Here is a 72,089-nt window from a genome sequence, read left to right as displayed (position 1 = left end):
GTGGCATTCATGCTCCAGCACCGGGGGCGAAGAGCAGACGGGAGCATGGCTGGCGCGCGTCTCGAGGGCATCGCATGCCACCCGCAGGGGCATGGCGCATGTCCTGGGGGCATGGTGCGCCGCCCACAGGGGCGTGGTGCCCAGCACGGGCGGGGGGGCAGCTGCGATGGCACCCCACCGGGATCGTGGTGCCGGGGGCGGTGTGCTCCCCCGCCCCCTCTTCCTCCCCCAGTGCTGAAAACTGGTTTGATTCCGGAAATAAAAGCTCGCCACAGATTGATTCTGCATTACCCTGCAGTGTGTCTGTTTGAAAACAGATGTAGGCAGTTCCAGCAATTTTGGGTGATAGTGTAACCATTTCCTTCTCCATTCACCTGGGACATGTGCAGGAAGGAAGAGACATGGACAACATGTCATATCAAATTACCACAATAATAACCAGGATCCAGATGGATGGCAGGATCTAGAATTCTTTTTGTAAATACAAGAGACTGTCCTTCTAGTGTCCAGTTTGATTTTCAGAAGGAAGAGCTTCACAGGGTGCATTTTCAACAAATACGTTTGCATTTAAAGTGTAGCTTGATTCAAAGACCATCAACAAGAAATTTAGACCGTTGACTTTCGGTTCAATGACTTTCAGTGGGATGATGAGTCAACAAGCAGTTTGTGTCATAAGTGCAAGTTAAGTTAGCTAACAGAGCCTATAGATTTTATTTACATAACCTCCCCACAGAGGTTCTTTTATTTTTAAGAGTACCACAACTACAGTTGGTAAAGGGGCAATTTCACAGGATGACAACCACAAATACAGGATTTGACAGCCACAAATACAGGGTATATACGGTTTTCCACACAGCGGACAGGCGCACTTCACGGCTGAACACGTGCACCCTGAAAGCAAGATTGGAGCGAAATTTGACAGTTGTCTCATGGTGAAGTAGATTAGTAGATGAAGCTTGCTTGAAGTATGGGTGGGGGTGCTCCGTTTTTGAACTTTTCCCCCCAAAGCTAGACTCAAACTACTTCTGTGAAAAGTATTACTTTAGAAAATTTGATTTGTAACAAAAGTTGTCAAAATGATTTGGGTGCCTCTTGTTTTGGAAACCAACTTCTGAAAGAAGATTGATTTTTAAAGCAAACCTACAATGTCCCCCAACCCAACTAGAAGCTGTCTTTAATTGGGTCAGATGTTTGGTCCATGAAAAACAGCTATCCTGATGTTGTGTGGCCCCCACGACCCCCAAATAAACAGGCAGGACAACATTGCTTCAGGTCACATCAGAGCACGACTTTATTGATTACAGATGTATACGTTTGGCATAGGTATTGAGTATAACTATCAAACCGCAAGCCCGCCTGCTGGAATATACATATTGGGTCAACCCAAGACAAAAGAGGTACTATGACACACAACAAGAAGGGACCCCTTGTGGGGCTGCCACCTCGAGGAGTGCTATGGTCCTAGCCCCCACCTGGGCATTTGGACAGAAGCAATTCCTTCCAGGAACACAGGTGGCGCTGTGGGTTAAACCACAGAGCCTAGGACTTGCTGATCAGAAGGTCGGCAGTTTGAAACCCCGCGACAGGGTGAGCTCCCGTTGCTCGGTCCCTGCTCCTGCCAACCTAGCAGTTCGAAAGCACATCAAAGTGCAAGTAGATAAATACTTCTGGCGGGAAGATAAACGGCATTTCCGTGCGCTGCTCTGGTTCACCAGAAGCGGCTTAGTCATGCTGGCCACATGACCCAGAAGCTGTACACTGGCTTCCTCGGCCAATAAAGCGAGATGAGCGCCCCAACCCCAGAGTCAGTCATGACTGGACCTAATGGTCAGGGGTCCCTTTACCTTTACCTTTAATTCCTTCCAGGTCCCTTTAATGCAGTGTTTCACAAACTTGATTCTCCAGCTGTTTTTGGACGACAACTGCCATTATCCCTAGCTAGCAGGACCAGTGGTCAGGGATGATGGAAATGTAGTCCAAAAACAGCTGGAGACCCAAGTTTGGGAAACACTGCTTTAATGGGATACCCCTAAAAACTGGAGGGGCAGGCAGAGGCTTCAACCACCCCTCCGCCAAAGACTACGGCTTACCCAATGCCTAAACCACCAAAGTTGTGACAATTGCGATTAAGCAGGCGGAACCCAAGAACTGGGCCAATTAGTCCAATGGACAAAATCCTACCCTGCCCCAAATATGGTGACCAGCAATAGTCCTTAGCAAGGTTAAGAACAGACAAAAGCCAAGAAAAAAGGAAGGAAGGTGGGAGATCTGATGAGGAACTGAATGAGGAGGTGGAGGCTGGTGGGTTTTATTTACTCAAGGTCGACTGAAGGTCTGATCCACTGCTGGGGCTCAGCCAGTACTGCAGCTTGCCCACGATTGGCCAAATTGGGGACAGGTTATGATCCACTTCCCAGGCTGGTGTGAGGATCAATTTGGGTCATGCCGACCTGGGAAAACTGCCCGAGACATGCTCCCTATCGGATGAAAAGGTGTGGGGAGCCTCTGTCCTGCAATGCCACCTGACCAGGAAAGGTAAGCAGACTTGTTTGACTCCAACACCTATAAGCCCGGGCAGTATAGTTAGTGGTCGGGGATGATGGGAGCTGGAGTCCAGCAACATCTAAAGGGAAGGAGGTTAGGGAAGAAAGGCCTAATCCAATATATTGTATATTCTCACTGGCAGAAGCTCTGCAGAGTCTCAAGCAGAGTTATTTCAAATAATCTGCTAACCAATTCTTGTAACTGGAAACAGTGGAAATTGAACTAGAAGCAATCAAGTGTGCTCTGCCACTGAGCTATGGCCTCTTCCAATGACCTCCTAAGTCATTAACTATCTATTAAATAAAATATCAAAAGACCTACATGTCCAGGGTATGTATTCAAAATGTGTTTTTAATTTCAATTTGTGTGTGTGTGTGTGTGTGTGTGTGTGTGTGAGAGAGAGAGAGAGAGAGAGAGAGAGAGAGAGAGAGAGAGAGAGAAGTCATTTTAAATTGTTGGACTACCATCAGCTTCAACCAGCATGCCAAATGGTCAGAGTAATGTAGTCCAACAATATATGGAGCCCCATATGCTGTAAAATACTGATTGCTGCTGCATGTCCAATGTGGTGCTGTTGTTGTTTAGTCGTTTAGTCATGTCCGACTCTTCGTGACCCCATGGACCAGAGCACGCCAGGCACTCCTGTCTTCCACTGCCTCCCGCAGTTTGGTCAAACTCATGCTGGTAGCTTCGAGAACACTATCCAACCATCTCGTCCTCTGTCGTCCCCTTCTCCTTGTGCCCTCAATCTTTCCCAACATCAGGGTCTTTTCCAGGGAGTCTTCTCTTCTCATGAGGTGGCCAAAGTATTGGAGCCTCAGCTTCAGGATCTGCCCTTCCAGTGAGCACTCAGGGCTGATTTCCTTAAGAATGGATAGGTTTGATCTTCTTGCAGTCCATGGGACTCTCAAGAATCTCTTCCAGCACCATTATTCAAAAGCATCAATTCTTCAGCGATCAGACTTCTTTATGGTCCAATGTAAATATTGCCAAAACACGGCTGCTGCATGTTAGGTCCCATCAACTGTTAACTGCTACCAGCTGTCAGTGTCAAACTGCTGTCCAAATTAAATCTGTTTTAACCATGAACATATCAGTGCAGGTTGTTAAATACTGTCAGAAGCTGCTGTCAGGTGTTTTGTTTTCTTGTTCCAGTATCGATGGCTACTGCATGCCAGCTGTCAAACATTGCAAAACGTTGAGCTATATAGCTGTCAATTGACAGTGCTGGATACTAAATTTTCAATTGCGGCTTACTGGCTATGCTAACAATGCGAGCATATCTGCCACCAAAACTGGCAAAGTATCTTACAAACAACTTTTTTCAAGAAAATGAATTGCAATTCCGCATTAAGCGTACATTAAGAACAGCCACCCAAAAAGGTATTACTGAGTTGGAAAACATTCAGAAAACCCTACGATGAAAGGCTACAACATTTCAGGATATTTTCTATGGGGCTGGTGAACGAGGGTGTGTGACAGAGGTGTATAAGCTTATGCATGGTTTGCAGAAAATGGATAACGACACTTTTTCTCACTCTCTCACAATACTAGAACTCAGGGCTATCCAACAGTGGTGTAGCGTGGTGGGTCACAGTGGCTGCCCCAGGCACAAAATTGTTAGGGGGAGCAAAATTTCAACACCTGGTGCTGCCTCAATATAGCTGCACACTTCCATCGGTGGGCTCCATTGAAAACAGCTTCTCCATACAAACCATGGAGTGACCTTGTTAACCTCCAGTTAACAACATTTTGGGATCTTTCCAGACAACAGAATGACTGTTCTTATCTCTGTAGCTGAGATCTCTTGGGCGATGTGGATGCCGTTAGGCAGTTGAATGCGCATGCATATTCTTTCTGTTTCCCTCCCACCCACCCACCCCTTTTGTGTGGTCCTGGGCACTGGCAACTCATGCTACACCACTGCTATCCAATGAAGGTGGCTGTTGGAAGATTCAGGGCAGACAAAAGAAAGTACTTCTTCACACAGTGCACATCTGAACTAGGGAATTATCTATTGATGGCTGCTGGCCACTGATGGCAGTATGCCTCTGAATGTCAATTGCTAGGAATCACAAGTTTTCAATTCAGATCCTGTTTGTAGGCTACTCATAGACGTCTAGTTGGCCACTCTGAGAACAGGACCCTGGACTCCATGGCTTTTGGCCTGGTCCAGCAAGACTCTTCTTATGTAAGACAGCCTCTATATGGTACCCTGTGCATACATTACTAGCTGAGGTGAACATGGCTTGTAGCAGTACTGATGTGGCTCATCCTGCCAAAGGCTCTTGTCATCTGTCAAAGCGAATCCATCATCCCCTATAAAATATAAAGCACCTGTCAAACCAAACATGCCATGAACTAATCAATGTTGGAGACATTGTTGTCGTAATGAAACAAATTGCCTATCAAGTCAAGCGCGGGGGAGAATTCAAGGCGCACGCAGCGGGGTCAGAATTCATTGATATGATAGATGTATTTATAAAAGCTTATCTGCATCGTGGCTTTTAACGAGGCTTAAACTTAGCATGTCCCGAAGCTGGAAAAGGTACCTGACGTGGCACTGGCATTGGAAGAAAAGTTCTTATTTTTCCCAAGTAAGCAATGGATCTTAATACAGAACTTGGTTATACATGGGTGGATTTCTTTTATTTTTTACCCACCAAAGTTGCTTGCAGGCTAATGTGCCTCACTCACTCTCCCAGCTTTACACTCCTGATATGGCCAGAAACTGGTGTTCCTGTGATAAGAACATCAGGAAAGCCTGTTGGATCAGGCAAACAGTCCTCACACTGGTCCGGGAAGTAGATCATAGCCTGCCTTCAAATTGGCCAATGGCGGTCAGGCTGCAGTACTGGCTTCGCCCCAGGGTGGATCAGACTAGGTTGGCTCTGGGGTATATAAGCCTGGCCATCCTCCACCTCCTCTTTCAGCGGTCAATCGTCATGCTTGGTTGCAATACAAATTCTCTTTGCACAGGACTGGGAGGGGGCAGTGATTGGATAGGACAGAGATGTCCCTCCTCCCAGCCCTGCCAGCCTGCTCTCCCTTCTTTCAGTTCCCTATCTTAGCCAGTTTTTAACCAGAGTTGGACAGGGCAGACCTTGAAATAGGAGGCACCATTAGGCAGAGTGATTTAAGCCACAAAATGCTACGTATTTAATTTTGCCTTTTAATTTTACCAGCAGGGAAGAAGTTGGTGTAGAAGGAAATGGGGTCTGCCCATCCCTGGTCTAGATTATTGTGTGCCACACAACTGAGAAAACCACCACTCATCAATAAAGCGACCCCAAGCTGTCATTCTGGAGGAAGAAGCGAATGAGGTGGGGAGGCCGTTTGCAACACTCTTACCTCGTAAACTCACCCAGAGTCCCAATAAATCCACTCTTCCAACCCCCTCCTGCTGTTTTATGTTTGCTTGGCGGAACTCATCCAGGAGGCAGGAATGCAATCCTCTTGTTCAACTGTAAATCAGTTGTGCCCTACTCATTGGAGACTCTGTGAACAGGCATCTATCTTCTCGCTGCAAAACTAAATATTGCAGTACAACCGTGTGCTATGTAAGATTGTCGCCTGCTTCTCTGGGTTGCAAAGCATCCTCAGGAGGGAGGGATTTGAAGTAAGAAAGGGGCAGAAGGGGATCTGGTGTCCATTGCCATTCCTATTTCTCTCTGAAACATCCTCTGCTAGCTGCTTTTTCCTTCCAGAGGATTCATAGCTATGTGTATTTTGCAGTGTGGGTCTGGAATACCATGGAATGAAAAACGGCTTGGCGTTAAGGAGTTTCAGAGAGCAACTTCCTCCTCCCTCCCCACCCCTCTCTCCCTCCTCCACATCCTCCCTTCCTCATTGAAAATAATCACTCCAAGGGTGCTATTCAAGGGAAAAACATCCAGTGGGCTTACATTACATGAAGCCCTTTTTGCACATGACTTGTCAAAGAGGCAAATGATACTAGGATTTTTTTAATCAGCATCACTGCAATATGCTTCCTTATGTCATCTTTCACTTCAAGGCTAGGAACAGTATCTCACCCAATCTGCAGGGCACCATAATAACAGCTGATTCTGAGAAAAGAGGGAATCAGCTACCGTTGGGGAGAGAAATTGAAACAAAATTGGTCTCGCAAGGTGCTAGATGCACATGAGAAAGTTGCTGTGATCATAATGGCTGGTGATGGGGTTGTGGAATGATTCAGATCCCTTCTGCTGCCTTACCTTTAGCCTGTGGCTATCCAAGTTGTAGTTCAGTGGTAGAACATCTGCTTTGCATCCAGAAGGTCCCAGCATCTCCAGGTTGGAAAGTCTGGAAAGTCGCTGCCAGTAGATGTAGACAGTACTGAGCGAGATGGGCCAATGGTCAGACTGTATATGGCATTTATTGACCTGACTAAGGCTTTCGACACTGTAAATCGTAGTGCCCTGTGGACTGTCCTTCTGAAAATTGGCTGCCCAGATAAATTTGTAAACATCATTTGGCTCCTCCATGATAATATGACAGCAACAATCGCAGATAACAATGGCGGTCAAAGTGAACCATTCACAGTGGGATCAGATGTTAAACAGGGTTGTGTTGTCGCCCCAACTCTATTCATTATCTTCATTGCCATGATCCTACACTTTGTCGAGGGGAAACTCCCCACCGGAGTAGAAATCATATATCAAACAGATGGAAAGCTCTTCAATCTGAGCAGGCTGAAAGCAAAGAGTAAGGTTACCGTAACTTCCATTACAGAGCTTCAGTATGCTGATGACAACGTAGTGTGAGCACACTCAGAGGATGACCTCCAAACCATCCTAAATATTTTTGCAGAAGCTTATGAAAAGCTTGGCCTATCACTCAACATCCAAAAAACCAAAGTGCTGCACCAACAAGTACAAAATAACCCCTCTGCAGCACCACAAATCCAACTCAATGGTGTAATGTTGGAAAATGTTGATCACTTCTCCTACCTAGGCAGTTATCTTTCCACAAGGGCCAACATTGATGCCAAAATCCAGCATTGCCTGAGCTCTGAGAGTGCGGCTTTCTCCCGATTGAAGTACAGAGTGTTTGAGGACCAGGACATTCGCAGGGAAACCAAAATGCTTGTTTACAAAGCTATTGTACTACCAACCTTACTATATGCTTGAGAAACGTGGACCACTTATAAACGCCATCTCCAACTCCTCGAAAGATTCCATCAACGGTGTCTCCAAATTTTTTTACACATCACTTGGGAAGACAGGCGAACTAATATCAGTGTACTGGAAGAAGCAAAGATCACCAGTGTTGAAGCAATGATTCTTCAACATCAACTTCATTGGACTGGTCATGTTGTGCAGTTGCCTGATTATCGTCTTCCAAAGCAACTACTCTATTCTGAACTTAAAAATGGAAAGCGTAATGCTGGTGGTCAACAAAAGAGGTTTAAAGACTGTCTCAAGGCAGTCTAAAGAAAAGTAGTATAAACACTGACAACTGGGAAACACTGGCCTGCGAGTGCTCCAGTTGGAGAATAGCCTTTACCAAAGGTGTCATGGGCTTTGAAGACACTCGAACTCGGGACACAAGGGACAAACATGCTAAAAGGAAGGCATGCTTGGCAAATCCACACCGTGATCAACTCCCACCTGGAAACCAATGTCCTCACTGTGGAAGGACATGTGGATCCAGAATTGTCCTCCACAGTCACTTACGGACTCATTGTTAAAACCATGTTTATGGAAGACAATCTTACTTGGCTACAAGTGATCGGCAAAGAAGAAGACTTCTGTTAGGAGGCCTGTCATTTGCAGAAGGTGGTATCAGCTTCTCCAAGAAAACATCTGGAGCAATGGACTCTGATCCAGGCTCAGGAATGCAATACCTCATGGACCGCCTCTTTCCATATCAACCTACCCAGACCCTGAAATCATCTTCTGAGGCCCTTCTTCGTGTGCCTCCTCCTAGAGAGGTCTGGAGTGTGGCAATGCAAGAACAGGCCTTCTCTGCAGTGGCTCCCCGTCTATGGAATGCTCTCCCCAAGGAAGTTTGCCCAGCGCCTTCATTATACACCTTTAGGCATCAGGCAAAAATGTTCCTTTTTAACCAGGCTTTCGTTGACCTGATCAACATCCTATGCCCTTTTAAAATTTGGCTTTTTGGGGGAGGTATTATTGGGTTATTGTTTTTATTTTTATTTTATTTATTGTGATCTTTTTTGTGAACTGCCCTGAGACCTCCGGGTATAGGGCGGTATATAAATTCAATAAATAAATACTGTATTTTTTGCTCTATAAGACTCACTTTTTCCCTCCTAAAAAGTAAGGGGAAATGTGTGTGCGTCTTATGGAGTGAATGCAGGCTGCACAGCTATCCCAGAAGCCAGAACAGCAAGAGTGATTGCTGCTTTCACTGTGTAGCGATCCCTCTTGCTGTTCTGGCTTCTGAGATTCAAAATATTTTTTTTCTTGTTTTCCTCCTCTAAAAACTAGGTGCGTCTTGTGGTCTGGTGCATCTTATAGTGTGAAAAATACGGTAATAATCCAGAGTCCTAAAAATGCCAGTGTTCTAGATGCCGGTTTACACTGCACATCTTTAAGTCTGAATTGCCCACAGACCCAGGACAAGGATTAAATATCCTTTTGATGGTGCTGTATTGGGAAATAGTCCTTGCTGATCTACTGTAAATCACCCAGAGAGCCATCTGTAGATCCCCATTGACCTTCTACTCATCTCTGGTCCAGGTGAGGCCATAAAACTGGGCCACGCTACGCAAAGAGTTTCATTAACTCCAGGGTTCCAATAAAGCTAATTGATTTAGGAACAAATGAGAAAATCGATTCCGAAATGGGGAGGAAATAAAACAAAACACAAGAGTTAACTAGCTAAGCTTTATATATGAGCCAAAAATAGAACAGTGTGCATTTCAGAAGAGCTTACAAGCAGGGTCTGGGTGTCTATGGGCAAAGAGTCAGGCCTCTTGACCAATCCCAAGAAGAGCCAGGAGACATGGGCACTGGAATTCCAAAGGTCCAATCAAATAGCTCCAAATGGCCATGGTCTTTGGTACGTCCTGCACATTCCTTTAGATAACAATTTGCTGAGTCATTGCAAGGCCTTCCGCTGATTCAGATTGTGGTGCCTACAGATGCCTGGGCAGGCCTATGCATAGTTTTAGCTCAGAGGCTTGATATATGGAAGAGGGAGGGACCACCGGTTCATTTCAAAGGCCAGATGTCAAGATGAGTCGGGGCCTCATGTCAAGGCTGGAGAATCTTTTCCAGCCTGAGTGAAGCATTCCTTTCATGGGGAACCTCCCAGTGGGGCTCTGTATTCCAGTATGGAGGGGTAACAGATACAAAGCCATCAACGTTTCCCTTTTTTAAAGGGAAATTCCCTTATTCCGAATAGGATGCCTCGCAAGAAAAGGGAAAAGTTGACAGCTATGAACAGATATGCTTCTTACCTCTGTAAAAGTAAAGGACCCCTGACCGTTAAGTCCAGTTGCAAACGACTCTGGGGTTGCGGCGATTATCTCGCTTTAGTGGCCGAGGGAGCCGGCGTTTGTCCACAGACAGTTTTTCCAGGTCATGTGGCCAGCATGACTAAGCCACTTCTGGCGAAACCAAAGCAGCGCACGGAAACGCCGTTTACCTTCCCGCTGGAGTGCTACCTATTGGTCTACTCGCACTTTGACGTGCTTTTGAACTGCTAGGTGGGCAGGGGCGGGGACCGAGGAATGGGAGCTCACCCCGTCGTGGAGATTATTACCTCTGTACAGTAGACTAAATTCCAGCTGTGCAAAAGCCAGAGGTTTGCACAAATACAAACACCCTTCCATCCTGGCACTATTGCAGTTCAAGGACACATAACAGCCAGCCAAAAATATTTTGAAGGGGCTGCAGAGCAGGACCACTGAGAGGTGAGGACTGGGAAAGGGAGTGTTGCCTAGTCAGAGCCCCTGGGGCAGACAGGGAGCTCGGGGGGGGGGGGGGCGGCGGCTGCATTTGGCCCCCAGGCCTGAGGTTCACAACCTTTGGCCTAGTGGACCCTACTGCACTTTCCTTACCCCACCAAGATTCAGGTGGACCTTGCCTTACAGGAACTCTGCCATTTTGAAAATACTAGTTTCCTTTGTCAGGCTTTTAAGCAGGAATATACGTACAGTGGTACCTCAGGTTAAGTACTTGATTTGTTCTGGAGGTCTGTTCTTAACCTGAAACTGCTATTAACCTGAAGCACAGCACCACTTTAACTAATGGGACCTCCTGCTGCTGCTGCTGCTGCCGCGCCGCCGGAGCACGATTTCTGTTCTCATCCTGAAGCAAAGTTCTTAACCCGAGGTACTATTTCTGGGTTAGTGGAGTCTGTAACCTGAAGCGTATGTAACCTGAAGCATATGTAACCTGAGGTACCACTGTATTTCATCTTCCCGGGGTCCTTTTTTGCTGTTTGAGGCAAGATCTCTGCCGTGTTCTCCTTTTTATTCTTATATGATTTTTCCCCGGCTTAAATTTTGTGTTTACTGTGCTCTTATCTTGCAATCCCCCTGGAAGGCCCTTTTGATGGAAAAGGTGGCACTGAAAGCAGATGAACAAAAGAGAAGGGGCAAAGAGCACCAGCTTCTTCTCTCTGCATTTTCACTTCACAGATCCTGCAACAATGTTCTGGTGCATTTCCCCCCATTGTTCCCCTAAAATACCTGTGCAGGCACATTTCTGTCACATTACACGGGTGGGCGGCTGGGAATTCCATCAAATTACCGATTATTTATTCAGTTCCCTAAGTGGTGCTGAAGGATGAATGAAAAATGTAAAGAGTTCCTTAAGTGCATTTTCTTCTGGCAATTCAATCCAATCAGGCTCTGGTATTAAAAATTCAACATCTCTCGTCTGCTTTCTGTTGTAAGGAAACAACAGGGGGGTGGAGTGTGGAGGGGGTTGGCAGACGTTCTGCACTCTGTCTCCAGGCAGGGCTCCTCAGATCCATTTGGACAGGGCTCACCAAAGGCAGCAAACCTCCAGATGCTTCGCTTGGGTGAATCCCATGGGGCTCACTAGTGCAAAGCACAGAACACGATAAAAATGGGGTGGTGTTCATGTGGGGACAGTGTTTAATTGACAACACCATACATGCATTCAAAGGTTACCACTCAGGATACAGATTTATTTTGTGTTAAGTGTGATGGGTGTTAAGTGTGATAGGGACGCGGGTGGCGCTGTGGGTAAAACCTCAGTGCCTAGGACTTGCCGATCGTATGGTCGGCGGTTCGAATCCCCGCGGCGGGGTGCGCTCCTGTCGTTCGGTCCCAGCGCCTGCCAACCTAGCAGTTTGAAAGCACCCCCGGGTGCAAGTAGATAAATAGGGACCGCTTACCAGCGGGAAGGTAAACGGCGTTTCCGTGTGCGGCTCTGGCTCGCCAGAGCAGCGATGTCACGCTGGCCACGTGACCCGGAAGTGTCTGCGGACAGCGCTGGCTCCCGGCCTATAGAGTGAGATGAGCGCACAACCCTAGAGTCTGGCAAGACTGGCCCGTACGGGCAGGGGTACCTTTACCTTTACCTTTAAGTGTGATGGGTATTCATCTAGGTTTTACTCAGAGAATAGGCCCACTGAAATTAATGAACATGGCTAAGTTGGGGCCATTTGTTTTGTTAAAAGAATCCTAAGGTCTCAAATATAAATTAAATGTTCATAAATGTACAAGGCGAACACACGCGTAAGTATATAAACCACATGTCTGAAATAGTACAGGAGAGTAATCCTGACTCTCCCAAATTGACCTCAAATATTTCTCTGCAAGGAGAAAGGAAATGGGAAAGCCTGCCCTCCCCCCATGTCTTTGCTTACAAATCCTGTTTAAAGGACGTATTTGTGTATGAATAGGGTGAGCTTGTGACCTGGATTCAGGAACTAAACTATTAACCATCACAAAAGAATGGCCAGGCTGCCCAGGTAAAGCAATCAATGACTATTATCAAGTATCCTGGCAAACAGGATTTCTGCTGTAGACCACCTCCTCTGCTGTAGACCACCACCTTCTGTGATGTATGTATAACGTTTCAGGGGGGTGATATTGGGCTACAGGGTGGGTAACTTCAAAAGTCTATATAAGGACTTATGTGTGGTGAGTAGGGACCCTGTTGCAACAGTTAATAAAGATCAGGCTTATTAGCCGCTATGCTTCTCAATATACTCTGGTTGGCCTCTGTAATTTTCTCCTGTTATTTTCTCCTACCTATAGAGAACCCACTTAAGGACTCTATATGGGCTCTTGGATACCCCATAAGGGGAAGGGAGCAGGGGTTTTTTTTCTTATAACAATTTCAAGAAGTTTCTTCTTAGTAAAACTTAGTTGACCACCAATCTGTCATGAGCCCATGGAGCTGGCTTAGAGGGAGTGGGGGGATCCCAAATAGGTTGGGGTAGAGAACAGGGAGATGGTGGCAGATGGCCCAGACAAGGACCTGAGCACGATGAGGGAGGCCACTCTGAGAAATGCCAAAGCTGGGAGAGGGAGCCAGTGATCAGGAGGGTCAGAGTTTGGATCCTGGATCCTGGAGAAGGCACAAGCGGGTTGTCAAAGAGGTTTTTTTCTTAGGACAGCCCTATTTTCACCAGAGAAATGTTGGAGGGTATGGAGTTATCTGACCTCCAAGCCATCTCAAGGAAGCCTTGTATAGGGAAGTTGTTTAATGTTTTATTTATGTTTTTTATATATTTTGGAAGGCACCCGGAGTAGCTGGAGCAACCCAGTTGGATGGGCAGGGTATAAATAGTAAAATTATTATTATTATGGAATAGGTTGTCCCTATTTTCATCAGAGAAATGTTGGAGGGTCCACCCACAACTGCCGCTGCCACTCCTTCCTGTCACTCCTGTCACTCGTGTCACAAAGGTGCCTCTATTGAGGCAAGTCGGACCCTGAGGAAGCCTCTCTGTGGAGAAGGACATGTAGATGCCAGCAGTGGCCTGAACAAACCTCGCTGGCCCTGCCCACTTGCAGAAGCACTCATTTACTTATCCAGAGCAGGAATGCTTGCCATTTGCTATGTTAAGTCTTGTGTCTGCCCCACTTTTCAAAAGGAAGAGGCAGGGGGAAGTGGAGTTTGTTGGATCAACGTTTCAGCTTGCAATTAGCCATGTGATTCACCCTCTGCACCTGTAAACCTTGTCTTGCCTATATATATATATACCACCCAGATCTATGCATTTATTAAACACTGGCAGAAATAGAAACCTGAGTTCGAGTTCTTCTGGCAGCAAGGGCCAGGACACACTCTGTATAGCCTACCTTTCAACCAACATGTATTGACAGGATAATCTGACTGGGTTGCCCCAGCTACTCTGGGCAGCTCCCAACAGAATATTAAAAACACAATAAAACATCAAACATTAAAAACTTCCCTAAACAGAGCTGCCTTCAGATGTCTTCAAAAAGTCTAACAGTTGTTTATTTCCTTGACAACTGATGTGAGGGCGTTCCATGGGGCGGTTGAGACTACTGAGAAGGCCCTCTGCCTTTGCCCTATTGAAAGATTAAAGACTGATACAGACAAAAATGGTCCTAGCTATGATGGGGACTAAGGCACTAGCAGAAGAGACTTGAAAAAAAGTTAGACAAATACATGAAGGATGTGAAGGTATGAGGGAGGAATCTGAGGACTGATGGTTCCCCTGTTTTCTGGGTCCGCCCCACTACCAGACCTTCACTTCTCTAGTCCAGAGGCAGAATACAATTGTGGGTGGACGGTTCTCTCCATTTTGTGAGATTAAAAACAGGGAACTTCGCTAACTGGGCCATGCGTCCCATCCAGCAAGCTAATCCTTGCATTCCAAATGTTTGTATTGTTTAAAAGAGGTCTAAGAAAGGAGAACTTTGAATTGCTTTGGAGACTAGAACACGACATACAGTAAATGCAAACACACATAAATATGAGCACATTTTTTAAAAAATCCTCTTTGGAAGCCAGACTCAATTGTCAAATTTCGTTAGATCTGCTTTATGAAGCAAAAGCAGAGCTTATGCACACATTCAGTGCAACAAAGGATTTCCTACTATGCCGCAGGAAATCTGACAAACCCAACGATTCACTAATTGACGTATGTTCCAGTGCTCTGAGCGGGGAAGGGGAGACGACAAAACCCTATCCTCCCCCTTTTGAAGTAAACAGCTTTAAAGCAAATCTTCATGAAGCACTCTAATAATCCATAGTCTATCTTTGAGTGAGTGATGCATAGATGTCTTTGAGACGGTTCAGTTACTCCCCGGTAAGCATGTATAAGATAGCATGTATAAGATAGTGCAGCCTGCATTTGGCTTCCCAGGTGATGTCGAGTTACGTATTGCATAATTTGTCCAAGGCACTAAATCAACCTTTGCCAACCTAGTGCCCCCTATTGTCTGGTGGTGATGGGAGTTGTAATCTAAGCTGCCCAGAGGTCACCTGGTTGATGAAGGCTCTTCTAAGGCATGGGGATATTTTATTTGTTTGTTTCTTTATTTAGGAGAATTAATTAGAGAATCCCTTATGAGGAAAGTGTTAAGTTGTAGGTGAACATATCAGACGACACAGTGATTCTTCAGACAGCTCTTGTTTATTCACAGGCCAGAACAGAAGTGAACTGAAGGGTTCAGCCAACCTGCTTATATAGAGCTCCACTACAACGCAACAGTAACAACTTTCTGTAACTATCCAATCACTGAACGTCACTTTCAATTCCTTATTTGCATATGCGGACCTGAGTGAAAACTATCTACAGTATCCCCCTGCTGGCCCAGGGTGAGAACTTCAGTACATAACAGAAAGATTGCAGCACAAGGGGACAAGATCGAAGTTTTATAAAATTATTCATGGCCTGGAAAAAGTGGCTAGAGAAAAAGATTTCTGCACTGCTACAACACCTGAGCCTCTAGTGACAAAGCTTTATCTAGGAGCACTGCTAAATCACATACCTGCTCCTTCCGAGGTAGGGCACCCAAATCCAGACAGGCAACTGACCTATTTCTCAGGCATGAGAGCGACTTGCCCATAGAGCCCTCCCCCTTCTGGGGCTTCAGACTGAATTTCCCTCCTCATCCAGCTCACTGCAGCAATGAGGCAGTGCACTGGTCCAGGGCCACAAAACTGCAAACAACAGGGGTCCCCACATATGGTAACACAAACAGCAACATGGCCTGGAACTTTGTGAAAACATAATAAAAATGTACATATATTGAAGTCTCATGGTTGCAATGCACTTTACAGACAATGAATAAACCTACCAATAGTGTGGCGTGCTGGTAAGGGTTGGTTTTGACAATATTATTATTATTATTATTATTATTATTATTATTATTATTATTAGAATTTATATACCGCCCTATACCTGCAGGTCTCAGGGCGGTTTACAGAATAAAATCAAAATATAAAACCACAAAATCCATAATCAAAATAAGAACAACAACCACCTAATAAACACCTCCCCCCAACCCACATTTTGAAAAGGCATAGGATGTCAACCAAATCAACCAAAGGCCTGGTTTATTAGAGTGTGCATGTGCTGTATGCCGGCTCCCTCGGCCAGTAAAGCGAGATGAGCGCCGCAACCCCCGAGTCGGTCACGACTGGACCTAATGGTCAGGGGTCCCTTTACCTTTACCTTGTTTTCACCACCCTGAACCATTTAGTACAGGGCCACTCCTGATCCTTGTGGGGTGAGGGGTGGGGACACTCCATTTCTACATCTCTCCCTGCAGAGAACTGTTCCTTTATCTTTACTCTCTGCTCCCTGCTACATAACCAAGTCCTGATACAGAAAGTCCTCTCCTCTTGAATCACAGAACTTTAGAGTTGGAAGGGAGTTGGAGGATCATATAATCCATGTATGTCCAACAGGTAGATTGTGATCACTGGACATCTGTGGTAGACCACCAGTTCCCCCCAAAGAAACCTGCACCCCTAAAAAACGAGGCTTTCCTCCCCCCAAAAAAAAGCTCAACACCTCAACAACTTAACAACTTTGACCTGAACCCCCAGTAGATTACTGCCAGTTTTTAACTCTGTGAGTAGATCACAGGGTCTTGGGAACTGGCCACCCACCCCGATTCCATTGCAGGAATACGGGGATCGAACCTGCAACCTTGTCATCATCAGCACCGCGCTCTAACCAACGGAGCCATTTCTTATTCCATAACTGCGCAGCTTGCTCAGGAGTCTTTGGTGAGGCGCCTTGTAAAAAAGAAAAAGAAAGAAAACCTTTTGAAAATCTAATGAGTGCTTACGAACAACGGAGATGCTGTACGCTGGGAAAACAGAAGTGACCTGTTGAGCGTCTGCCTGCCTCTCATATCATCCGGTCATTTTTTTTTAAGGCTCAGGAGACCTGCCAAGGTCCATCTGCGTGTGCGTAATGTGTGTGTGTTTGGCATCGTAGCTGGGGACTCAGGTGGTTGGCTGGCTTAGCAATTTCCTTTGCACGAGGCAGAAGCCGGAGCAGGAGGCGGAGAGAGGAGAGCCTGTCCCCCTTTGTCTGCTGCTGCGACTGAGCGGCCCGGGAAAGGGGGCGTGGCCAGGCAGCAGCGAAGGCGGCTCCTCGCGCGGACTAGTTGCTTGTGGAGACTCCAGCTGGCGCCGCCGCCGCCGCCGCCACAGCCAGCATCGGGGCGGACCATGTTCCGAGGAAGCTGGGGACAGCCAGGCAGCCGCGCGGGCTCCGCCACCCCAGGGAGCTGGAACTGGTAACGCGCCCCAAGCTGCTGCTGGGGGAGGCCCCTCCCCAGCCCCCCAGAGACGAAGCCACGCCGGGGGGCAGCAGCAACCTCAGCACCAGCTTCACCGCCAGCTCGGCGAGGAGCACCAACAACAACAGCGCCAGCAGCAGCAGCAGCAGCACCTCGGGGTCCAGCAGCACCATGGATCTCTCCTTTATGGCCGCGCAGGTAAATGGCGAGAGGCGACGTCCCGACCCCACCCCGTCGAGGGTCCGCTGAGCCTTCGAACCGCCCCTCTCCGCGCCCCCCGAATATTGGGAGGGGGTGGTTTGCAACAGCGGATACCCCCCCCCCAAAGATGCGTGGGTCATCCATCTCTGACATCCGTAGCCGTCGTGATGGATGAAAGGGGATTTTGCGTAAAGCGCTTAGGATTCCAGCGGAACCGCTTTGAGGTTCTGGGCGACTAAGCGGAATACAAGTGAATACAGTGAAATGAATGGAGGAGGCTTTGGATAGAGGGGCGACCTCGAAGCCGCCCCTCGCTAGGAAAGGGTGTTGCGGTTGCACAGGTTTCTGGGTGGATGCTTTGAGATGCACTGCCCCCCTCCTTTTCTATTTTTAGGCGAGGAACAGGAGGAGGGGAGTGGGGAAGCCTCTCTGTCTCTCTCCGCTCCCTCTCCCCCTTTGTTACTTTCCAGTAACAAGAGGTTTTAGGGCTTAGTGAAATAACCCCGAGAAGAACGTGGGGATGGAGGGATAAAGAGGTTTGTGCAAGATTTTTGTTTCTCCCTTTATTTTGAACGCAACAAGCCAATTTCCCCCTGAAGGAGATGAAGGGCTGCGTCTGCCTTGCAGCAGCAAATAATAGAATTCTCCAACTGCACTGATTTCTTTCATTTGCTTAAGACGTTTCTGTCCCACTTAATAATTTGCATTTCTAATAATAATAATGTATTATCCGTCCTTCACCCTAAGGTCCCAGGGTGTATGCAAAATTCAGTATGCTTGGAAACCTGTTAACTGTGGGATAATTAGATTTGGTGGTGTGTAGCATGAGGAAGTACACTTCCCTGTGGGGATAAAGCAGATGGGTAGGAATAATTTTCAAACCCCCCCCCCAATACTTCTATGTATATATAATGTAACAGCACTATCCTCTATGTTTACTCAGAGTAAGCCCCACTAAGTGCAATGGGATTTACTCCCCATTATATAGATATAAGACTAGAGCTTTACCTGTGCTTGTCTACTGAGAAATAAGCCCCACTGTCCTGCTCTGTGCCTGATCCATCCATCTTTCCATCCTCTCTGTCTTGACCTACCCATACAGTACAGCCATGCTGACTATGGATGATGGGATTTGTAGTCCAAAACATCTGGGAAGTATCAGGTTAGCAAAGTTCGATCTACTGTTAGATTTCTGGCTTGCAGTAGATAACAAAGGATTTCCAACACACAGTTGTTTAACAATAGCAGCAGCAGCAGCAACAGCAACAACAACAACACAGGGAGAGAGAGAGAGAGAGAGAGATTGAGTGAGAGAGTGTTAGCTGCTGATATGAGTGGGGGACAGGGACTTAAGGGAAAACGAGTGCAGTTTTGTATGCGAAGACTGAGAACTGAGTTCCTAGGCATGCATACCACAGGTGCTCTGTTCCTTAATTCTAAGGGTGTATCCACCCCTTTCCTAAACCACTATTTTCACAGAATCATAGATATGTATTCTGGACTGGATTGGACTAGGCTCCAGCTGGCGGACTTCTGTATTCCAGGGTAAACAAACAGTTGATTCTGCAAGCTTGATGTCTACCCACCTCTGCCTTATGGTAAAAGGTTTAGTAGAGCCTCAATGAAGGATTAAAGTTTAATTTCCTATATGGAAGAGTTGAAGGGAGAAAGCTCCTGCCGATTCTTATCTCCCCAGCTGGTTTCTTGACTGACCTCATATAGTGTCAGTGAAGTCGGTCATAGGATAATCAGTGTTAGGAACTGAGATATGAAAGCTAGGAGCTAAATGGCACCTTAAGCCTAGGTTATGGGCACAACAACGGAATGTCTTTTTTAATAACAAGAATACAAAGCTGAACATGAATGAAATGCAGCTAAAATATTATGTTCATTTTTTACATGGTCTAGTCCTTCCCCTGCCCAGCCCACTAATATTCTTACAAGGGTCTCTTCTCCAGTCTTCAGAGAGTATCTGGAAGTGGGGAGGCAGAAAAAGGTCCTCTTTTCCTTCCTCTTCAGTTTTAAATCTGAAATCTTAGGCACAGAGCTCAGAAACCGCTCGCGCTAATGAAATTCCTCGTCGTAAAATGCTCCTAGAACATTGGGAGTTTCGAACACTGAGGACAATAGATCTGGTGTAATTCTACTGTTCTTCTTGTAAAAAGAAGAAGAAGAAAAGCCATCTTTGGGCATGACTAACCAAGAAATCGTCCTTCACAGTCCTAGTGAAATGAACAAGAGGCGCATGAGAACATGGGTGCCTTTTTGCGTGGTTCCCATAAATTAAAATGGACTGTGTGCAGGTGTATATCTTAGAGTGCTCATTGTTTGGAAAGGTGGGTTGTGGTGGTGGAACTCCACTCACCAAAGTAGATTTAATCAAAGTTTCCGCCCCCTGGATAAGTATGCACCCAGAGTATGTTTTGAAAAGTTTCCTGTCTTTGCCATAAGGGTAGCTGAAGTTAGAAATCTCAATAATAAACAGCACCTCCAGTTGTCATTGATCATTACTGGCACGCTTTCTCTCCCTTTTTCTCAAACATGGCATCTTAACAGTAGCTTTAGGAGCACAGCCAATATATTCTTGCCTGCTGGTTACTATCTAGCTGTCTGGCCCATTCATACTTATTGCAAAGCTTCGAGCTTATGTCAGGTGATTTCACGTTAAATTGAATTAGGCTGCATTAAGGAGAGATGAAATATTTGTCTGCTGGTAATTCTGACAGGGTTCCCCACCCCCCCGCCTGACATAAATGCCTGTCTCTTCTCTCGGGAAGGGATGAAGACCAGTTGCGAAATGGCTCTCCAGTTACTCAGTTACATTTTGCATGATGTATTTCGGTAATAGGGAGAGCCAAAATAACGTGGTTGTTTTATACCATAGCTCAATAGCTTTGCTTTCAGAAGGTCCCAAGTTCTGCCCTTGGCATTTGTAGGTAAGGCTGAGAGAGAACCTTGCCTAAAACCTGACTTAGTACAGTGGTACCTTGAGTTACAGACGCTTCAGGTTACAGACACTTCAGGTTACAGACACTTCAGGTTACAGACTCCGCTAACCCAGAAATAGTACATCGGGTTAAAAACTTTGCTTCAGGATGAGAACAGAAATCGTGCAGCAGCAGCAGCAAGAGGCCCCATTAGTTAAAGTGGTACCTCAGGTTAAGAACAGTTTCAGGTTAAGAACGGACCTCCAGAATGAATTAAGTTCTTAACCCAAGGTACCACTGTATATAAAACATCTTAGAATTACAGAATTGTAGAATTGGAAGGGACCACAAGGATCATCTAATCCAACCTTCTACAGTGCAGGAATAATAATTTTATTATTTTTATACTGCCCATCTGACTGGTATTGCCCTAGCCACTCTGGGCAGCTACCAACAAAAACGTAATAAAACATCAACTATTAAAAACCTCCCTATACAGGGCTGCCTTCAGATGTCTTTGAAAAGTCAAATAGTTGTTTATTTCCTTGACATCTGATGGAAGGGCATTCCACAGGGTGGGCGCCACTGCCAAGAAGGCCCACTGCCTGGTTCCCTGTACCTCACTTCTCACAGGGAGGGAACCAGTTTCTATGTATCTTACATTGTATTTAGTTTATGTATTGGATTGCATGTTTATCATACCCTCTCTTTGTTCTACATGTGCACTGCTCTGATACAAACATGAAATGGTTTCCTACTATAAGACCTGCTTGCAATATTTATGAAAATGTGTGGAATTTTTGCCCGACAGGTGGCCTATATTTATGATTTAAAAAAATTGGTTAAAAAAAAATCTATAGAGGGAAGGATGCAAACTGCAGCGTTTGGGGGCAAGAATGAACTTCCCTCAGTCCTGAGTTGCTTGTGTTTTGCAGAGCAAGATTCAACCCTTGCTTCCCATTCACAATTCACAAGCCAACTGAATTGATGTAACTGAAGCAGGGGTCAATATAGCTTGCTCTCATAAGGTCCACCATCTCCTTGAATTGCTTTTGCAGGAACACAGGTGGGACCTGCAACAAAAGGTTGCAGCGTGGCGTGTTCCTCCTGTAGAAATTACTAATTCCATTACAACCCTGTCCTGGTATACACATAACACTAAGCCATGATTTGGTTAACAAACTTTGAGTTAACCATGAGTTTCCCCACAGTTGATCCAACAAACCATGGCATGCTTCTCTGAAGTTTAGTTTGTTTCCCAGCTATTCTTGTCTTGTGCCTTTGTTGCTTGGTGAGAGAATGGGAAGGGGAGCCACTGGAATAATTTCCTATTTCCAGGGAGCTGTTTTGCTTCCATAATCAAAGAACCTGTCAAGTTGTGGGCGAACATAGCAGCCGACACAGCGATTTCTCCAGAGCAGCTCTTTATTTGTAAGCTGGACAGAACTGAACAGCAAACAGCTCAGCTGGTCTGCTTTTATAGGCAGCCGGCTGTCAACATTGTAGCAACAACAACCCAGGGTTTCCCGCCTAAAATAACTGACGTGGACCTGAGTGGAGGGAGGAGGCTCCAGAACAGGTATGATAGGAAGTCCTCCCTGTCTGGAACTACATTCCCTTGTGTGTCCACTCCAGGCAACAGGAAAATGTTGTCTTTGACTGCTTCAGTGAAGATGACATCCCACAGGAAGGGACCACAAGGGTCATCTAGTCCAAATCCCTACAATGCAGGAATCTTTTTGCCCAGCGTGGGGCTCAAACACAAGATTCTGAAATTAGGAGTCTCATGCTCTGCTGACTGAGCTATCCCTTCAGCATCCCCATTCTCTAGGACAAGAGTTTTCCCACTTCATGCCTTTGAGTAGCTCTTTCTACAGGAACTTGTGTGTTGCAGAGAGCCAGGGTGGTGTAGTGGTTAGAGTGTCAGGCTAGGACCTGGGAGACCAGGGTTCCAATCCCCACTCGGCCGTGAAGCTCACTGGGTGACCTTGGGCCAGTGACTCTTGCTCTGCCTAACCTACTTCACAGGGTTGTTGTGAGGATAAAAATGGAAGGGGAGAGAAATATGGACACCACCTGGCGTTTTTTCGAGAAAAGGTGGGATATAAATGTAATGGGAATTTTTTTTAAAAAGAAAAGAACACATTGTCAGTAGGCGTAGAATGGTGGCTAGGTGTATAGAGCCTTATTGTTGACTCTCGGGAGCAAGGAATGATCATTTCTGAATGAGCTTTGCAAGGGAAAGTTGGTTTTTTGTTGTTGTTTAGTCGTGTCCGACTCTTCATGACCCCGTGGACCAGAGCATGCCAGGCACTCCTGTCTTCCACTTCCTCCCGCAGTTTTGTCAAACTCATGCTGGTAGCTTCGAGAACACTGTCCAACCATCTCGTCCTCTGTCGTCCCCTTCTCCTTGTGCCCTCCAGCTTTCCCAACATCAGGGTCTTTTCCAGGGAGTCTTCTCTTCTCATGAGGTGCCCAAAGTATTGGAGCCTCAGCTTCAGGCTCTGTCCTTCCAGTGAGCACTCAGGGCTGATTTCCTACGTTTGATCTTCTTGCAGTCCATGGGACTCTCAAAAGTCTCCTCCAGCGCCATAATTCAAAAGCATCAATTCTTCGGCGATCAGCCTTCTTTATGGTCCAGCTCTCACTTCCATACATCACTACTGGGAAAACCATAGCTTTTACTATACGGACCTTTGTAGCTGGAGGCAATTTAAGCTCTCTATCTTTCTCTGTCTTTTTCTGAGGCACAGCATCTGAAGATGTTCAAATGTTACTGAAGAGGGAACAAGGCAGAAATACTGAGCTCCTGTTAGTGGAGCTCATGCTGATTGCATGGCCCTTTTGTGTTTCTGGATCTTAGAAACAGAGGAGGAGCAAACAATGAATCCTATTTGTTATCTGCTTGCAAATGTAGGCCTTCCAAGTTTCGCTCGTGGCCTGTGTATAAGTATCCATGACAGTAATGAATGTACCATTCCCGTTTGGCAATGTATTCTTTTCTGGAACAAATCCAAGGAAACAAGCTTTAAAAAGAGAAAGAGGTTATATTTTTTTCCAGGGGTTGGGGAAAAGAGAACCTGGTGGAGACGCCACATGTTAAAAATGCATGAATACCTGCCTAGATGTGGCACACAGACACCGACTGCTCAGAGATGAAAAACACACAGCTTCTTTGATGCTTGGCAGCAAACCTTCATAGTGTGAGTATTTGGGTTTCTCTCATGGGAAGCTGTTGACCTGGTTCCTAAGATAAGTTAAGGAAGTTCATGGAAGGTACCTTAAGATGTAGATTTGAATTTGTGCAATGCAGGTTATGTCAGTATAGTGGTACCTCGGGTTAAGTACTTAATTTGTTCCGGAGGTCCGTTCTTAACCTGAAACTGTTCTTAACCCGAAGCACCATTTTAGCTAATGGGGCCTCCCGCTGCTGCTGCGCCGCTGGAGCACGATTTCTGTTCTCATCCTGAAGCAAAGTTCTTAACCCAAGGTACTATTTCTGGGTTAGCAGAGTTTGTAACCTGAAGCGTCTGTAACCTGAAGCGTATGTAACCCAAGGTACCACCGTATATGGCTAACAGGAAACAGTAAGTAATTGGTCCCATCGCTTGGCTCTGGGGCGCCATTTTGCTTCGGTTTCATCTGCCTCCCAAAGCCCCAGTTTTGCACTTGGTTTCATTTGGGGGACCTCAGGCTTCTGGTGGGTGGGGTGGAAGCAAAGTCAATTCAGCAAACCTGAGATATGTCCGTGCCATTCCAATGGGCTTCGTCAGATGCCTGTCCACAAAAGCATGCTCTGTGTTGGAAACGATAGTCTTTGGAACATATTGCTTGACTATGTTGTTGTTTTGTGCAACAGATGACCAGACAGTCAACCCCACTAAATTGTTTTAGTTCTTTAATTCTTAACAGGAATGTGTCTGTGGCTTTCAGTTGCATTATTTCTCTCCTATATATACCATATTTTTCCATGTATAAGACTATATTTTTTCCTAAATTTTTGAAGTTTAAAATAAGGGGTCCTCTTATAAATGGATAGTGCATGGTGTATTTTCTTAATTTTGGGTTAAAAAAATAGGGGTTGTCTTATACATGGGGGCATCTTATACACAGAAAAATGCAGTAGCCTGGTGGGGAGGGGAGAAGGGTGAAGCTGCAGTCATGCATGCTGGCCCCTTGGAAGGTGGGGTGGAATCTAGAAATAACTGTAGTGCAATGTCTTTTATTAGGACCAACTAAATATCACAAGGCAGTGAGGAATCGTTTGCCACCTGCTGCATATGCCTACCTGAACCTTAAGGCTTGGGGCTGCAAGAAGAACTGAAACTGTGATTCTTCTTAGGATCCAAGCTGGGCTAGTCTGCCCATGAGGCAGTTGCCTCAGGGCTGCATGGCTCTGGGTAGCTGGGAGGGGTAGCTGGGAGGGGTGGCAGATCTGGCCCTTGTGGAGCACAGCCAGTGGGCAGATGTGGGTAGATGCAGGCATGAAGCAGAGGAGGAGGCAATAGGCATCCACATTCCCTTGGGGAAACACCCTAGGAGATTTTCGGGAAATGTTTTTCCCACACTGGTGGTGACGACAGATGAGTAGTTTGATCCAAATTGCATTAAATGGTGAACCTACGTAATTCGTTCTTTCCGAAACAATGCACAAACCGAAACAGCCCTCCTTTGAAATTTGCACTTCTCTGAATTTTGCCACACATTTCTCCAGCCAAGTACTGTGCACAAAAATGCAGATACTAGGGTAAAGTGTGGGTGAAGGTGTATATATTAGTGAAAATAACATGCAGAAATGCATGATATTAAGGGAAAGCGTATTGCAAAAAGAAAAAGTGCATGTTAGGCAAAATTGCATGTGTATATCAGGAGAAAATTGCACTAAAATGCTGATGAATTCTCATTAAAACTTTTTTTAAAAAATGCAAAGTGAGGTGGAAATGTGGAGAATTGGATTTAAAAATGGACAGATTTGCCAGTCCTTGGTCCAGAATCTATAAAACTACCTAACTGCACCACTGTAGGACAGCACAGATTTCTATAACACAGCAGAAGACTCCATTCTGGCTGCCACACAGACATTTTGAGGTGGGGAGCCTCTACATAGCCCTAACTTCCCCAGTGGGGTTTTAGAATGCTTTGGCCAAATCATGCCTGTAGGGGCTCCCATAAGACCATTGTGTCCAGAATCTAAAATTGCCTAATTTCTCCATTGGACATTGGCCTGCTTGCTTAAACATCATGATCTATGGCAGTGCAAGCAGGCAGTGTTATGTCTTCTTAATAGGCCTCCTTTGGGGGGGGGGTGTAGAAAGCCCTATCCACCCTGGATAGTGCTGTATTAACTCTTTGGCAGGGAAGTCTGTGCCAATTTGCAGTCTGCCAAATTGAAAAAGCATGCACACATCATTCACATCCCCGATGTAACTGAAAGGGTGATCATCGTTTTGTAGTCTGGACCCCATTGCAAAGAGCTAAACTTTCTAAACAAGCATGCCTAAGGTTTCTTTTCTCTATATCCAGCAGGGTTCAGTTCTTGACAATTGATTAGTTTCAACGATTGGGTTAAAATAAAGGGGGAATCTCATCCCAATCATAATTTTGCAAGCCAAGCATTTGGTCTAAAGTGGAAATATTATTCTACCTGGCTCTTGTTAGGATGTCATGTGTAACGGTCTCATTTGACAACCCCCATTTAGATCCTTGAAGTGAAATGCGGCGATGTGGAAAATTAGAACAATGTCGCCAGGAAGTTCAGCAGTGACCAAATGTGTTAGCGCAGGCAGCGCTTCCACGTGAAATGCTTCGTGGCACAAAATCCCTTCAAGGAGTGTGGAATGTTAATCCTTCGACACTCAGTTGATCCATCAAAACCTCCAGCTGTCAAATCTGCTAGGTCCTCTGCGAATGTGATGCACCGTAGCACAAAAGTGGGGCATCGCTGGTGGCAAAGCACTAACCAACCTGTGCTTTGGAGACAAGATTAGGATTGCCCAAGGTGGAATTATCCTTTTAGGTAATTCACTGTCCGGCCAGAAGGCCTTGGATAAATAGCATCAGTTGTGTCTTCTCCTACATACGCTCAAAACGAAAATGTGGTTGCTTTGGCAGGAACTTTAATTGTATCATCATAATGTAGTGATGCAGAATGGGAAAGGGCCATAGCTAGGTGGTAGATCTCATGTTTAGTCCCTGGCATCTCCAGATAGGGCTGGGGAAGACTCTTGCCTCAAACCCTGGAGAGCCATTCATGACAAGGAAGCTTCCTGTGTTCAAGATATATGGAGTAGTGGTCAGAGTGTTGGTCACACAAATCCCTACTCAGTTGTGAAGCTCACTGGGTGACCTTGGGCCAGCCATGTTCTCTTAGCCTAACCCTCTTCATAGGATTGTTTAGAGGAGAAAATGGGGAGGAGGAGAACACTGTATGCCACCTTGAACTTCCTGGAGGAAAGGTGGGATATAAATGAAAAAATAAAATAAATATAAATTTATCTTAAATGAGATTGGTAGGATCAGCAGTAGTGTTTGTTTTTGGGGGTTTTTGGTAAATAAATTTATATTAGTTTTTCACAGTTACATTTTCACAAATAAAAACAAACACCTTTTAACAAACCTTTTCTGAGATTCTTTAAATCTCTGGACTTCCCTCGTTACCTTCTTCTGGTTACTTATATTAACCAATTTCTTCTGCATATCCATTCTTAAACTTTTTCCATTATTATTTCCCTTAATTTTATCTAATTTTCTACTAGTTGCAAGCATTTACTTAAAATCCTGCCAATGTTTCAGCTTGTTTACAGTATTTTTGCACATAAACAATAAACAATTCCCACTCTTTGTTAAATTTCTCGTTATCGTAGTCTCTGAGCTTTGCCGTTAATTTTGCCCTTTCTGAGTAGTCCATTAGCTTGATCCGCCATTCTTCTTTCGTCGGTGTCTTCCCTCCATCTTTGGGCTAACAGTATTCAGGCGACTATTGTAGCATACATAAATATTTTCTTCTGTTCTTTAGGTAGTTCAGTTCCTATCCTAATAAGAAAGCTTCTGGTTTTTTAACAAAAGTCATTATAGATCATTTCCCAGAAGCTTTTAATAACCTTACATTCCCACCACATATGATAAAACGTACCCTCCTTTTCTCTACATTTCCAACACTTATTAGAAGTAATTTTTAAGTTTCTCCTGGATATTTCTCTCTCTCTCTCTCTCTCTCTCTCTCTCTCTCTCTCGTGTGTGCTCACTTGCTATTCACAATGCATTTCTGAGAAGAGTAATACACATAGGGTTGCAGTTGGCTATTTAGCAAAAAAGGTTAACCTGTTTCTCAAATCCCGATTAACCCCTATTTGTAGGTTTAAACAGATTTTGCATGCAAGTACAAGTGAATTTTTCAAAAGTGGATAGTGTGCATAGGTTTATATGAATGAACACACATGTATACCTGCTTCAGTTGTTCATCTTTCAATAGTTGTGCTTTGTTTGTGGTGATAATGTTCCCTTTCTGCTGTTAGCCCAATTACCACTCATTCCCATTTGAGAGTGAATTTTGTACTCACAAGCCCTAAAGGTTCCAGCAGTCAGCGAGTTGGAAAAATGCTTTAAAAATTCTGTTCACATCCCTTATTGGCTACAAGCGTGTTTGAAATCATAAGTTGATAAGAAAGGCTGTCCTGGCTGCAAGAGGCCAAATCCCTTGTGGTGTCTGAAAATTCAGCGCTGTACATTTTTAGTCATAACTGGAATTTCTCTTTCTGAGTTTCCTAATGCCCAGCAGGCTCTGAATCTAGAAAATGAAGAATACATTACAGCTGAATTGCCTGACTTGCTTGCAAAATTATGCAAGGTGCCACCCGAAATACTGATACAAGCCTCCTGCAGCCTACATTTCAGATATCTTGGACCATTATCTGTGCTGGCTGAGGCTGATGGGAGTTTCAGTCCACAACATTGGACTGGGGGAGGTTGGGCAGTGTCATTGTCTGGGGTCCAAGTTTGATTTGCAACCACAAAGCAATGAGTGCCAAAGCAAATGAATACAGTGCAGTCTATTGGGCTTACGGAGCAATCCGATACATGTCTACTGAGAAGTAAGCCCCACTGAATTTAATAGGGCTTATTCCCAAGTACAAGGTTGCAGCCATACTTGAACTGACATTAAAATAAATGAGTTAATGTCCTAGTAAGGCTGTTGGGGTTGACAATGTTCATTGCACAGATCAGGAAACACTCCAGCACCCCAAAAAGCAGGACCTAGATTTTGTAAGCTTTGGTTTCTGCTTGCACAGGGAGCTCCTCTTTAGGAATTTGCCAGGGTGATGGAGGCTGGAGAAAAAGAATACCCCACTCTAGGTGTGACACAACCTAGCTTGTTTGTTGGGGTCATAACCAACCAATCAGGAAGTGGCATGGGGAAACAGGGCTGGGTGTGACCTGAGTGGAGGATCTCCTTTCCTCCCTTGGGACTTAAAAGCTAGACTTCCTCAAACCTAGTTATAACATTTCCAAAATGTACAAAGCATTTTGCCCTGGGGTAATAGAATGGAAAGCGTTGTTGTTGTTGTTGTTGTTGTTGTCATGCCCGTCTGGCTGGGCTGGGCTGCCCCAGCCACTCTGGGTGACTTCCAACACACATAATAACATTAATAATAATAATGGACACCAAACATTAATAATAGCAACCAGATCCTATATAAAAGGTCACAATAACTTTAAAATAAACAACTGATATCAAATAAAGCAACATTCAGTAATCCATTAGAATCCAATAGTAAACAGAAAAATTAAACATCAGCAAATTATAATTAAACAGTTAACACTTATCAGTTGCTTACTTTCTCTCCCTCGATGCTTAAAAAAGGGGTGACACAGCAAATTTAAATTCCTAACTTTTCTAAGCTGTCCTCTCTTAGGAAACAAATTGCAATCGCATAAATAGTTTTTCTCGGGATGTTGGTGTAATAGACTTGTCTCTTGAATAATCACAGGGGTAGAGAGCTCATCTGTGTAATGCCAAACTATAGTTTGTTGTTACGTCTGAACTGAGTGACAGAGAAGTGCTCAGCTGCCTGAATAAGTCCATTCTTTCTCATTGAGTTTGTTGATTCAGTCTTCCACAACCTGGTGCCCTCTGGAGATGGTTGGGCTTCAGCTCTTATCATCCCAGATCATAGGTCATGCTGGCTGGGGCTGATGGGAAATTGGGAGTCCCACAACCTCTGGAAAGCACCAGGTGGGCAAAGGCTGATTTAGTTTTTAGACCTACTTAATATGTCTCTGCACATGGTTTTGGGCAGACTTCAATCATGGCAACACAAACCATTATCTAAGAGTTGTGATGCCATGATTCATCCATGTGGCTCAGCACGCAGAGCTGTTCCGTGTAACATGGTTCTGCTTTGCATTTAGTTTGTGCAGTCTTCTACCCCATCGCTTTTAGTTAGCCCTCCTCTCCCGGTTTAAACCCCAGTTCACTATAACGGTAAGACGCAATGAAAGGGCATGTGAGGACGCAACTGAAACAGATGTCTTAGGCATTGCTAGCACCTGTGAAATGACCTATTAGTGGAATAGCCTTTGCCAAAACAACGAGGGGGGGGGGAGCTGCCATTTTTGCAACTCTTAAATTTCACATTGCTAGCTTGAACATACCATGGAAATGACAGATGGCTAGGAGACTGAAATCAGACATTTTAATGACAGATTTCATGCTGAAGGTGAGGCAGATGGCATGCTTTCCTGGCAAGTGTGCTCAGAGATGGAAAAAACAGGAATTGGACAATAGAAACTTTTGCTGCGAAACACCTTGCCTTCCTCTGTAGATCATCAGCCTAGCACACAGAATGCCCTGTGTGCAGCAAAGTGTGTGTATGTATGTATGTATGTATGTGTGCATGCACACACTTTCTTGGAAGTCTCCACACAATACTGAGGCACCCTTGAATATTTTTACAGAGAGGCTCAGGATAGAGTTCATAACGAATTGGAAATACTTGCAACAAATCTTTGCAAACTTTCTAATGGAAGGGCAGCCTGCCGTATGGCTTAAGACGTTTGCTCTTAAAAACAGATTTAAGAGATGTTTCACAGGCCCATGGCACAATTTGCATAGATTTGTATAGAGTGCCTCTGGGCAAATTAAGGTGGCAGGTGGATGGGTGCTCTGTCGCAGTGGCCCATCGATATATTGAATTTTAAGTGCAGGACTAAGGGACATGAGGTTTGATGCCTAACATAGAAGTTCTGGTGCTCAGACCCTCTGGGAAAACCCATTAACAATGTCCCCTGTCAGGAATATCAGCGGAACATAGAAAAATGCCATAAACTTAGTCTGATGATTGGTCTATCTAGCTCAGTATTATCTGTACTAGCGAGACCCCGCTCTCCAGGGTTTCAGGCGATGGATTGAATGTGAGATGCTTTCATGCAGATGAATTTTCATGCTTTATTACTGAGCCAAGGGCCTGCTAGGCTCTCAGTGTGATGGCTCTATATCAAGTGTGGGGGACATTTGGCCTTCTAGAAGTTGCTGAACCAAAGCTCCACGCAGCTCCGGAAAGCATGGCCAATGGCCAGGGGTTGCTGGGGGTTGCCGTTGCTGTTGGCATCATGGAGTGCACCTCCAGGAGTGAAGTCGAACCACTGCATTAGGAGCACTGAAGTGGTGTAGTAGTTAAGAGCGGTAGACTCGTAATCTGGTGAATCGGGTTCACGTCTCTGCTCCTCCACATGCAGCTGCTGGGTGACCTTGGGCTAGTCACACTTCTCTGAAATCTCTCAGCCCCACTTACCTCACAGAGTGTTTGTTGTGGGGGAGGAAGGGAAAGGAGAATGTTAGCCGCTTTGAGACTCTTTCGGGTAATGATAAAGCGGAATATCAGATCCAGACTCCTCCTCCTCCTCCTCCTCCTCCTCCTCCTCCTCCTCCTCCTCCTCCTCCTCCTCTTCTTCTTCTTCTTCTTCTTCTCCTTCCTCTCCAGATTTGTGTGGGGTTTACTGCTTAGCCTTTTCTTCTCTCAAAGATATCCTGCAAGGCAGTAGAGGTTTAGGATCAGAGTTTTCCTTCTCCTAGATGGGCTACTTTCCCATGTTGACAAGCCCCATCTGCCCCTGACTACAGCATGTGCAAAAACTGCCTTCTTGACTGTTTGGTCTTGTCCACTCAATCTGCCAGAGCCCATCTTTGCATGCAGGTTTCGTCTAGGCCAGCATTATCTATACAGGCTGGCAGCTTTGCAATGGTAATGCCGTGTGCTTTAGAGTCTCATAAGTCACTTTGTGAAAGCAGGGCACCCTGAAAGTAAAAACAAACAAACCTCCGTTGCATCTCTGTTAATTTTCACTTGGTGTGATCTCTGTACAGGTGGTTGGCTGATGGGGAGTGGAAGATACCTGGCATGTGTGAGCTCCTTCCTTGGAGACCTTGGACTGGGGAGAAACTTGAGAGTCAGAGTTCTCCTTCTGTTCCTCACTTCCCTCTACAGCACGTGCAGAAGCCACCTTCTTGACTGTTGGACCCACTATTGGTCTCATCCACTCAATCTGCCAGGGCCTGTCTTATACCCACTATTTTAAAAGTTCTTAAAAGTGGGGTAACAATGCCTCTTGACAGGAAACGCTGAGAATTGTAGCTCTGTGAGATAAACAACAGCTCTCAGCACCATTAGCAAACTACAGCTCCCATAATTTTTGGGAGAGGAAACCATGACTGTTAAAAGCGGTAGCTTTAAATGTACAGCAAATGTGGCCTACCTCTCCGGTGAATGGAAGCTGATGTAGGCAGCAAACACAACCCATTCGTAACGATAAAGACTTCTGTAATGCTTGTCTCAAAGGTTGCTATTTGAATTCTACAGACTAATATTTTTACCACTTCAGATCATTCACTCCGTTGTATCTGTGCTGTGTTGGTGTTTGCTGACTGCGTCTTAATTGGAGGACGCAACTTGGGACGCAAGCCAGGTTCTTGTGTTAAAATAGCATATGTGGTGGCCGCTTGGAAATAGAACTGACAGGGCCTTGCTTTTGTGTGGGAAGCAGCTACCCATCTTGCAGTCGCTGTGTTAGCTATGGATCACAGCATCCACTCCTTCGGATGAAAAGCTTTGTAGTGTGGAATGGAGCAAAAGCAGATGTGCTGGCAATAGCAGCTTGGAGAAAAACCAATCAGGTCACATAGATGCATCTTAGAGTTCTAAGCAGGTACATTTTCATGTAATGCAACAAGTCTTTGTTTCCTTGCTGAAAGCTATACATTGGTATATTTACCCATACTTTTCGTTTGTGGGAAAGGCCATTGAATGAACAAGTAAAGAAGATTTTTTTTAGCTTATAAATATGGGAGCATCGTTCTTTGTTTTTCTTTCATCTGATTCTTTCATCTGCCACCATCTCTTCCTTGCTTTCGAGCCATTCTATTTACTCTTAAATGATCTCATTCTTTCATCCATAACAGCACAGTAGTGCTTTAAGAGAAATAATGATAGCACCATCAATAGCTTGTTGGAATGGGTAACTCTTTTGATAAGTGTCAGGGAACTGCCATCGGCTCAGGGGCGAGAGAGGGAAAGGCAGATGGATTACAGAGAGCCCCCAAAAATCTTGGGAAGCAGCACTTCCTCAGCGGAGGATGGAAGCCACGCCTCTAGTGGGGAGGAGATGCAGGGCTCGGAGGATGCAAGGCGGTGCCAGGACACCTTGCCTGAGCAAAGCAGGGAGGAGGGAGGTCCCCCTTTACCCAAGCCTTTCGCGCAGAGAGGGGAGGCGCAGACTGGGGGTCAAGAAACTACTCTGCTGGCGAAGATTCAAGGACCACCCACTCTCAGATTCTGCTAGTGAATGAGCAAGACATGGAATAGAGGCGCTCTGCATTGTAAAGGTTTTTAGCACCAATAATGAAGCTTTAGAACAGACCAGTGAGGCATCTTGCCTGATTGCTCTCGAGCAACCACCCGATAGCCTTAACAATAAGCTTCTTAATCTGAGCATTTTTCCTTTTCATCCAAGTACATCAGTAGCTTCTCCTGAGCATGCTAAGGCTTTGTTCAGAGAGCAGCGAAATCATAGCAGTTTTGCACACGTCACTTAAACTGTGCACCGGGAGCCAAACTGGATGTTTTCCCAAGATCCACAACTGATCTCTAGACTTTCCTTTTTAAATAAAAACTAAATGCAGTTGGGTTTTTTGGGGGGAAGGGGTGTGTGCTTCTAATTGTGATTGGTAACAGAGTGAGCAAAAAGGTGCAAGACTGCAGTCTAAGACAGTTCTTCAAGTTGCAACTGTAGAAATTAGAATCATAGAATAGTGGAGTTGAGGGACCCCAAGGGTCCTCTAGTCCAACTCCCCTGCAATGCAGGAATCTCAGCTAAAGTGTCCATGACAGATGGCCATCTAACCTCTGTTTAAGAACCTTCAAGCAAGGAGAGTCCACAACCTCCTGAGGGACAGACCATTTCTGTTAGCTCTTCAACCATAGTTTAGAGGTCCCGGGTCCTAAGGAAGTCAGACTGGCCTCCACCAGGGCCAGGGCCTTTTCAGTGATGGCTCCGACCTGGTGGAATGCTCTGTCCCATGAGGCTAGGGCCCTGCAGGATTTAACCTCCTTCCATCGGGCCTGTAAGACAGAACTATTCCGCCTGGCCTTTAATTTTAATTCAGCCTGATCTTTTATTTCCCTTTTCTTCCCCCCTCCCATTTTATGAAGATTACCCACTCTGAGACCCAACAGCTAATTCTCCCCTGGCCTCCTCGCTGGCCCAGGTAGGACCAATTCAGCCAGCTAGCCCTGGGGATTATCTAATGCTTGTTTCCCCTAAATTGATTTTTGAATTTTATTGTTATTCATGTTTTTATACTGTATTTTATGCTGATTTTATAATTGTTTTAAATTTGTTGTTAGCCTCCCTGAGCCTGGTTTTTAAACCGGGAAGGGCGGGGTATAAATAAAAAAATATTATTATTATTATTATATTATTTATTATTCAAGTTTAGCAAAGTCCTTCCCCTGGATTCCCATCCTCTTTTAGGCAAATGATGAAATGGGAATGCCAGCAACTAAAATTTCTAGGGGCTCACCTTTGTACTAAGACCATAGGAAGAGCCTTCTAGATCAAGCAACAGTCCTTCCAAGGCCCAACTTGTCCAGCATCTTGTTCTCACAATGGTCCACCAGATGCTGCTGAGAAGCCTGAAAGCAGGACGTGAGCACAACAGCGCTCTCAGCAACTGGCATTCTGAGATGTACTACCTCCCACAGCAGAGGTAGAGCATAGTGATAGTGTTGAGTTGCCATGTGTCCTCTTCTTCCAGGACACCTTTTTTTCAGGGGTAAATATTGTGTCCGGGTGGATTTTTTAAAATTTGCCCAAATGTCTCTGGCTATAATTTCTGGATGGGACATAGACATAACTGGTGGCTAAAGACTTGCTTTCCTCTTCTCTTTTCCTGCCCCCCTCAGCAGTAGACCACAGCTTCTATAGCCTACATATAAGGTAAAGGGACCCCTGACCATTAGGTCCAGTTGTGGCCGACTCTGGGGTTGCAGCGCTCATCTCACTTTACTGGCCGAGGGAGCCGGCGTACAGCTTCCGGGTCATGTGGCCAGCATGACTAAGCCGCTTCTGACGAACCAGAGCAGCGCACAAAAACGCCGTTTACCTTCCCGCTGGAGCGGTACCTATTTATCTACTTGCACTTTGACGTGCTTTCGAACTACTAGGTTGGCAGGAGCTGGGACTGAGCAACGGGAGCTGACCCCGTTGCGGGGATTCAAACCGCCGACCTTCTGATCAGCAAGTCCTAGGCTCTGTGGTTTAACCCACAGCGCCACCCGCGTCCCTAGCCTACATATAGTAGGGGTATTTAAACGAGAGTCGTCATAGCATCCTCTTTTTTGCTCTTCAAAATATGGCAACCCTACAATAGCGTCTCTAAGTAGTCATTCATAGCCCAATAGTCACACAGCACATAGTTAATCTATGAATTTGCTCCCAGTAGAGGTTGTGATGGCCACCAAGTTGGATGGCTTCAAGAGGATTATACCAGTTCATGGAGACTAACACTATCAGTGGCTACTTCTTCTGTCTTCACTGGCGGCCAGCATTCTAGGTTACCGCAATTGAATCTCTTTATGCTCTTCCTTAAATCATTCTATCATTCATTGGTGTTTTTATCTCAATGGAAATACTGTACCCAAAAACCTATCGTTTACGCTCATTAGGGTACTGGGTTTCGAGTACATTTTCCCCATCCTTTTTCATTATACACTGTAAACATTTTCCTGCTAGGAAGGTAAACCCCATAACCCTCTGAAATCAGTGACCTAATTATGTATGACAGTCATTAGCCCAGTGGAACAGCAGCCTGCCTGAGAGCATCTGTTTGAGAAAGCCCTGTGTTGCCGTTTTACTCTGATGCATTTGAAATGCAAATCGCAGCGCTAATTAGACAGCCTTTCTGCATCGAACCACATAGCTCTTTTCTCTTGAAGCTTGTATGCAACTGTCAGGCAGGCTTCAGAAGAGTTGGGGGGGTTTTCGCCTGTCGCTGTCCGCAGCATTCTCGTTTTCCCAAATGTGCAAGAGCGTTTCTTATGAGGGAAGCAATCTGAGGATGCATCTCTGTAACCTTGCATGCTCACAGAGCCACTCCCATTTCTTGGGGCCCTAATCTCCAAATCCTTCCATGCAGATGTGGGGTGTGGTTCTCCATGAAGCTGAGCCTGTGTGCATAAATATTGTTAAAATAGCCGCTCTCTTAGAACAGCCTCCTGGCTACAATAGTCACCATACGCCTCCTTGAATAAAAGACATCTTTCATTGCCTGTAGGGAAAGTGCTCTCTCTGCTGGGCTTCAGGGGACATCTGTCAACAATGGAGGTAGAGGATCTTTTCAAGTAAAGACTCCTAAACCAACCTAGTTCCATCATTTAAGCTCTACCGAATGTTTGGAGAAGGGGTCAGCAAACTTTTTCAGCTGGGGGCCAGTCCACTGTCCCTCAGACCTTGGGGGGGGGGGTTGGGCAATATTTGGGGGGGCGGCGGCGGGGAGAACGAATTCCTATGTCCGGCAAATAACCCAGAGATGCATTTTAAATAAAAGCACACATTCTGCTCATATAAAAACACGAGGCAGGCCCCACTAATAACCCAGAGATGTATTTAAAATAAAAGGACACATTCTACTCATGTAAAAAACACGCTGATTCCCAGACCATCCGCAGGCTGGATTTAGAAGGCAATTGGGCCACATCCAGCCCCCGGGCCTTGGTTTCTGTACCCATGGTTTGGTAGAACGGGAGTTCTGAGGCAAGGGGGCAGCCTTGTGGGGAGGAAAGTTTATCAATGGCCCACATAAGGGCGGTCTTTTATGTATTGGCAAAATGAACTACATCAGCAAAAAGAGGTCAAAAGAGGTTACAGATTCAGTGTAGTGGTGAGAGTGTTGAACTAGGACTTGGGAGACTAGGGTTCAAATCCCAACTCAGACATGATACTCTCACTGGCTGATCTTGGTCCAGTCAACTGCCTCTCAGCTTAACCTACTTACAGGGTTGTTGTGGGGAACAAATGAGGGAGAGAACCACCTTGAGCTCAATGAAGAAAAAAGTGGAATGTACTGTATTTTTCGCTCTATAAGACACACTTCCCCTCCTAAAAATTAAGGGGAAATGTGGGTGCGTCTTATGGAGCGAATGCAGGCGGGAGGCTCTGCACAGCACTCCCTTTAAAGAGCCTTGTGGAGCGTGTGTGTAGCTCTTGGGGGCATTTCCCCGAGGAGGGAGGAGGGCAGCCCTTCTCCCTCCTCTGGGAAAAGCCTCCAAGAGCCACACACACACTCCGCGTGCTCTTTAAAGGAGCACAGCTCTTGAAGGCTCCCCTTGCCCGGGAGAGGCTGCGCGTGGCTATCCCATAAGCCAGGATAGCCAGCAGGATCGCAGCGCTGCGATCCCGCTGGCTTCTGGCTTAGCCGTGCGCAGCCTCCCACCTTGCCCGAGAGAGGTTGTGCATGGCTATCCCATAAGCCAGTGATCCCGCTTGCTATCCTGGCTTCTGGGATTCAGAATATATTTTTTCTTGTTTTCCTCTTCCAAAAACTAGGTGCATCTTATGGTCTGGTGCGTCTTATAGAGCGAAAAATACGGTAAATGCCGTACATAAGTAATAAATAATCTTGTGTATCAGTCAAAAATTTATTTTTGCCTGTACTCAAACCATTGATATATCCCATCCAATCAGGCTGTCAGAGCTGCTTGTTTGTCTGTTTTAAGCATTTTATTTTACATGTGCTCATCCATCAATAAGGCTCCTGGAGAAGCTTGCATAAGATCAATAAAAACCAGACAGCCTTTGCCCACTGGCTTGCACCATAAAAGACACCATACAAAGGGGAAAATGGAGAGGGAAAGTAAACAAGGAAAGTCAGGTACTAGTTCTCGAAAGTCTTAAAATAACCAGCTGGAATAGAAACAATTCAAGGAGAAAGGTCTAATGGATCTCATCTCTCAGTAGAAAGTACCGAAAAGTCAAGATACGGTGCTAATGTGTGGCCCTGATCCAATTCAAAGATGTTATTGGCATCAAGCTTCAATTCATGAGGTGAGGGGAAGACCCCATCTGCCGAATCACCCCGATTTACCTTGTTACCCAGTCACCACAAAGAGTCAGTGCATACCTTGAATCAATTACTGCTTCAAGTTATTTCAAGGAAGAATTCATGGCAGCCATTTTGAGAAGCCATGAGTAGCATTCAACTAAGTCTTGCTCAGAGAAGGCCCTTTGAAATTAATGAACATGGCTCAAGTTAGGTTTGTTCGTTTCAGCGGGTTTATTCAGGAGTAAAAGGTACTTGAATAGCACCTCATGGAATCACATTTTCTCTCTCTCTTAAAACTGAGATCATGAAGAAACGTGCATATGTCACGAGGCCCTAGAATTAATTGGCTCACCAATGCACAGCGACGGTAATTCGATTAATAGCAAATGTTCTCAGAAAAGATTACTGAAAGGCACAGATTGAGTCATAGGTTGAGCTGGTTATTTTTCAGGCTGAATTTTCAGCACTGTGAATAAAATAACCAACAATGTAAACTTAATGTGCCCCATGCATTTTTGTTTTTAAAAAGAAATATTTACATTAACCGCACAAAATGTTAATTGCACACACATAAACAGTGCAAGGGCGAGTTTACTCAGCCTCCTTTCCAGGCAAATGTTACAAAACTAAACAGATCTCTTATGATTTTTCTCTGAGGCTCTGGTTAAAGGGAAAATCTTCCCATATGGTTCCTGTATTACATCTCAGAGCTGGCTTTTAATTCTTCTTCTTTACAGCAGAGCTTAACACTTTATCAGTTTATTTGCAAAGATTTCAGGATGCAGTGCTCGCCAGAGGAGTACTTTGCTTATGTGTGGTGATGGTAACATGACACAGCTTGGTTTCTTGGTTCCCTGGCTTTTGTTTAATAAAAAAAAATCATGCTTATGCTTCTGAAGCAGAAGGCAGGGATTAACACATGTGACCAGCTTCTGCTTTTGGTCTAAAATGGAAGGGATTAAGAACATCAGGCCCACCTAGTCCAGCATCCTGTTCTCACAGTGGCAAAACCGGCAAGCAGGGTCTGTGTGCAGCAACACTCTTCCCACTTGTGCTTCCCAGAAACTGGTATTCAGAAGTGTACTGCCTTCCAAAGAAGAGGAAAAACATGGCAAACATGGCTAGTTGCTGTTGATGGCCTAGCTATGACGACTATGTGTCTGAGGCAGGGCCGGTTGCTGGAAATCACAAGTAGGAAAAGCGCTGTTGCACTGATGTCCTGATGCTTGCAGGCCTGCCGTCTCATAGGCCTCTGCAGGATGTGAAGAAATACTAACTTTTGCCTGTCCTGAATCTTCCAAAATTCAGCTTCACTGGATGACCTCTAGTTCCTATAATACGAGAGAGGGAGGGAAAGACTTTTCCCTGTTCTAAAGTTAAAGATTCAGAACACCATAACTTTTCCCTGTCAAGGACAAAAGGAACATTTGTGATTTCAGGCGCATCAATGGCTGGGAAAGGGAAGGGGAAGGATAAACAGTCCTTACCTGCCACACAGGTAAGTTCAGAAGTGATGCTAAATGTGGGTTGCCAGTTTGGGGGGGAAGCAGTTTTTTGGGGACTCCTGCCCAGAATTTTTCTGGCACATGTTTTCTTTCCAGTGTTTAAGGTTGTTGCACTTTCTGTTGACCCGAAGAAAATACTAATTAAATGACATGGTCCTAATTTTTCGTGGGGAGGTGGGTCTAAGATGATGGTTGACACACCTCCCAGATTTCATAATTCGGATGAGTAGGGTTGGAGAAATGGCATAATAAAAGAAAGGGTTATAGCAGTTAGGCTTGAATTACTGTTATAACAACAAGGGTTGGTGCCGTGCTTTTTTTATTGTAATTATGTTTTAAATAGATCTCTAATATTTATATAGAATATTAATTTTATTAATGTTTAATTGTTTTAAATTATTTTTTCTCACCTTGTTTTTAGCTGTTCCTATTTTATCTGTAAGCAACCTTGAGTCCCTGTCAGGGGGAAAGGCTGGGTGTAAATAAATAAATAAGAATAAGAATATAAGAATAAGAATAATTAGGAATGTATGAGGGTTATATCTCTATGCAGCACTGTGGTTCTTGGCTAATGGGTCGGATAACAGCCTGGAAGGAATCAGCCCCAAATAGGAAACAGGATGTTTGACTGAATGGATCTTTAATGTCATCTGCACATTCTTCTGCTTATTGTGCTGTGGCAGTGATATAAACCTCATAGTACTGTTAAATCTCAAATCACAGTCCAACATCTAAAACTTGAGTGAACATCCAGTTATCTCATATTAAGGCACTTCACCAAGTTTCACTGCAGAAGGCATGTTGATATTCTTAGGGGGATATACAAGCCTTGGGCTGGTTCATTCTGTCTGGGGATGCCATTCTATAGAGGCACGTTGAGATGTATTTACTAAACTGAGTAGAGTCATTGCTGCAGGTAATGGCAGAAAATGCTTCATTCTCAACACCTGACAGTCAGCCACCTTGGGGATGCAATCGTAAATATACCTATTTAGAGACAGGTCACTGCCCGCATCAAACTGTAAGCCCAATGGCAATACTAGAATGTGAATTGTCCATGACAGCAGGACTCTCAAAGGAGGTGGTGTTGTTTTTTTGCTTTTTGTTTAAGATAAACAACATGGAAAAAAAGAAAATGCCCACCTCCATTTCATAGTTTTTAAGGGTTTTCAAATATATAAAGTGGGGAGGGACACAGGGATATATTTACCTTCTGCAAAGTACTTTTAAATAATGTGTGTGTGTGTGTTGACTTTTTATTTAACATTCTGTTCCCATCCCGTATTCATTTCACAATGATATGGGAGGTAATTACAAGAGCAATGTGAGGTAATTAATTTTGTATATTTCAAAAATGGATATTCCATTGCTGTTTCCAAGGTCTGCTTTCTGTTATTTTGATTTAATTCGACAATTAACCAGCAATGCAAGGTCATGGATGGAAGCGTGCAAACTGAGTTTGCCATCAACCTGTCTGTATCACTCTTGTTATGCGTTTGGACTGCTAAATTAAGATAGACCAGAATTGCTCCAGGGATGAAGCCTTAAGGGTGTCTTGTAAGGGACCATGTGAAAATATCCTTCTGGAGTCCAGAGGCAGGGTGTGGAGAGGTGAAACTCTGTTTTGCAGATCCTCTCCCCCAATTAGATAGCTGGGTACTCTTCACCATTACGCAGCATGTTGTCCAAACAAATGTTCTGTGTCTTAAGTAGAATCACTGGTGATTCATTTGTACAGTAAACTTAATTGATTGACAAGCTGGAACGTGTGCAGAGGAGGACGACCAAGATGATCAAGGGTCTGGAAACCAAGCCTTCTGGGGAATGATTGAGGGAACAGGGTATGCTTAGCTTGGATAAGAGGAGACTGAGAGACGATATGATAGCCATCTTCAAATATCTCAAGTGCTGTCACATGGAAGATGGAGCGAGCTTGTTTTCTCCTGTTCTGGAGGATAGGACTTGAACCAATGGCTTCAAGTTACAAGAAAGGAGATTCCAACTAAAAATCAGGAAGAGCTGTTTGACAGTGGAACGAACTCCCTTGGGAGGTTGTAGACTCTCCTTCCTTGGAGGTTTTTAAGCAGAGGTTAGATGGTACTCTGTCATTGATGCAACCGCCTCAGGCGGTAGAATCCACGGGGACAGCAGGTCCCGATGTCAATCTTTCTTCCTCTCTTGTTCCTGATGTAGATTTTTTCCCTCACTCCTTCTTCCCAGGCAGGGAATGGGGTTCTGCTTTGGGGTCTGCCTCAGGTGCCGAAATGTCTTGTGCCGGCTCTGCCCCCTACATTGCAGAAATCACAGCTGATCAGGGTAGATATGTAAGGGTCTGATACCAGGGAATGTGGGCAGTACTGACTTAGATGGACTAATCGATCTGGTTTATTATAAAGCAACTTCCTAGGTTCTGAAAGGGTGGCTGGGGCGGGTGGAGGACGTACATATTTGTTGATGTATGTTGCTGTAGATTCCCCCCTCCCCCCCCCCCATTTTAGGTTTGATGTTACATTAGTTATGGAACAAGACTTCTTCTTTATTGGCCCTGATCCAGGAAGCCCCTTTAAACCCATGCAAGAGACTGTACGCAAGCAATGCAGCTTACAACACATTCATGAACCGCAGCTCCTTATATAGTAGCACAAACTGCCCTCTCCCAAAAGGAATATTAAAAATATTTGCACTGCAGCATGCAGTGAGGGAGGGGCCACTGTTGTCTGAAAAAATATATATCACGCAGCACTGGTTTTTAATCTGCTAACAGATTACACCCACATTTTCTGGAATTGTCCCCCCCCTTTTTTTTAGGAATTCTATTTCTGAAATAATTTCAGAAATGTTAAGCTCCATTTGGATATGTGTTCCTAAGATATTTCTGCTTGGATACTTAAAAGGTGTTATCATAGACAGCGATCAAGGGGTGGTAATCAGTTTGATTACTGCAGCAAAAATAATTGCTAAGAATTGGGGGGGGGGGGAGCTTTTTTCCTCTCACTACCTTTGAGTGGGTCGAGAAGATTTGGAATATGGCAAAGATGAATGAGCGAACTCATTATAGGAGAATACAAGCAGAATTAACCAAATAAATATATTTGGGGAGCTCAGGGAGGGCAGAAACTTCCCATAGAACAAAAGGGCAAAAGCTGCTTGGTATTGCTTTTCAGTATATGGAGAAATTGTATTTTTTTGATATACTGGAATAGCAAGTACAATGATAATATGCAGCCTTATGATGCTCTCCATTCATCATAATGTGGGGGGTTTTCTAGTTAGAAATTTTATTACTGTATTTTAAACTTTCTGGTTCTGGCTGTTTTTTGCAAACTATAACAATAAACATTGCACCACAGCATTTACAAAATGTAACTAACTTATTATTAGTATTAATAAGGAACATATCCTCCAAAACTCTTTCAACATTTTATTTTATTTTTCTTTTAGGTACAAGATCCCCCCCCCTCAAAAAAAAAATCCAGCTCCACTATATATGGGATTAAAAAGCAAATAATTTTATAAGTTATCAAAACCAACAAATTTATGATTAGTGGCCTAGTTCTTTAGCACACAAATATAAGCATTTTAAAGCATGAAACATTACACATCTATCTGTTTTTTGCATCCTATTGTTATTTAGAACAAAGACTATGAGCAAAAGGGGAAATTGGTGCAGATAAATATTTATTTTATGATGAATTAAAATTCAAACTTGAACCTACTTAGTGTATTGGTAGTCTTGTTTGCGTGTTGAGGTTCCCATGCCACCCCCCTAAATAAATCACACATCACACATCAATTTTTGTTTAGGTTTTTGGCATAATTTTGGCCACAACTTTATTCAAATACAAAAAATGTGAGTGGTTGCTTAGGCATTGGTTATGACTATCTGTCCTTGCCCAGGGACAGAACTGACTTCCGGATTCCAGCGGAAGCCAGCGTGGGAAACAAATATTGGGTGAGAAATGAAGCTGGGCATCAGTCCCTCACTTCTCACCCGCATGTTCCTGTGGGGCTTGCACGGCCCAAGTCCGATGCCAGGGACAAGGACGAAAAGAATGGCAAGCCCCTGGATTCCTTTAACGGAATTACACACCACCATTGGAGGGGTAGGCACTTACCTCTCCACTAATTTTAACCAATGCCTAACCGCTAACCTTACAAGTTGTGACGATTTGCTACGCAGTAGGCAAAAACGAAATGGCACCAGCCAATCAGCCAGATGGCAAAATTCCTACCAGGCCCCTGCACCAAGGCAGACAACCCCATGACAGGCATAGCAAGGTCAAGCAAACAACGACCCCCCCCCCATTACAGGGAGGGTGGGCGGGTGATCCGGTGCAAACAGCCAAGAGGACACCCAGAGTTGGGCGTCCAGCATTTAAAACCTCTGACCCCACCTCCAAATTTGACAACATTCAGTTCTCCCCAGTAACTCAATTTAACCATTTTGCTGCCTGGGTCCTGCTCCAAAATCTGCCCAGCAACAATAGGGTGGCCTGTATCCCCAACCGCAACACGTGCTCTCTCTATGGAGAACACGCTTTGTTTCACTTTATATAATTTCATTGTTATATTTCTCTTTCAGTTCTCTCTCTCTCTCTTATATTTTGAATGGCAAGCTGTATAATGTGTAGACTTGTATCAGGCTGAATTTATTGACAGCATCCTGCTATTTGGGGCACTTATTTTTATTTTCACTAAATAAAACATTTTTGTACTTGACTTTTAACACTGATTTTTATCCATAGCAAAGAGATTTCCTTTGTGAGCAAGCTCACTTTCACATTAATACTTTAACATATACATTTCAAGGCATAAATGTGAAGGCTGCTGAGGCAAAGGGAGCCAGGAGGGGCAATATAAAAAATTTATTTCTTAGCAAAACATGGAACCAGTGGGAACTGCACCCTCATTCTGAATCTCAATTGAGGAAAATCTACATTATTTCATATAAGAATTATTAGTTACATAGGTGTCAAATGTGCTAGCTTTTTTTTTGGGGGGGGGGAATCACAGCATACTTTTTTTTCATTACTGCATACTAATGTTAAGTATTTATGATATTGGGCCTCTCTCATTTAAACAATGGTGCGAAGAGATGCTGAGCCACAAGGTCGGAATACATGGCACATGTGCAACCATGTGCTTTCTGAATTCAATAATTGCTTCCATAGCAATAAGTGCTTCATTAGAAAGAATTTATTCTTCCCTCAAGAAGCCTTTCTTTCCTTAATATGAACAGGCTGACATACCTTAAACCTTCTTTTCCTTTACATCTCTTCTGCAAAATATTGATGTCCTGCAAGAAACGCATCTTCTCCTGGCTCCTAAAACAACAATCCTCTGCAGGGCCGGCCCTCCCATTGGGCAGAATAAAGCGGCTGCCTCAGGCAGCAGTTGCAGGGGGGCAGGAAGTGATGCAGGGTGCTGGAGGACAGAGATGTGTGTGTTAGGCAGCTTGCCCGGTGCCCCCTCAACTGAACAACTGGCCTCCATTGTGGTTCTGTAGCCTTTTGAGGCTTTGCCCTCGGGTGGGAAAAATATTGCACCCGGGAAAGGGAAGTGGGAGTCCACAGACACTCAAGGAATAGTTTCAGAGAAAAAGCTTTATTTCTACCATCCATGAACTGGTAGAAGGAGCAAGTGTGATAACTCACAAAAAGCATGCACGGGTTCACAGTCATGTGCACAAACATATATACCCCTTCCAGTTCCCTCCCCCTTTCTCCTCCTTCTTCCAGAATCCTGCCCATGAGTTCCTCCGAGCATGAACAGAAAGCTGTCTTGGGACTATTGTGGACTCTTGGCACCCTTCCCAGGAAAGGGGAGTGAGAGCCAAGGGGTTGAGGAGCCCTGGTGGTTCAGCATGTCCAAGATGTTGCAACCGAAAGAGATAAGATTCGTTTCTCAGGCCTGCTTTGAACAGAGCCTATTCATTAGCCTTTAAAAGTAACATTTTGCCTATGCACAGCATCTTGTGAGAAAAGCAGAGAAGAGCAGAGAAAAGCTGTTTTGGATTTTTAGAAGACAAAAGGAATTTTGGACAGTTTTGAGGGCTGGTGTGATTATTGAAGCCTGGGGTGATTTCAGGCAGTATTTGGGTATCCTGTCCCTTCAGTTCAAGTTTGATTCAGCTGCTTGACCAAATGGAGAGGGGCCATCTGATCATCTGAGAACCTTTTCCACTTTGATCCATGTTTGTTTTGAATTTCTTAATAAAAATAAGTAGGATGGGGAGAGCTGGAAATGTCTGTCCGTCCCCCCAAAAAATGAAGGTCTGGATTGTTTGCAATCTGAATTTTTAGAGTTTCTTCCCCTTTTCAGTCTTTCCTTTTTATTTCCCGATAATCTGTTGCTGAAAACAGATGTGGTCTGTTTGTACAACTTAGTCCTGGGCCAAGATCATTTGGAATGGATTCTAGCATCCTTTTAAGCATACGAGGTACTTAATCTTCCCCCAGAGTTCACAAATACTTGCATGACCTTGAGAGAATCTTGAAATGTACAAGATGGTGAGTAGAAAGATGGAAATGTAGGGAACTGCCTTATAAAGCAGGTCCGACTATTTTCTGTATAGCCCCGTATTGGTAACTTTGAGTTGCATTGGCTGTCCACTACCTGAAGCAGAGGTCTTTCACATTGCCTGCCACCTGACTTAGTTTTAAACTGGAGATCCCGGGGATTGAACCTGTGACTTTCTGAATGCAAAGCCAGAGCTCTACTGCTGAGCTGTGGTACCCCCCACCCCTATGCTTTGGTTCCCCTCTTACTGAAAGACATTAATGAGAGATTTTCCTGTTGAGTCCGGCTGCTTCTAGACCATCACACTATCATTCATTCATACAAAGTGGAGTTGATGGTCTTGCGCAACAAAGCCACTTCCAAAAGAAGTGGAGTTTTTGTGGCAAGGAAAGTGACAGGAAAATGCATTGGATAATGGCAGTGTTGGGCGACATCCTAAAACCACCACCCAAACAAGATGAATGCTCAATAAACAAGACAATCTGGCAGAGCCCTCTGTTGGATACTGCGATCGGAAACCTAAAGATTGCTTTAAACCACATCGTTCAGTTTTCCCGCAGCTAGTATATGTTTGTGCCAAACAAAATCAATTTCCACAAGCATCATTTCATTTGTTTCCTGAGCTTTTTTGTGAATACAGAAAACATAGACTAAAACACCCCTTTTCAAGCTCTTTCCCTAAATGTCTTGTAAAGGGCTTGACACTGATCTCTTAAGATTTTCTGCCAACCCTGGGGAAAGTAAGGCACCGAGGGTACAATTTAAATGGAAAGATGATGTATTGTGGGGCTTTGCTACAAATAGCACATTGCCCAATTATAAGAATAATCTTCTCCAAAGCTTGCCTAGTAGAGACATGTTAGAAACCCAATCGGTCCCCTTAGCTATTTGGCTATCTGAGCTTAGGGCCAGCTCTGATGTGTCTTTCTTCACTGATGAAGGCTCTCAAACCACTAGACTTTGAGAGCTTTCTGTAACAATGATTCACATGGACAATTAAGAAGAGTAATTCCCCCAGCTTCCCCCAAAGGAAGAGAACTCTGGGTTTTCCCAGTTGCTCATTTGAAAATATCTGCTTCTCTTTTCTCATTTTCCTTTTGTGCTCGCTTCTTCAAATCACACAGTACTACAGAAGATTTTTAAGTATACAGCGGTACCTCAGGTTACAAACACCTCAGGTTACAAACACTTCGTGTTACAGACTCCGCTAACCCGGAAGTAGTACCTCGGGCTAAGAACTTTACCTCAGGATGAGAACAGAAATCATGCGGCAGCGGGAGGCCCCATTCGTTAAAGTGGTACCTCAAGTTAAGAACGGTTTCAGGTTAAGAACGGACCTCCTAAACGAATTAAGTTCCTAACCAGAGGTACCACTGTACTGGTATTAGACACCTAGGGCAGTGTTCAACTAAATAACCGTGCAACTGGAACATTTATTGCAGTGGGACTTGGTCCCCATCCCTCAGTCTCTGTGTGTCCTGAATCTGCTCCAGAGAATTGGGGTAACCCCTAGAACAGATTTAGGGGGTGCACAGGGAAGAATAAGAGGGAGGGACTTCCATTGCAGTCATCTTCATGCTGTGATGAATCCCATCCCTATTAGAATTCTCTAGGTGTGACATTTTGGGTTTAAAAAACACAATATGCAGCAGAAGTCCACAGTAAGTCATAACATCCAAGTGAACATACAGCCGCGTATTACAAAACCACACTAAGAAAACAAAATAAAATATCGAGCTGAGAATGTACTAACATGACTAACAAAATACAGAAGTTAACACTACCATGAAAGCTGGGAGAACAGAAAAGGCTTCGCTTGATGCCTAAACGACAACAATGTAGGTACTCCCAAGCCAGTTTCCCTTGGGTGAGCATTTCATAACCAGGGCACTGCCCAGTAAGAATGAATGTAAGATGAGCCTACTGGATTAGGGCCAGTGGCTCATCTAGTCAAGCATCCTGCTATCACAGTGGTCAACCAGATGCATATGTGAAGTCTTCAAGTAGCACCTGAGCACAGCAGCACTCCTCCTGACTCTTTGGTTTCCAGTAACTGGTATTCACAAGCTTACAGAACACCACCCAGAAAGGTTCTCTTTCTCAAAGCCACCCCCAACTTCTGATGGAGAAGACACTCGGATGAGGGGCTCCATTGCCAAGGGTATCATCATATGGAAGGAGACATTCCCTTGGGTACTGAGGTGCCAAGCAATGTGGTATCCCATCCTTTTTCAGACAGCTCAGGGTGGCAAAGATGGAGGGTACTGTTCTAGTTTTATCCATACAGCAATCCTCTCTGAGGTAGATTCTGTTAACTCAGTGAGTTTTATGGCTTAGCAGCCCTTCAAGTTGAAGACTCATCTCTTTAAAATAGGACATGAGGGCACCCCAGCTCAATCTCTTAAAGTTTCTTAAAATTCTCTTAAATTATGGGTCTTGTCATATCAGATGGTTAACTTTGTCTTAATTGACTGCAGAATTTGTGGGGAATGGTGATGGCAGAGGCTGCCTGTCATAGGAACTTCAAGCCCAGCTGTTAGCTTTCATGGCAGAATTTGTCCCGGGCTCCAGACAAGCTCTGAATTAGAATTTTAATTCATCTGAAGGAAAAGACTCTTAATTCCCACCCCCTAAAGTACTAGTTTCTTGCCTGGGATCAAGAAGGCACTTGGACATGCTGAATTGTGTGTCCACTTGAATACATTTTCCATCTGGGCGTTTCCCCCTCCCACCAATAAACTATGTAAGATACTATGTTAGAAGCTTGAAATCCCATAACAAATATTTATCTTGGACAAGGCCTGTTTACTGAAATGGTCTTTCTGGAAGAATGACTCTTGAACTGATGTCATACAGAGTAGGTCTATCCTTTACTGAGGATAGAATCACCAGCCTGGGACATCAGGTCTTCAGAAACCAGGACTAATGGGCTAAATCATCCACTTGCTAGCCCTCTCTCTTTCACCTCCTTCCACTAACTACTGTTACCTCACCATACTGTCCAATTTTTTCTGACACAAAACTGGGAAGTGCAGTTTCCGGGATGTGCTCGTAGCAAGTTACGTGACCCATGCTTCACTTTCACCACAAAGGAAACACTTTTTCGGGGCAAAAGCACATGAGACCGCAGCACCCAAAATGGCCGCCAAGATCTCGTGTGAAAAAATGGGATGCCCCGTTTTTCCCCAGGGCTCTTGGAAGGTATGCCTCACTTCATGCCCCTCTACTATAACACATTTGAAACCCATCATCTGCATGTTAGGAGTCCTTTTGGAACACCATGTGACACAGTCCATAAAGAGGTAGGCCCTGCTAAACTCTGTGCACTGTGGTCTTCAAGTTTTAAAGTATTCGCTTTAAGGCACAGAACCAGAAGCACATGCAGTTTTCTTACCCTCCTACAAGAAATGCTAGTGTAAAGTCACTGCAAAACAGAAACACCCATAGCGTTTACTTTTCATGAAAACATGTGCGAATCGTCTTGCATCTCTCTTAAAAGTATATTTTTCCGATCCTCACCATTATATCACCAGATATTGCTGGACTCCACCACAAACAGCACATGATGGAAGTTGTAGTCCAATGGCACCTGGAAGACAGCAAACAAGTATCTATTTATGGACCTTTTCCTCCAATTCTTGACCCTAATGTTCTAAATTCTTCTTCCACAGCTTCCAGTTATGGGAGGAGCCTTCATGGATTCACCCAACGAGGACTTTAGTACGGAATACTCCTTGTTTAATTCCTCCGCCAACGTCCACGCAGCTGCTTCGATGCCGAACCAGCCTGAAGACGCCTCCCGTTCTTCAAACGACGCCATTTTGTTATGGATTGCAATTATAGCCACAATTGGAAACATAGTTGTTGTCGGAGTTGTGTATGCCTTCACGTTCTGAGAAGAAAGGACAACAGCTCGGGGAGGTGGACAGTTGCTGTTTCATCAGCGCAGAGTGTGTGTATGTATGTAGATATATATATGCGCACATGCCTATATACAAATGTAAATCTTTTTAAATATTTGTAGGTAGACCCTTGTTAGCTAAGAACAAGCTTAACCAATAGGTGACCAAAAGATAAATGGGGGGGGGAGCCACCCTTGAAGTCCTTTGTAAGTGATGTGGGGAGGAAGCATCTCATTAACAGCATAATCAATTAAATGTAAAGTTTAACATGAAAAGCCAGTGAATTTATACTTTGTCAGATCATTGGTCCATCTAGCTCGCTATTGTCTTACTGACTCAGCAGATCTCCAGGATTTCAGATAGAGGGACTTTCCCCCGTCCCCTACCTGGAGATGCCAGGGATTGATCCTGAGACCTGAATTCAAAGCAGAGGCTTCATGACTGAGCTACGGCCTTTCCCCATAATGCAAACTGCAACGCACACAAAAGAAAAGGCAGGTTTGCTCACCAAGGGCTCTGATGCTTGCTGGCTAGTGAATTTGTTGCTTATCTCATTTCTCTATGGTTTTAAGTATCTAATTACTCCTGAATTGGAGCTTTGTACATGAATACCTGCCTCCTCAGGTTCTGCAGCGATATCTTTCCTTGCCCTCCGTAGGCACTGGACAAGTAGACATGCAGAACTGGTTTGAATTTTTATTTTAAAATGGCAGGAAGGTTCTGGCAAGGCAGCATGTGGAGAGTAGCCCTTTTTCGTTGTCCATTACAAAGGCACATTGAAATATTACAACTGGTTTTGTAGATATGGTTACTTTCCTAGCAGTTCATCCTGCCGGAGAAAGAAAATGACTCAGGTGTCTAGAAAGTTGTATGATCCAGTTGCAAAAATCTGAAAACCCTGGGTCTGGAAGGATAACATGGTGGAAGTTCAGGATCTGGTAATGAAATAGAGGCTTGCAACAATATTGATAGATATTCTTGGTTACGTGGGGAAACATAATGGTGACAGCCCCAAAGCCACTCTCCCATGCACAGAGAGATTCTGATGTCTTCTTCTAACCCAGCTGCATTGACCAAAGTCTGTGATGGTCTAGAACAGAATGAGATGTTATTATGTGTCTGTGGCTCAGAAACCAATGCCACTCTTTCACCAGGTCCATAGAGATATTCATATAAAAACTCATGTCAAAGGGAATTAGGAGAAGGCCTTTTTTTTGCTGTTGTTCTAAACCAGGGATAGAGAACCTATTCTTCTGGCTCCAGTTTCCACCAGACCCAACCAGCATGGGCAATAGACAGGGATGATGGGAGTTGTAGTCCAGCACCATATGGAGGGCTCCAGTTGTCCACTCACTGCTCTACACTCACTGCCGTGGTTGCCACCTTCTACTTCTCCTCTGAGTCATCATTGCTCCCACCTGCTTGCTTGTCAGACACAGTCAAAGAGCAATCAGACAGTGATGGCTGGTTATCAGCATCACTACTGCAGCACATAGAGGTCCAAAGGGAGTGGTGTAGTGGCCCATGGAGATGTCACTGATCTGTTACCATTCCTCTTGTAGGGTCCCTGTCTCCAGTGTCCTACAGTCACCCAGTCAGCGTGAAAGGGGAGCTTTTGTAGCCTCTGTATTCTCTCAAGCTAAGCATTTAGGGACACCAAGAACACAAGGTGCTTCAGTTTCAGGAGAATGTTGTGAAATGGAACTTCATGGGGGGGGGGGGACACAACTCAAGTCACTCTGAAAGAAGATACTGGAACACTCTAGATCATTTGCCTGTGGACATGCATAGAAAATGGTAGTTCTAAAAAATTAATATTTTAGAAGGTTATATAATTGTAGAAGGGATATAGCTGTGGGGGGGCATGGCTAGGACTAAATTTGTCACTACACTCCTGGCCAAAGGTTCTCCGCCCCAGTTCCAAGCCATCGTTTGTACTGCTTATATGTCATCTACCTCTTCCCATTCCCAAAGCTCACCCCACATTTCAGACCTTATGTGATTATTCCTCAAGAGTGTCTGTATTATTTTTCTGGCCAACTTTCTGGCTCTGCACACTTGAGTGGCTGCTGTTATAAGCAGGTTAATGAGCGTTCTCCCTGCATTAGCAACATGGTTTCAGTTAGCATGTCATATAAAAAGATAATCATGACAAATGCTATGAAAGTGCACTTTGTGTTTTTATTTATTATCATTTTTTGCAGTCGAATATTTCAGTGTTTCCAAAAGTGGATGTAGAAATCTTGGTGAACATTTCCTGTGTTGCATTTGGAAATGCTGTGAAGAATAAGCTGTTAATAAGCAATGGCCTGATTCTCGGGATCATTGCACTGTGGTTGTTGCATGGAAGGCAGAGTCAGAGGCTGCAATCCTGTGCACATATCTTCCTGGGAGAAAGCCCCATGGTGAGAAAAATGCTCATAGGACTGGACCGGGAAACTTCTGTCATAAATAACTGCAGAGATAAAGATGGAGGATGCAGTTAAACCTCTAAAAATGATGGAAGAGGTATCAGTAGAAGGAAAATATCAGTACGGCTAGTGAATATTTATAGGCATCGTCTAACTCCCCCCCCCCCCATTTATACAACAGGCCTACCTTTCAAACAGTTGACTAGCAATACATCTTCTCTTGCCTTACCATTATTTTCCATCAAGTCATCAGTCATCATTTGTTCAAGCAGCACATTTGCAAAGCTAAGCAGGGTCTGGTCTGGTTTCAAATTGGATGGGAGACCGAGTGTTGAGATTCCTGCATTGCAGGAAATAGGACTAGATGACCCTCAGGATCCCTTCCAACTCTATGATTCTGTGAGTCTGCTGCTCAAACCCAAATTTCCCCAGTTCACCCCTCCCCCGTCAGTTCCCATTCCAAACCACTAATGAAAACTAAATGACTTTAGTTTCACGCTCCTGAGTGTTTTTTTGTTTTGTTGCAAGCCTATTGCTAGCTTCATGATTAGATTGGTTAGATATTCATAGGAGTTTCAGCAGCTCTGGCACATTTTTGCAGCGAAAACAAACTTTGCACCGTCAATAAGAGAGAAAGCCATTTCACCATGGTTACACACAATTGTACTTATTTTATTTTATTTTTACCCAGTGGGCTCCCTGTGCTGCTTGATGAATTTGCTGATAACAATGCTTCGCTTGAGCTAATTTGTGGGTTTTAATCTAAGTGCAATTAACAGTGTTTGTGTTTGTTTGCCGACGGACTAGACCAAATTTTAAAAGAACATTCAGCCTTGGAAAAAAAGAGCAGACTAAAACAAATTGTGGAGAAAAGAACCAGGCTGTCTTTTTAAAGAGCGGGAGATGTAATTGCATTGCATGAGTGTACTGTTTTCAGAAAACAAGGCAGAGAAGTAGTTCTTATCTCTCTCCACCCCATATTTTCCATATTCACGGTTTGCTAATATTATTAGTAATGGTCTCACATAACTCGATTACTGATTTAAGACCAAACTGCTACTAATATTCTGTGGTATTGCTTCCCACAAGAGGCAGTGATGGCCGTCAACATGAATGGCTTTACAATTAGACAAATTGAGGATAAGGCTCTCAAAGGGTTATATCTGACTAAATTCTACTCAGAGGAGAATTGTTGAAATTAATGGACTTAGGAAGGGGCAAATGAAATTGACCATCCTAGTTCAGTGATTTGTTGTGTGTTTTTCCCTCCTATGAATGCTTCCTCTGCGGTATCCGAGAGATATTCAAGATCTTAATAAGTTCTCCACATTTTCCTGCAGGAGAGTTATTAATGTGTAAAGCAGTTCTGTTTTTCACATCATGTCCCAGATAATGTAATTTTGCTCAGTGTCCTGCAGGTAATCACAGAAGTGGAGGGCCTGTGAAATGAATTCAGTTTTTTAAAAAAGGAAACAAAACCCTTTGGGAAAAAATTAATTTTGCATTTAGAGTTCTCACAGTTTGAATCTGCATCTCTTTGCTTAGATAACGAAGAGCTACCCATTTCTAGTACAGTGGTACCTTGGTTTTAGAACAGCTTAGTTTATGAACAACTTGGAAATACAGTGGTACATCTGGATGCGAAGGGGATCCGTTCCGGAGCCCTGTTCGCATCCAGAAGCGAACGCAACCCGTGTCTGCACGTGCGCGGGTCGCGATTCGCCGCTTCCGCACATGCGCGTGATGTCATTTTGACCGTTTGCGCATGTGCAGCAAAACCTGGAAGTAATGCACTCTGTTACTTCTGGGTCGCCGCAGCGCGCAACCCAAAAATGCTTATCCCAAAGCTACTTCAACCTGAGGTATGACTGTAGAACACTGCAAACCCGGAAGTAGGTGTTTCGATTTGTGAGCTTTGCCTTGGAAGCTGAACATGTTCTGCTTCCTGTTGAGTGTATTCCATTTGTAAATTGAGTCCCCCGCTGCTAATCAGAGGATTCCTGTTGAGTCTGTCAGTGGTTGAGTCCTGAGCACCCACACAACACAGAGGTGATATTTGGAGCCTTTGTTTTTGCTATTTTTTTGTGTTTTTGTTTGTGTGACTTTTTCATTTTTTTGACTGTGACTTGTTCTTCGTTTTATGGGACTGACTTGTGACTGTGGCTTGTGACTTTGTTTTTGGGACTGTGTGGAATTCAGTTCTGCTCCTGGTTGATTGTGTGACTGCAGAAATGGATAAAAGCCCAAACAATGACATCAGTGCACGTAAGGGGGGGGTTAATTTTAATTTTTATCATCTGCAATACTGACTTACTTATTTTATAGTATAGTATAGTACATTGATTATTGCTTTCACTTTATGGATCAATGGTCTCATTAGATAGTAAAATTCATGTTAAATTGCTGTTTTAGGGGTTGTTTTTAAAAGTCTGGAACGGATTAATCCATTTTGCATTACAGTCACACCTCGGGTTAAGGTAGCTTCAGGTTGAGCATTTTCAGGTTGTGCTCCGCGGCGACCCAGAAGTAACGGAGCGTGTTACTTCCGGGTTTTGCCACTCGTGCATGCACAGACGCTCAAAATGATGTCACGCGCATGCACAGAAGCGGTGAGTCGTGACCCGCGCACGTCAGACACGCAGATGCAGGTTGTGTTCTGCTCTGGATGCGATCCAGAATGGATCCCGTTCACATCCAGAGGTACCACTGTACTTTCTATGGGAAAGCACGCCTTGGTTTTAGAACGCAGGCTTCTGGAATGGATTAAGTTTGGGAACCAAGGTACCACTGTAATGCTGTGATGAATGGCCACAGCTGTATAAAGAAGAAATGTATGAAACCATGCACTGTAGCAGCTTCTTATTAGTGAGAGCATAAACTTTTAATCTTAAGTGCATGAACTTTGAATACTATGTGAGTGAGTGCTTAGCCAAACTGTGGAATTTACCAGCACAGGAAATCGTGATGGCCATCAATCTGAGTGCCTTCCAAAGCAGGTTAGGCAAATTCATGGAGGTTAAGTCTGTGTTACCCTGTTGGAGGCAGTATGCCTTTGGGTGCCAGTTCCTGGGAGTCACAAGTGGGGACTGTGCTGTTGCATTCAGGCCCTGCTTATGGGCTTCCAATAAACATCTGGCCGGCCACTGTGAGAACAGAATTCTGGACTAGGTGGGCCATTGTTCTTAGGATGCATTGGTGACTTAAAATCCTACCCACTTATTTCTTGCATGTAAGGCTTTGCTGTGTTGACAGAGGAGCAGACCAGGGCTTTTAGCCATCATCACTATTCCTTTCCTGCAGAAAATGTGTGTTAGGGTGTGAGCGCCTGCCCACGAGTAGGGAGTCTGCAGAATGTGGATGCCTTCACAACCAGGTGCCCTGATCTTGCTGAGATCAGGGTTGGCTGGAACAGAAATGATCAGGTGCTGATCTGTGTAAGTCTTCCCCATTTCGGGGTGGGGACAATTCTCAGTGTGTTCCCAGAAGTGACCTCTGGTGGTGTGGAGAGACTCTCTACACAGTGGGGATGGCAAGCTTGGGCTCTTTAGCTCTCCTGAGTCTGCTCATGCAGAGAAGTTTCCAGTATTAATTTGCCCCTTTTATAAATCTGCAAATGCTCTGTTATTTTTAACCAGCCTAAAATACTGGGCTGTTTTTGAAGCCATCAATATAGAAGTAGAGCCAGTTGCTTTGATAGCCTCAAACAAGTCTGGTATGGAATATAACTGGGTGTCTCTTTTGCATTCCTTCAGTTACGCTCCTTCAGAGCTTGGAAGCCCCGTTAGGGCCAAAGCATACATAAGGTTATGCACTCTTGGGATTCTGGACACAAATCAGAATTCTGATGTAAATTTCTCATGTGGATCGTTCTATGGTAAGTGGGTGGTTAATCTATTTATTTTTCACTATTTTGCAGAACTTTTCGGGGTGAGTGTGTGTTCTTTCTCTCTCCCTATTCTTTTGCAATGTGCTGAAAGCTGTCAAGGTGTTTGTGAGGTTTTGCACAAAAGAAGCCATCAGTTTTGCAAAGCATGTTCTTTCCGCTTTTTTAAGTAGTCTAACGTGACAGGTGTTCAACTACAAAGAAGAATCCTGTCATCTGTACTGTAGCGTGTGCTGCCAACGAAGTCTCTGGCTGCAGCCCCCTAATACAGTCGTACCTTGGATCTCAAACGCCTTGGCTCCTGAACAAATCGGCTCCCGAACGATCAAAACACGGAAGTGAGTGTCCCGGTTTGCGAACATTCTTTGGAACCCAAACGTCCAACGTGGCTTCCACGGCTTCTGATTGGCTTCAGGAGCTTCCTGCAGCCAATCCGAAGCCGCGCTTTGGTTTCCAAACATGTTGGCAGTCAAATGGACTTCCATAACGGATTCTGTTCAACTTCCAAGGTACAACTGTACTACTAAGGCAGGTGGAAGAGTTTCTGGATGCCATTAGCTGAGATGCTTTGAGCCTAGAGAGTGGCCAACTGGCATGGTGCCACCAAGTTGGTTGCTGAGGGAGCTGCCTAGTACCCTAGGAGGGCCTACTACTCACACCTGCCCTGGCCCCCTTTACCTTTAAACATTTTCCGCCCAGTATTTTGATGCAGGCCAGGCAATTTGAGTATTGTAGCGGCCATTTTTGATTTCCAACAACGCCCCTTCTCAATGCGTTGTGGGAAATTCAAATGGTCTCTCCAAGATCCAGCTACCAGTTCATCATTTCAGCACCGTGCTGCTGCTGTCAGGTGATCCTTTAGGAGAAGCCGCATTATCAGAGGTTCCCTTCACCTGAGCTAGATCCTGCTGTCCAGAGTCTTGTGATGGAATCTTTATATTCTCTCCCTCTCTCTCTCTCTCTCTCTTTCTCTCTCTCTCTTTGATACTCTTTTCCTTTATACGGCTTGGTTTCTTTGGAAAGGTCAACAGTTGTACCATTTTTATCTTGTATGAATTGTTCTACAGAAACTTATTCTTGTAATAAAACATGTTCTTGATAACTGGGGTTTCTGAACAGAGGGCAAAGCATTGAGAATGCGTCTGTATTTTACCCGGGGTTTGCATAACATCTTGTATAAGTCTTGAACTGGTTTAAGCAAACAAAATGTATACTACTTTTTCACTACTACAGTGCTCCTTGTTGTTTATGAGCCTCACTATACATGTAATTATTGATAATATTATTATTATTATTATTATTATTATTATTATTATTATTATTATTAATTGGGTAGGGTGAAAATGCCTTTGTTAAAGTACAGTTATATTTGTGCTTTTCTAAAAAAAACAACTATTAAAGTTATCAATGTTTGCAAATGGTGATATTTTGATTCTTTTCCTATAGTTACTGGTTTTCTTTTCTTTTACAAAAATGCAATGCATCTGCAGTCAGGTAATGTGACTTTATACTGGATTTTCTTCCCTTATCAAGTTATTTGCAGATCAGGAAAATTCAAATGGGGGATGAGGTAGGCAGTGCAGGCTGGAACATGGATAAAGAATATATTGTGTGGATGCCACAAAACTGAAACAAACACAAGCAGCTTCAAACCCACCTTAAAACCCCAGTGTGAATGAGCCCCCCCCCCCCCGTCTATGTCACAAGCCATGATCTAGCTCATTACAATGTGTTACACTTTGCAGATGCCATTAGACCTCTCCCTTTTTACCTTCACAGCAACTGTCAGTTGTCTATTATAGGCACATCCTATGCACTGCACTCTTAGGTTGCCAGTACTCCCAGCTGAGGGATCCATACAGGAAGCATTTTGCCCTGAGGCTCTGTTCTGACTCACTATCCTAAATCCATGTGCTGCTGCTGTAACCCTGACGCCTGATGACAGGGTTGATTCACAGCTGTGGGCTCTGGAGAAATCCTGGTTGAATTACTGCCCTGAAAGTCGGCGTGCTCAACTGTTTCTGTTGCAGCAAACATTAAATGATATGTCTCTTAAGATCTTCATGGAAGAAATAATTTCAGTTCACCGTAATACGTTGCAATAGGCTGAGAATTTACATTGCCAGCCAAAAGAAGAAGTCTGGGGTACTTCACTGGATATATTTTCACTGTGTGTTGTTCCCTCCCATCAATTTATTCTTCATCTTCTTTGGTGATCATTCATAGCTAAGTAAGATTGTCTTCCATGAATATGGTCTTAACAGTGTGTCCATAAGTGACTGTGGAGGCCAATTCTGGATCCTCACATCCTTCCACAGTGGGGACATAGGTTTGCGGGTGGGAGCTGATCATGGTGAGGATTTGCCAAACGTGCCTTCCTCTGCAGTCTCATGGTCAAGCCCATTTCTTGTAGGCACCTGGGTGGCCACCATGAGAATCGATTGGCCATTAGCCTGACCCAACAGGCACTTCTTATGTTCTTAAGGCCCCATATTCATTCCCAAGCATTCGAAGAAAACCATACAAAGCTAGATGGACACAACATAAGACATCTTCATGTGTAATAAGAGGACAGTTGCCTTCAGGGAGCTTCCAGGAGAAATGTGATCAATAGACGTCATGGACAAGACCAGGCTTAATTCTGAATGGTTAGTGCCAGGAGAAGATTTAGGCACTCCCCAAAAGAGTGTCCTAGTGCACCTCTCTACTTTTGTCTGTAGCCAGAAAAGCCAATGTGGTGCTCTCTGGGTGTTGCTGGACTCCATGTCCCATCACCCCCAAACCAACATGGCCAGTGGTCTAGTAGGATGGGTGTTGTAGTCCATTGGCATCTGGAAGGCACATTGGCTGACCCTGATTTATGGGACTGAACGACAATCTACTGGGGAAAGTGAAGCACTATACGTGGAGAGACCATTGCAGGGATGGCATCTCCAGACCTGACACAGGATACCCCAGACACAGTTAAAGGGTTCCTATATATAGTGCAGGGGATGCGGGTGGCGCTGTGGGTTAAACCACAGAGCCTAGGACTTGCCAATCAGAAGGTCGGCGGTTTGAATCCCCGTGACTGGGAGAGCTCCTGTTGCTCTGTCCCAGCTCCTGCCAACCGAGCAGTTCGAAAGCACGTCAAAGTGCAAGTAGATAAATAGGCACCGCTCCGGAGGGAAGGTAAAAGACGTTTCTGTGCGCTGCTCTGGTTCTCCAGAAGCAGCTTAGTCATGCTGGCCACATGACCCAGAAGCTGTACACCAGCTCCCTCGGCCAATAAAGCGAGATGAGCGCCACAGCCCCAGAGTTGGCCACGACTGGACCTAATGGTCAGGGGTCCCTTTACCTTTGCCTTTATATATAGTGCACTTTAGCTCCAGGTGTCTAGACTACAATATACAGTTCCTTCCTCCACCCAAGCCACACTCATATTAATAATGGGTATTCTACCAGATTTGTGGATTTTAATCTTTTGCAAGAGTTCATCGTCCAAAGAACCTTGATTATGGGGCAGCTGATTCATGTAATTAATAAATGGTAGATAAATAATAATAGGGACGCGGGTGGCGCTGTGGGTTAAAGCCTCAGCGCCTAGGACTTGCCGATCGAAAGGTCGGTGGTTCGAATCCCTGCGGCGGGGTGCGCTCCCGTCATTCGGTCCCAGCGCCTGCCAACCTAGCAGTTCGAAAGCACCTCCAGGTGCAAGTAGATAAATAGGGACCGCTTACCAGCGGGAAGGTAAACGGCATTCCGTGTGCTACGCTGGCTCGCCAGATGCAGCTTGTCACGCTGGCCACGTGACCCGGAAGTGTCTGCGGACAGCGCTGGCTCCCGGCCTATAGAGTGAGATGAGCGCACAACCCTAGAGTCTGGCAAGACTGGCCCGTACGGGCAGGGGTACCTTTACCTTTTTTAGATAAATAATAATGTCATTGTATGTGAGATTTTCTTGATTTTACTGTTTTGTGAACCAGTTTGAGGTTTGTTTTGTTTTTACAAGCAAGCAGTGTACGAATTTCACAAAATAAATAAAAGCAGTGTTCTGTACCTGTTTTTGCCTAACCTAACAGGGTTTCTCCTCCCTGTTATTTAATTAATACACTCAAATTCTGTTGTTTGGGTTGAAAGCATTTTGTTCCTCTATTACATGAGAATATAAGTGACAACCCAAGAGCAATTTTCTTCTTTGGCTGTCCCAAGGATTCTCACAGAAGGACTCGACTTGGCTTTGCCAAACCACATAAATGCTAGAATGGCTTCCATCTTGCGCTGTTTTACATGTGGGTGAAGTTAAACGCTCATGTCCAGGTGTTGCTTGTCAACGCTCAACTGAAAACAGCCCTGCTAGCACTTCCTCTATATGGATTCATCAGTGAGGCAAACTTTTAAAAATGAAAAGATACTGAAATGCAAATCTGTATATGACAGTTTTTATCAACCTGGTGCCATATAGTTGAAGGCCTCAATTTCTCCTTTACAGAGAATATAAGAACGTCATTGCTGTGTCAGACCCAAAGTCCAAATCAAGTCCAACATCCTGGTTTCTAAGCTTCCTGTTTGCCATTTGTATGTAAGGTTTCACCTGTGGGCATCTGCCAAACAGTTTAATTTTTTAAGGCCACCATCTTTTTTTTTAAAGATACGCTTTATTAAACCTTTTGAAGCTGCAAATTAAAAATAAAATAAACAGCTAAGCAGCTACACATATGAATGATCTTAATACTTTCTTCTTTCTATTTTCTTTACAGGGTTTTCTTTGCCATATTTTTTATTACAGGGTTTCGAGATGGCTCAAAAGATCCATATTCCAGAGGATCTCAAGGGTGCTCTGTCGTCCCCTTCTCCTTGTGCCCTCCATCTTTCCCAACATCAGGGTCTTTTCCAGGGAGTCTTCTCTTCTCATGAGGTGGCCAAAGTATTGGAGCCTCAGCTTCACGATCTGTCCTTCCAGTGAGCACTCAGGGCTAATTTCCTTAAGAATGGACATTAAGCAGCACCAAAGTCGGATTGACCAGTGATCTCACTGATCTCCTGGTAGAAGAGCTTCCAAAACACTTGTACCACAATCTTCTCAAAGTTTCACCTTGAGCACTTCTCGCTGTTGTGGAGGAATAGAGCTGTTGGTTTAAATCAGACTCTGTTGGCATAATCAAGAGTCTCATCTGCACTATACATTTATAGCAGTATCATATCACTTTAAACAATCATGGCTTCCTCCAGAGAATCCTGGGAAGTCTGTGTTCTTAGGAGAGGCTGTTCCCCCTCTCAGAACTAGAGTTCTCAGTTTAATAAATCAATTCCCGCTTCCTTGGGAACTTCAAAAAGTGCATTTCTGTGAGGGGAACAGGGGTTTCCTATCAAGTCTCAGCACCCTTAACAAACTAAATTCCCCAGGATTCTTTTTGAGAGTAGCCATGACTATTTAAAGTGGTGCAATACTGCTTTGAATTTATAGCACAGATGGGGTCAACGTCAAGGTGACGCAAGCATATTCCAGCCTAACTGTGTTGGTAAAAGTCAAGTTAGGTTTAATTTGCTTCTTGTTCTGTATACCAAACATCTGCTCTTCACTTCTGTATTCTGGTGACAGAACCAAAACAGAATTAAAGTTTCATTGCCAGCTGCAACTTGCTGTTTATTTCAACCAGCTGTCCATCTTTTTCTAAAGGCACTCGTGCTAGTTAAGGGAGCAGCGTAGAGTTCTCTCATGGGAGATACATTTCTTGAGAGATGAAAGAGTGGCTTATTTAAGTTGAAGGTGGCAGACTTGGGCCGCGTTCACATGGCAACTTCTCGTGGATTTGGTGCTGTTAAGGTTTTCTGCAGCATCTGCTTAGTGTTGTCTTCATCGACATGCCAGCCTGTATTCTTTCCCCATTTAATCTGGATTTTCCTTTTCTGTGGAAAGCCCAACCATTGTTAAAACATCAGCACTGGCTGCCCGTTTACTACTGATCAAGGTTCAAAGTCATTGTGTGAATTCATAATGCCCTGAACAATTGAGGTCTAGGATACCTGAGGGACTGACTGAACCCTTATATCCCAGCTAGATCACTCAGATCATCTGCAGGAGCCTTGTTGGCTGTCCCCTGAGTTGACAAGGTTCATTTGTCATGGTACGACCTCCCATCAGTTGTCAAGGAGATAAAGAACTATACAGGGACTCTAGTCAAAGAACAGCATTTTGAATACATTATAAACATGCAACACCAGAGGGTGTCATAGAGCAGAAAACTTGTATGCGATTTTACATAGCATTTTTTTCTTTTGTTATAACGATTTAATTTCTGACTTGTAGCATTTTTTCCTGTGTGTAGATCCACCCCAACTTTTGGAAGAAACCTGAATACAGCCCTGTATAGGTGAGGGTTTTTTTAAAAAAAAGTTTGATGTTTTATTTTGTTTTTATATCTATTGGAAGCTGCCCAGAGTGGCTGAGGCAACCCAGTCAGATGGGCAGGGTATAAATAATAAAATGATTTATTATTGTTGTTAAAGCCAAGCCTTTAATTCCATTGGTCCAGTCTTGGGGAATCTTCTTCCAATAAAGATTCAGCAGGCACCTTCTGTTCCAACTTGTAAGCTTTTAAAGGTGAGTGCAGTACTGAATTCAGCACAAGACCACATTGTCTTGAGACCAAATCACATTGACTTGAGACTGGCCTGGTGTAACTTTTCTGGCTCCTGCTTTGCTTGTTGTTGTGTATGCTTAGCAGTCTTCTCTGGAGGTGCTGGAGATACAGTGGGTACCTCTGGTTACGTACTTAATTCGTTCCGGAGGTCCGTTCTGAACCTGAAACTGTTCTTAACCTGAAGCACCACTTTAGCTAATGGGGCCTCCCGCTGCTGCTCCGCTGCCTCACGATTTCTGTTCTCATCCTGAAGCAAAGTTCTTAACCCAAGGTACTATTTCTGGGTTAGCGGAGTAGGTAACCTGAAGCATATGTAACCTGAAGCGTATGTAACCTGAGGTACCACTGTACTTATCTTGGTGCTGGGGGTGAGGTGACGATTCTTGGATCTCTTCTTTGTCCTTCATTTCCCATTGGGATGGGGTAGGCTAACACCAAGTTTTGCCACCAGGGGTCACTGTTTAAACTAGTTGAGACACTAACTTGACCCCATATCAGTTCCCATGAAAGGGGGGGGGTGCAAAATATATTGCAACAACTTGCACCTGCAAACAAAAAGAAAAACCATGTTGCAGTGTGAAATGCTCCTGTTCAGCCATACCCTCTTCCAGGATTCTGCCTCCTACAACTTTCTACTTCCTTTTTCCAGCTTCATTTCAAAAGAGAGCTCAATAATATATTTTCTTGGGCACTGTGAAATCAGACTAGAACAGGAGTCGGCAAACTTTTTCAGCAGGGGACTGGTCCACTGTCCCTCAGACCTTGTGGGGGGCTGGACTATATTTTTTTTTGGGGGGGGGGGCGTGAACGAATTCCTATGGCCCACAAATAACCCAGAGATGCATTTTAAATAAAAGGACACATTCTACTCATGTAAAAACACGCTGATTCCAGGACCATCCACGGGCCGGATTTAGAAGGTGATTGGGCTGGATCCGGGCCCCAGGCCTCAGTTTGCCTACCCATGGACTAGAACTAGCTATATTAAGTATATTTGCTACATAATACGCCTTCTCAAACTTTACATTCAAAAACTAGCCCAACCCCTTGCACCCATTTTTGAGAGAGATACCAAAGTGCCCAGTAATGTAATATCTGGGGAAAGTCTTTGAAACCTTCTAGTAACCTAAATCCAAGACAACTCCCCCCACAAGAGGCATTTAGGGGACATGCTCTTGGGTCAAGGGCTGGTTTGCTGCCTTTCAAGCAGTATTTGTGTTGGAAAACCAATACTGAATGCACACAAAGGACTCCTTTAATTCCCTCGAAACCAAGTGTTGCTTATACAACACAGCAAACAAGGTCATTTGCAATCTTGCCCCTAAAAATGTCCTTTCTGGCATGGCACAGAGAAAGAACCCACCAATTTAAAACAATTTAACAACACTGGCCAGACACATCGGCACTGTTCTGTCCCAAACAATTCCATTGCAGTGTAAACCCAGGGATGGGATCGTGTAAGCTCTGCAAATGAGCTGTAGCAATAATAAATTCCCCAGTAATTGCTACTGAATTTTGTAAACAGCAGATGGCTCAGTGAGCTTAAGCAGACTGCATCAAGACTGCTGAGCACTGTCAACTGCTTTCAGGACATTCCCTGCAGCATTTGTCTGCTATCGATTATCCCCTTCATTTTCTCACCCTCAACAAGAGGCTCACTGCCTGTTCGCTGCCACCTTCGAAAGTTTTGCGTGCTCTTATTTCATCACCCCTGAACAGCCGCTAACCAACCAGTTCCGGAAATCCATTTGCAAAGAAGGAAGTTCTGGTCAGAGTAGACCACTGAAATCAATGTAAAGAAAAAGAAGGTACCTTTTATCATATGTGGTGGTCATGTAAGATAATAAAACCTTTCTGGGAAATGATATATAATGAATTGGAAAAAAAGTTTAAAAATAACTTTTGTAAAAACAACAACAACCAGAAGCTTTTTTTTATTAGGAATTGTAGGCACTGATATCCCAAAGGAGCAGAAAAGACTCTCTATGTATGCAACAGCTGCATGGATGTTGATAGCCCAGAGATGGAAAGAAGACAAGGGATGGCAAACCAAGCTGATGGACTATGGCAAAATGGTAAAACTGGCTGGAAAGCTCAGAAATAAAGAGGACACAAACTTTAAGAAAGAATGGGGAAATTTTACCATTTATTTAGGAGACCACTGTAAGCAGATGCAAACATTGGCAGGATTTTAATAAAACTGTCTTCTGTGGGTTACATGTGAAAAAACCAGAGGATGTGAATTATCTTGATTTTACAACCCAGAATGACAAACACATCTAATGTGGAATAATGTTGATGTGCTACAAAAACATAAAAATGTAGTCTTCCACTGGAAATCTATCTTCTATCGGCGATTTCTAATTATTTCTCCAGGCGAAAGAATTACATTATTTGGGAAGTCAGGTTGGATGACGATATGGACCAAGGAGAAAATTAGATTATAATGGCATTAGATCTGAACGTTAAGTCAACATAAAAAAAGAAATCAGCTTCAGAACTGTTGTGCAATCTTCAATGGATGATTCATAGATAGGGTAATTTGCATTATTCATAACGAGTCTTTGCAATGCTCCTAAATCAAATCTAAACAAAGAATCTTGGGGCATTTTACAGGCTAAGGATGTTTGTTATGCCATAAGCTTTTGAGAATTTGAGTCCATACCATCAGAAGCACACAGCGTTATCATCAGTTGCAAATAGATATTCATGGTGAGCGGGTGTGTAATTGTTAACAGTGAGGTCAGAGGGACATGAAATGAAGAAAATACCATGTGCCGACTCAGTGAACCGGCATGAAAAAAATGACGTTCATTAAGAATATTTTTGTGTGTGTGTGCAACTCAAGATGGGGAAATGAACATTCCCATCCTCTCTAAATGACATTTTTGCCCGATCAAGTTGCAAAATCCCGTGGATAAAGTATGCCTTAAAAGGGCAGGAAACCAGTTCCAGGTGGAACAGGGCAGTGGAAACCTGAGTTAAGTAGGACACCAAGGAGGTGTGAATATTCGCAAGACTGTTCTTTGAAAAATTACACTAATAGGACCTGTTGCTATAGCAACATTGGAAGAAGGGGCTCAGCTTTCTCCTTTTCTCTCCACCCGTCTGCCTGCATATCATCATCAGTGACCTCCTTTCTGCTCACTTTGTAGAATGGGGTGACAGCTTCAAGAAGCAACATTCATTTGGAGGGACACCAGTTGACTTAGGACGGGGTGAGCAAACATTTTCAGCAGGGGGCCTGTCCACTGTCCCTCAGAGTTTGTGGGGGAGCAGACTATATTTGGGGGGGGGGAATGAATGAAAGTCCTAGGCCCCACAAATAACCCAGAGATGCATTTTAAATAAAAGGACACATTCTACTCATGTAAAAACACACTGATTCCCAGACTGTCCACAGGCCAGATTTAGAAGGCCATTGGGCCGGATCCGGCCCCCGGGCCTTAGTTTGCCTACCCATGACTTAGGATCTCTAGGCTTGGACAGGGTGATAATACAGAGCAGCATTATATAACGACCCTGTATGGTTCCGCAGTTGGTTGTGACAGGCTACTGGTTACTGCAGAGATAGCAAATGTGGTGTCCTCCAGATGTTGCTAAACTACATCTCCCATCATTCCTATCCCTTGCCATGCTGGGTGGGGCTGATGGGAGTTCAGCAACATCTGGAGGGCACCATGTTTTTTTAATGATTTTTTTTTAATCTGTAAGTTGCCTTGAGTCCTGTTAGGGGGGAAAGCAGTGTATAAATAAAAACATTAAGAAAGTTAAGAAAGAACAAAAGGACAAAATTGTAAATTTATGTACAGGCTGGAGAAAGTGGATAGATAGCACTAAAATTAGAGCTCACCCCCCATTTTTATTTTTATTTTTATTTTTGCAGTAGATTTAGGGCAGACATTGCCCCTTGACCTGCAGATGGATCCCATACAGGACAGCATTATCTTATGGAATTCACTGCTGTAAGATGTGATGATAGCCAGTAGATGGGGATCAGGCAAATTCATGGAAAGTGCTATCTGGCTTAGTAAAACTTCCATGTTCAGGATAATGATGATGATGTTCAGAAGCAGCGTTCAAGGGCTATAGCTTTCATGGCCTATTTGTCTTCATGACCTACTTGTGGGCTTTTCAGAATTATTCGGCTGGTCTCTGTAGCAAACAGGACTTTGCACTATTTGGCTTGATCTAGTGGATCTCTTCCTCTGCTCTTGCACAATGCTTTACGAAAGAATGGTTTTGAGCGATGTAATATCCAGCTGTTTGGCATGTCATTTTGACATGCACATTAACAAAAATAACAATTCACAAGTGCGGTGGAACTATTGCACACTAAAAACAAACAAACTTCAACGCATGCTTTGAAATTATTATTTTTTCTTAAAGAAATATGCTCCGCCGATTTTGAGCAGATGTCTGCGCTCTGCCTACAGTTCTTTTCCTCAAGGCACACGATCCATGGCTTTGGTTTTCTGTGAGCAAACCAATGTGTCTGGGGAGGCATGAGAGAGAAATGTTGGGATTTGTTCTCTTTCCAGTTTCTAGATCCAATTGTTTCAGGCTCAAATTTCATGCCTGGTTTAATCGGCTTTGATCCATTGCCCAGGATCTCTCTGCAAAGATTATACTTGCATATGCAACACATCAATAAAAATAAGGGAAATCTCTGAATGATAGAATTGAGCTATGTGCTTGGTGATAAACTGGGGGGGATGGAACACACATAAAAGCACACATTCTACTCATGTAAAAACACCAGGCAGGCCCTACAAATAACCCAGAGATGCATTTTAAATAAAAGACACATTCTAGTCATGTAAAACACGCTGATTCCTGGACTGTCTGTGGGCCAGATTGAGAAGCCGATTGGGCTGCATCCGGCCCCCAGGCCCCTGGTCAAAACCAACTGAAGTACCATCAGACTCTTCCTCTGTTATTATTGTAAAAAAGCCCTTGTGGAAGGTCCAATCTGGTCGAAACACACCGGGCATTAATAAAAAGTGCAACACTCTTCAGCAGAAGGAAAGAGTCCAGAAGCTGGCTGCTGGGACTGCAAGACACCTAAGAATGGGTGGATCAGTCTATGTATGATTCATGTCAGTTTCACATATGTTCATTCATAAGTCCATTTCCTCACATTTCCACATCACTCTGTGGAATTTTGTGCCCCCTCCATCACCTGCTGCCAGTCAGTGGAGACAATACTGGTCTAGATGGGCTAATGCTCTGATTTAGTATAAGGCAGTTTCCTGCGTTCCTCCTATGCTCCTATGTTTACATTCATTTTTAATGAAATTTTCAAGCTGAAAAAAAATATCACAAAATGTAAAAGTGTAAAAAGTAAAGGATAGCTGCATTCTGAATGAGTTTGGGAAGTCTGAACCAGGCAAGTTCATTTAAAACTGCAGAGCATCCTTAGGGACTAGTTGCTTACAGGAGTTCCTTTTGCCTCTTTCCCAGGCCCAGTTGTATCACCAGTGCTTTGAAGTCTATACGACCACTTTATCTTCTTTTTGTTCTTCCGTTCAGCTAGAGTTTCCTCAATGTGCAGCTCCCTCGTGGTGACCCTTGAGTCATTTTTTTATGACAGTTTGAAGTACCTTCATCCCTTTTCTGGGAAAGGAAATGGTTGCTCACATCATCATCATCATCCCAGCATACTTTTAAAAATGGATCCCGGGGCAATCCCCAGTTTGTTTTTCCTTGATTATTTTACAGCAAGCAAGCATGAATGCCAAGTTACATCCGAAGAGTAATCTTAGAAAAATTACAAGCAAGTGGAAACATTTGTAACTGGTAACTAAATAATAACACCCAACGAAATTTCCTGCTATGCTTCGGTAATTGTTAAAGCATTGCTCTTGGTGTAAGAATTTCCTGGTAGTGAAATATTTGGAACTGTTAACTTCCTTCAGGAAGTAGCAAATGCTCATTGAGAAGTCTAGTTTTCCCACACAATTCTGTTGGGAGGTATGAAGAATTGTGATCCATTATTCAAATAACATATTTGGTCTTTCAGAAGGACACAATGGATTTTAGGCAAATATATTTCCTTCCTGAGTGCTCACTGGAAGGACAGATCGTGAAGCTGAGGCTCCAATACTTTGGCCACCTCATGAGAAGAGAAGACTCCCTGGAAAAGACCCTGATGTTGGGAAAGCTGGAGGGCACAAGGAGAAGGGGACGATAGAGGACAAGATGGTTGGACAGTGTTCTCGAAGCTACAAACATGAGCCTGACCAAACTGCGGGAGGCAGTGGAAGACAGAAGTGCCTGGCGTGCTCTGGTCCATGGGGTCACGAAGAGTCGGACACAACTAAACGACTAAACAACAACAATAACATTTGTATTTTATACATGAAATCCTTCTTCAGAACATAAGAAGAGTCTTCAGAATCAGGCCAATGGCCCATCTAGTCCAGCAATGGTTCAGAGAATAATAGAATCATAGAATTGGAAGGGAGCACCAGGGTCATCTAGTCCAACCCCCTGCAATGCAGGAATCTTTTTGCCCAATGTTTAGGGAAGTTTTTAATGATTGATGTTTTAATGTATTTTTAATCTCTGTTGGAAGCTGCCCAGAGTGGCTGGGGAAACCCAGCCAGATGGGCGGGGTACAAATAATAAGTTGTTGTTGTTGTTGTTGTTGTTGTTGTTGTTGTTGTTGTTGTTATTTGGGGCTTGAACCCATGACCCTGAGAGTAAGAGCTTCATGCTCTACTGACTGAGCTGGCCAACCAGATTTCTATGAGACATCTGTAAGAAAGGTCCACGTGCAACAGCGCTCTCCTCACTTGTGATTCCCAATGACTGCTAATGCAACTGCCTCTGATAGTGGAGGCAGAAAATAACAGCATCAGCAACAACAACAATAATAATTTATTATTTATACCCCGCCCATCTGGCTGGGTCCCCCCAGCCACTCTGGGCGGCTTCCAACAAAACACTAAAATACAATAAGCTATTAAACATTAAAAGCTTCCCTAAACAGGGCTGCCTTCAGATGTCTTCTAAAAGTCTGGTAGTTGTTTTTCTCTTTGACATCTGGTGGGAGGGCGTTCCACAGGGCGGGTGCCACTACTGAGAAGGCCCTCTGCCTGTTTCCCTGTAACTTGGCTTCTCGCAGCGAGGGAACCACCAGAAGGCCCTCGGCGCTGGACCTCAGTGTCCGGGCAGAACGATGGAGGTGGAGACGCTCCTTCAGCTATACTGGACCGAGGCTGTTTAGGGCTTTAAAGGTCAGCACCAACACTTTGAATTGTGCTCGGAAATGTACTGGGAGCCAGTGTAGGTCTTTCAAGACTGGTGTTATCATCCTGGCCAGTAGCCATTCTTGGCAAACATGTTTGCATCTTGCATTTGAAAGAAAATGTTTGAACTTCTTGTTTCTGAGGCAAAGGAGGAAGGACAACCTGCAATGCCACCTAAGAGGTAAATAGATTTATACAGTATATGGATCTAATTAATGGATGTTTACATTGGCAATCTGAAAACCAATCTTATCAACACTGAAGCACTGTTTCATTTTGCCTCTGAAATATAGTATGGTAATTATGATAATAATGTTTAAAACAGATGGAAGGGCTTGCACAGAAGGGTTTGACAAGCTGAAGACTTAAGAGAGAACTTGATTTATCCTGGGTTGGAGTGCCCGTTGGATTTCATTAGTTCCTTGGTTGAAATCCAGAAAAAAGGGTGCCTTGAGCACCAAATGTTATGCCAAGCGAGTCATCACTGCTTGCACATCCATCCACAGATGCACATTTGAGGAATGTTCAAGGCTGCAGCTGTTTCCACACTCTGGATATAATCAGAAGAACCAGTGAATGGTGCAGCTGGAGGCATCAGTGCCTGGATGGGCAGCCACCAGAGCCCCATGTAAATCACTTGCTTTTCAACAGAGGAGGGAGGTACAATCCCTCAAGAACAGAAGAAGAGCTCTTCTGGATCAGATGCATGCTGGCAAAGAATGAGCCCTGGGGCAGGGCTGGGGAACCTGTAGCCATCCAAACTACAACTCCCATCATCCCTGAGCATATTGGAGTGGAGGCTGAGATGCCTTGGGGGAGGATTGTGAAATAATCAACATTATGAAACGCCAATACTGAACCACCAGTACTGAAACACCATAATGAAACAACAATCCACACTGCAGCATTCTTTGTTGCAGGACCTCCTTGCACCAATTAACTAGTACCCGGCATTCTGTGTGTTTGGCATGCTCATAATGTGTGGCTGAAATAGAAAACAGGCAATTGGTTTGAAGGAATGAGGACGTATCATCTCCCTCCCATCCACATTTGGACCTAGATTTGATAACACAAGGCAAGGATGGTATGTTTCCAGGGTTTTACTCCTGAGTTCAGGAGTTCACCTGAGGGGGGTAGAGAGAAAGGGAGAGGTGAGTAAATATGTCGGTTTTAGTTGATCCCCACACACCCCACCACAAATCTTAATCTTAGTTCTCCACATTGCCACATCAGTTTGCAAATTATTCATTTTCAAAAAGTCTTCATGAAATTCACCAGCGTTCTCCCAATACAGTGATACCTGGGGTTACATACGCTTCAGGTTACATACCCTTCAGGTTACAGACTCTGCTAACCCAGAAAGAGTACCTCAGGTTAAGAACAAAAAAAATATCCTTCCAGTAGCACCTTAAAGACCAACTAAGTTAGTTCTTGGTATGAGCTTTCGTGTGCATGCACACTTCTTCAGATACACTGAAACAGAAGTTGCCAGATCCTTCTATATAGTGAGAAGGTGGGGAGGGGTATTACTCAGAGGGGTGGTGGGAATGGGTGATTGGCAGATAGCTGTGATGAGCCTGTTGACGACTCTTAACGACTGCAATAGGTCTTACAGGAAAAAGCAAGGGGTGAGAAGGTGAAAAATGGCTTTGTCATGTATAATGAGATAAGAATCCAATGTCTTTGTTCAGACCAGGTCTCTCCATGGTTTTAAGTTTGGTAATGAGTTGCAATTCAGCAGCTTCTCTTTCCAGTCTATTTCTGAAATTCCTTTGTAGTAAAACAGCTACTTTGAGATCTTGTATAGAATGTCCTGGGAGATTGAAGTGTTCTCCTACTGGTTTCTCTGTCTTGTGATTCTTGATGTGAATATGGCAGACCAACACGGCTACCTATCTGTAACTCAGGTTAAGAACTTTGCTTCAGGATGAGAACAGAAATCGTGCAGTGGTGGCGCAGCGGCAGCAGGAGGCCCCATTAGCTAAAGTGGTGCTTCAGGTTAAGAACAGTTTCAGGTTCAGAACGGACCTCCAGAACGAATG

The 72,089-nt window shown here is 44.3% G+C and overlaps 1 protein-coding gene across 1 annotated transcript; it reads left to right on the top strand.

Annotated features, from left to right (window-relative positions):
• The first annotated feature begins 16,988 nt into the window (after positions 1-16,988).
• Positions 16,989-57,589, top strand: C1H14orf132 (chromosome 1 C14orf132 homolog). Its single transcript, XM_028716786.2, has 2 exons — positions 16,989-17,428; positions 49,647-57,589. Exons 1-2 carry the CDS (start codon positions 17,402-17,404, stop codon positions 49,869-49,871), a joined length of 252 nt encoding a protein of 83 aa, XP_028572619.1. The 5' UTR covers positions 16,989-17,401; the 3' UTR covers positions 49,872-57,589.
• The last annotated feature ends 14,500 nt before the right edge of the window (positions 57,590-72,089 follow it).

This window comes from Podarcis muralis, chromosome 1, assembly GCF_964188315.1.
Source record: "Podarcis muralis chromosome 1, rPodMur119.hap1.1, whole genome shotgun sequence".
Classification (NCBI taxonomy): Eukaryota; Metazoa; Chordata; class Lepidosauria; order Squamata; family Lacertidae; genus Podarcis; species Podarcis muralis.
This window is presented reverse-complemented; position numbering and strand designations above follow the sequence as displayed.

Excerpts from the sequence above, each read along its gene's own strand:
- C1H14orf132 (XM_028716786.2), top strand. The coding sequence starts at position 17,402 with ATGGATCTCTCCTTTATGGCCGCGCAG. Across the intron at positions 17,429-49,646 it reads TCTCCTTTATGGCCGCGCAG|CTTCCAGTTATGGGAGGAGC; the intron begins GTAAATGGCGAG and ends CTTCTTCCACAG.